The sequence below is a fragment of the Balaenoptera borealis genome, assembly GCF_965194805.1.
Source record: "Balaenoptera borealis genome assembly, chromosome: 3".
Classification (NCBI taxonomy): domain Eukaryota; kingdom Metazoa; phylum Chordata; class Mammalia; order Artiodactyla; family Balaenopteridae; genus Balaenoptera; species Balaenoptera borealis.
In genome coordinates this window covers 136,638,244-136,705,404 of record NC_138866.1, presented here as the reverse complement: position 1 = coordinate 136,705,404, position 67,161 = coordinate 136,638,244, and the positions used below count along the sequence as shown (strand labels likewise).

At 36.5% G+C, this 67,161-nt stretch overlaps 1 long non-coding RNA gene across 4 annotated transcripts; it reads left to right on the top strand.

Moving 5' to 3' along the window:
* Positions 1 to 10,294: 10,294 nt before the first annotated feature.
* On the top strand, positions 10,295 to 24,388 carry LOC309626428. 4 transcript variants are annotated; one of them, XR_014243185.1, is made up of 4 exons: positions 10,295 to 13,420; positions 16,673 to 16,835; positions 20,150 to 20,312; positions 24,006 to 24,388. It is a non-coding gene; the product is annotated as an uncharacterized lncRNA (long non-coding RNA). The 4 variants fall into 4 exon arrangements; XR_014243186.1 differs by having other exon boundaries at positions 17,687 to 20,312; XR_014243187.1 differs by having other exon boundaries at positions 16,673 to 17,792.
* Positions 24,389 to 67,161: the final 42,773 nt, after the last annotated feature.

Below are 67,161 nucleotides of genomic sequence, written 5' to 3'. Positions count from 1 at the left end.
ATGGCATTATATAATGGTAAAGGGATCAATACAAGAAGAGGATATTACACTCTTTATCATATATGCACCCAATACAGGAGCACCTAAATATATAAAGCAAGTATTAACAGAGATAAATTTAAAAAATGGCAATGACTCAGTATAATAACAGGGGACTTATTTTACCCTTTCTTGTTCTCTTTATTCCTGCCTTTTACTTGAGTTACTGTCTAGTACCATTTCCTCACTTCAGTGCAGCTTTATTCACACCCACTTCTTTTTTTCCTTTATTGTCAAATATATTACATTTCTACATGTTATCGTCTCAACAATATAATTGTTTACATATTGTTTTACTAATTTCTTTTTAAATGAGTTAAGAGAAGAAAGGAGAAAATAAGCAATTATCCTGTCTTTTGTAATACTTTTGAGTGCTCTTTGTTTTCTTCCTGTGGATTTGAATTTCTGACTGCTGAAACTTGCTTTCAGTCTGAAGAATTTCCCTCAGTATTTCTTGTAAAGCAGGGGTTCTAGAAACAAATTTCTTGGGTTTTGTTTAGCTTAGAGGTATTTATTTCACCTTTATTTTAGAGATAGTTTTGTTGGATATATGACACTGGTTGACAATTATTTTCACTTTCAGCACTTTGAATATATCACTGCACTGTTTCTGACCTCCACTGTTTCTGATAGAAAGTCAGTCATTAATCTTTGTATAATTTCCTTGTATATGTGTCATTTGTCTTACTGTTTTCACAATTTTATTTTTATTAATATTTTTGGCTTTTAACATTTTGACTATGATGTGTCTCAGTGTTAATATATATCCTTGCTTTTATCTTATTTAGGGTTCATTGATCTTTTGTGATGTTTAAAGCTTTCATCTAATTTTGGCAGTTTTCATTCATATTTCTTTGAATATTTCCCCTGGCTCTTTCAGTCCTTTACTTCTCATATTCCCATTATGTGAATTTTAGTGCATTTATTGATGTCCCACATTTTTCTGAGGCTCTGCTTTTGTTTTTGTTTTTTTTTTTCATCACTTTTTCTCTATTCTTCAGATTGTAAGATCTCTATTGAATTAATATTCAGGTTTTCTCATTCTTTATTTCTGCTTTGTAGGGCCCGGCTAGTAAATTTTTGATTTGTTTATTGCACTTTTAATGTCAGAATTTCCATTTGATTATTATTTCCAATCATTTCTATATCTTATATTGATATACATTATTTAATAAGATATTATCATTATACCTTCCTTTAATTATTGAAACATATTTCACTATAGTATTTGAACAGATTTATAATTATTGCTTTGAAGTGTTTGTCTGCTAAGTTCAACAATTGGACCTCTTCTAAAACTGTTTCCATTGTGTGCTTTTTTGCTGCATGATTCACACTTTCCTTTTTCTTTGTAGGTCTCAATTTGTTATTATTGTCTGAAAACTGAAATTGTACTTTGTGTGTTTTAGCAACTCCATATAATGTTTCCCCTCACCCACACATGACAGAGGTTATTATTACTTTTTGCCTGGTTGTTTGCTTACTTGTTTAGTGACCTTGCTGAACTAATTTTGCCAAATCTATTTCCCCTACAATTTGAAACTTTGATGTCCCTGCTCAGATTATAACCCTTGTTTTTATTTTGTTGCCTGGCTAGTTAGGCATTGGCCCTGTATCAGCATAAACAACTTATTCATCAAAGGCTATATTTAAACCCACTTAGCCAGATCAATTTTAACTTTTACCATTGGATGTACATGTGGTTTGAAGGTGGCTACCACAGTTTAGGGAGTTTATTTATTTGTTTGTCTGTTTGTTTATCTATCTTTATTTATTTAACATATGTTCAGCCAGTGACTAGTCACTTAGAAATATCATCTTTGATTTCTCCTGAAAGGGCACAAAGTTGAACATGCACACAGTTTTCCAGATTACCAGGGATGACTGTGGTATAATTTTTATGTTTGGATTCCTGGGAGCTACACTTAGGTAAGAATAGGTTATTATAGGGTCATTGTTGGGTCAAAAGTTGTATTTCAGACTGTTGTTCCAGTGAAGCTCCATGCTGATGATTCTGTAGGTGGTTTGGGCAATGCTTTCAAAGAATAGTTCATCTTCTTGTTCACACTGGTCCAAAGTAGAGCACTTGCAGTAACCCTTCTCCAATATTGAGCTTGGGGAGGGAAGAGGGGTTAAGGGAGCAGGTAAAGGTTTCAACAACACAGACTGTCACTGTTATTACTGAGTTTTAGCAGATTTCTTGACCAAATATTTCTCAATCTCTGTATGCCCTTAGGATACTTTTCATAAACTACAAAAAATTGTTTTCTTATCATTTTCACCAGTTAAATTGCTGTTTTACTGGGGAGAGGGTCCTACAAGCTTCCACTCCACCATTCTGGAAGTCCTAATCACTAATCAATTTTTAGTATAGAATCGGTTTCTGAATTTAGCTTCAGGGGACATCTATGAGCTCCATTTGAAGGCATACACACTGAATCCTTGCTTTGTGCACCTTTTTCCATTGCTAATTTATTGAACATGCTACAAGAAGACTCCAGGAGAACTGTATCAACCATGGCCATTGCTAACTTCTAAGAAGAGCCCAAACAAGTACTTCATTGAGTCAGTCATTAATTTCTTAAACTCCATGTAACAAGAGAAACCAAACCTTCCACCTAGAGACTGGTACATAAGTACCCCAAGGTGATTTGGTCTGAATTCTTGATGACAAGGGTACTCCTTTTGTCATAGTGACAAAGCTATTCATCAAATTAGTCGTTTGAAGAAGTAATAGTGTTGGGGAAAGGAAGAAAAGACAGATCATTTGAACTTAGTTTCTAATCTGAAAGATACTAAACTACTTTTTTACTGAGTCATTTTCCCACTTCATGATGCCTGCAGTACCCCTAGTTCTTTATAGCGTAATCCAGCATACAAGACAGCACTACTTCTGAAATTACATCCTAATGTATTCTTGCAATAAATACCTATTAACAAAGGCAATCTGTGTGTGTCTCTTTCTTAGAACCTTAAAGAGCCAGGCTATATATCTTGCATTTTCTACAGAGAATTATCCCCAAACATCTACATCCGTTTACACAAAATGAAGTTTCCATTCTAACCACAAATGAATTTGCTTTTTTCAGATTGTATAGCTAACTTATGTTTCCCTGACTCTCACTTTTGTGGGGTTTTCTGTTTAATAGGAAATCCAATTATTATGTAAATATAAACATAGTATAATTGCCACAAACTAGTGAGCATAACAATGAACTGGTGAAGCTTCTGGAGTTAAAGGAACCCATGATTTATGAGTGTCTCTCAGGTATGATTGATACAGACTGTTTTAACCATTTCCACCTAACATAATGTTAATGTTTTCACTTTCTAATCATCCAATTTGATGCATGTCAATGAATAAAAGTTGCTTTGGGAGGGAATGCATCACAAATTCATTTCCCTTCTTTTTCAAACTTATTAAAGACAAGAAGCTACAAATGTCATTATTTAAAATACTTCCCTTTAAAATGTTCCCAGCAGATGTTTATGTAGAGGAAATGCTGGATCTCTCTTGGCAAGACAGAGAAGTGACATTTCTTGAGGGTTCTAGTTGAAAAATTTGTCTTTGGCATCATGTCTTTAAACATCTGCAAAAACAAAATAATCTTTATTATCCTGCTAACTTGGAGAAAAGCAAAGTATACAGCCCCCTAATCTTTGAAACACTCTTTGATGGAGTGACAAATAAAAAGTTTCCAACATTATTTTTCCTTCAGTAGAATTTCTCTGTGACTTCTGAATGCCAGAGTCAGAATACTCTCTTCTTTAAACATTAATAACTTACTTGATTAATGAGAAAAAAGCTAGCAAACACAAACCTAAAATTTGTTTCCTCTCTAAGTTCTGATTTTCTACCTTTTTCCCTCTATGCATACTATAATTTTGAGTCCAACACCCAATGGAAGATTAAAATACAGAGAAAAAAATTCTACTACACTAGTTGAGGGACACTTGTGCCATATTTTCTAATACTCAGGGTGTAATTTTGTTTGCATTTGAATTTTTTCTTCATTCCTTGTAAATTCAAAGACTTTTTTTTTCTTTTTTTAAAGCAATATCAATAAATAGTAAATCCAGTTTCGGAGAACTCAGCCGAGTTAATTGAGTGCTAACTAAACAAGAACTAGGCACAGTGGTCAAAGCTCAAAATGATTTGTTGCTTCTTATAAAATAATCTTTTAAACAAATAATGCCAGCTATCAAGAAATTCTTTTCTATTTGTTTTTATTATTTTTCCCATTCTGGTGTTATATTCAAAGTTTGTCAAGGTTTCACTCTACACTCTCCCCTTTCTCCTATATTTTTCCCTCCGTGACTTCCTCTAGGAGGAGTTTTCTGGACTGACATCCACTAGTGGAACAATTCACAACTGTGCAGTTTGACCCAAGGACTTCAAGGTGCTTCTTAGGTAAGGTAAAGTGAGATCCAAGGTTTCTTTATGAAACCTTGAATTTTCCTACACTTTTAAAGTCTTCCTATAGTCTTAAAGTCTGAATCAATTGCGAGGAACTATAAGCAGAGTAAACTTTACTAGAACTCATAAATAGATAGTACAAGGTTTAGTATGTAAATCCCTTTACTAACTATCCTATTTAATTCTATGTTTGGCATCAAAAGACAGAAGATAAATGCTTCATTTGTTTAATTGAAGTGTGTGTCAAAGTAAAATTTCTAAATTTTTGATTCATTATCTCAATGGGCAATATTAATAGTAAAACAATTTTTTCAGTGCTTTCATTTAGAAATCTGTGTGTCTGTCTGTCTGCCTGTGTCCACATCTGTGTTTAACTTATAAAGCTAATGGAAAAGACACTACATTAAATTTAGAAAATAGAGAAAAGATAAAGAATAAATTTTTCTTCTCTCATCAACCAGAGGTAACTGCTGTTAATAGGTTAACATGCCTCCATCTAATGTTTCAAAGCATATATAAATAAAACGGTATCATGATCTCAATTTTGCATTATATACATATGCAAAATTGAGATCATGATGGCTCTTTATTTAAAACTATATTAGGATAATTTTTTGTATCAGAAAAATATTCCTTAAAAAGATCTGTCTTTCTTTGTTACATGAAACTAATCATACTTTTCTACGTGTAAATTGCTAACAATATTTTGTTCTTGTAAGATTGACACCATAATAAACATTCTATGTACAAAGTTTGTAAACATACTGCTTATCTCTAGAATTATTTAGATTTATAGAAATGAAATTAATAAATGAAAATGCATATATATTCTTGACTCTTGACAATAGTTTGCAAATTGCTTTCAAGATATTTCTGATATTTACATTTTCACCTATAGGGAATGACACAATTCATCAGAACCAAATCTGGCCAAATTTAATTGAATAGTTTTATTAAATGTTAGGCCAAAAAACAAACCCCAATATTGCACTATTCTTTTAACCTTTCTTTTTTTTTAAAGATTTTATTTATTATTTATTTATTTAATTTATTTATTTTTGGTTGCTTTGGGTCTTAGTTGAAGCACATGGGATCTTCTTTGAGGCATACGGGATCTTTCATTGCGGCGCGCAGGCTTCTCTCTAGTTGTGGCATGCGGGTTTTCACTTCTCTAGTTGTGGCGCGCAGGCTCCAGGGTGCGTGAGCTCTGTATTTGTGGTACGCAGGCTCTCTAGTTAAGGTGCACAAGCTCAGTAGTTGGGGAGTGTGGGCTTAGTTGCCCCGTGGCATGTGGGATCTTAGTTCCCTGACTGGGGATCGAACCCACGTCCCCTGCATTGTAAGGCAGATTCTTTAGCCCTGGACCACCAGGGAAGTCCCCTTAAATTTTCTCTTTATTGTTAGGGTGAAAGTATCTTTATTCAATGTTTGCTTATTGAAGACTTATGACCTTGCATATGTAAATTTTTGTTAAAATCTTTTGTATATTTAAATGGAATGTTGAATGTCTTACTCATTTGTTTTTAAGTCTTTAAGCATAAATGGTAATAACTCTTTGTCTTTTTAATTTGTTGTAAATATATTTCCAATTTTTTTTTATTTTTAGCTTTTCCTTAGGGTTACATGAAGTATAAAAATCTTATATATTGATATCTATCTGTACTTTTCCCATTACTTTTATACCTTAACAATTCCTTCTCCATCCTGGGATTAAGTAACATAATTGTTCATAATTGTCCTGAGTTTAATGGAAAAATTATTTTATGCATGACTGTAATACAAATATTTAACTTACTTTTTAAAAAAAAGTAGTTGATTTTCACATGATGATTTATTGAACCATTGATCACTTTCCATGTCTTTGAAATGCTTTCATTATCATATTGTTGGTTGAAACACAAACACACAAATACACACACACACTGAAAAACATTTACTTTAGAATCATAAATGTTTTTCTTTAATAATTCCATAAGTATATCCCCAAGTAACTTCCTTTTTTAATTATTGTAGCTTTATGTTTTAATATAATTGTAAAGTAAGTATGCCTTGACTAATGCATATTTTCAAGTATGTCTTACTATTCTCATCTATTTATTCTTCTAGATTAACCTTAGAATAATTTTACAAGTTTTAGAGCATTTCATTGGAACTTGTACTAACCATATAAACTAATTTGAAGGAATTGCTATCTCTTCCAGTCATTATACACCTTCCAGGAACAAAGGGACACAGGAATATTAATATATGCATATGTATTTATATATTTTGTACAAAATTTACTGAGTGCTTCTTTTACCTTCCTCTGTAAGTTTCTGTGGTTTAATCATAAGTTTACATATATTTCTACTTATGCTGTTTCTAAGAATTTAATGTGTTTTGGACTGCTGTGGAATCATATTCTTTTCTTTATTAATAGGTTTAATAGGTTCTGGATTCTTATTGATAATTTATAGGAAAGCTATTGGTTTTTCTGTACTTATCAGCTATTCTGTCATTTTGTAAAATGCCATTAGTTCTCAATATGTCAGTGATTTCCATGGAATTACTAGGTATATCATCACATTATTTTCAAATGACAGAGGTTTTTCTCTCATTCTACCAGATAAACATTATCTCCATTTAATGGATTAATATATTGACTAGAAGTTACAAAAATATTGAACAATTAACAAATGGTAGGAATTGTAGTCATGTTTCTGTCTCTAACAGGAATTGTTAAAAATTTTTCTCCATTTATTATTTAACTATGACTGGAATTTTTATCCTTTTTTGTTAAGAGAGCAATATTTTTTTTTAGTTTACTGGGTCCTGAATACTGATTTTGCTTGTTTGTATATTGATTTTTTTGTTTTTTGTTTAATTACTCAGCCATAAAAAGAAACAAAATTGAATTATTTGTAGTGAGGTGGATGGACCTAGAATCTGTCACACAGAGTGAAGTAAGTCGGAAACAAACAAATACCATATGCCAATATATATATATATATATATATATATATATATATATATATATGGAATCTAAAAAAAAAAAATGGTTCTGAAGAATCTAGGAGCAGGACAGGAATAAAGACACAGATGTAGAGAATGGACTTGAGGACATGGGGAGGGAGAAGGGTAAGCTGGGACAAAGTGAGAGAGTGACATGGACATATATACACTACCAAATGTAAAATCGATAGCTAGTGGGAAGCAGCCACATAGCACAGGGAGATCAGCTCGGTGCTCTGTGACCACCTAGAGGGTTGCGATAGGGAGGGTGGGAGTGAGATGCAAGAGGGAGGAGATATGGGGATATATGTATATGTAAGGCTGATTCACTTTGTCATAAAGCAGAAACTAACACACCATTGTAGAGCAATTATACTCCAATAAAGATGTCTAAAAAAGTAAATGTAATAAAAAGAAAACAAAATACAATAGAAAGATGAATAAATATTCAAACAATTTAAAAAAATGGATGGGTTTGGCTTCTGAGATACTGGTAGATTTTGTTTGTTCTTTAGGTGTATTTGTGTTTCCTAATATGAAACCTCCTATATATTCCTGGGGTACACACTATTTGGGAGTCAAAGATCACTATTTTAAGATATTATTATTTAATAGATTTAGAGTTTGACAAGTCTGTGGGAACATCTCACCCTGCCACTTGAATGGCAAGTGGTAACCATTGAATGGTAACCCTGAATAACCTATTTAACTTTTCTAAGCCTTAGTTCTGTCATTGACAAAGTGGGACTTTTAAAGCTGCAAGGATTACCTGAGATGATGCTTCTTAGCCCAGTACCTGACGTATAACAAGTGCACAATAAATAATGTAATAATGGTAGTGGTAATAGTTGTGGAATTAGCATTTTTCTTAGAACTTTTGTGGCTAAGATACAAGAATTCGTAGTTTTGTGTGTGTGTGTGTGTGTGTGTGTGTGTGTGTGTGTGTGTATGTGTGTGTCATCTCCCTCAGGTTTTGATAGCAGGATTGGGCTAGCTTCAGAAAAAGGATTTGCAGCATTTTGAATTTTTCCATATCTAGTATGGAATAACTTATTTTTAAATTTATTTTATTGAAGTATAGTTGATTTACAATGCTGTGTTAATTTCTGCTGTACAGCAAAGTGATTCAGTTATACATATATATATATACATTCTTTTTCATATTCTTTTCCATTATGGTTTATCACAGTTATTTATTTATGATATTTAATACAGTTCCCTGTGCTATACATAGGATCTTGTTGTTTATCCATTACATATATATAACAGTTTTCATCTACTAATCCCAAACTCCAAACTCCCAGTCCATCCTTTCCCTACCACACCCCTCCCCAACAATCACAAGTCTGTTCTCTATGTCTGTGAGTCAGTTTCTGTTTTGTAGATAATTTCATTTGTGTCATATTTTAGATTCCACATATAAGTGATATCATATGGTATTTGTCTTTCTCTTTCTGACTTACTTCACTTAGAATGATAATCTCTATGTCCATCCAGGTTGCTGCAAATGACATTATTTCATTCTTTTTTTACGGCTGAGTAATATTTCATTGTATATATGTACCACATTTTCTTTATCCATTCATCTGTCGATGGACAGTTAGGTTGTTTCCATGTCTTGGTTATTGTAAATACTGCTGCAATGAACATTGGGGTGCTTGTATCTTTTTGAATTATAGTTTTTTCCAAATATATGCCCAGGAGTGGGATTGCTGGATCATATGGCAACTCTATTTTTAGTTTTTTTGAGGAACCTCCATACTGTTTTCCATAGTGGCTGCACCAATTTACATTCCCATAGTATGGAATAACTTACATGGTATGGAAATTATAGATTCCATGGAAGCTTGACAGAACTCACTGGTTCTGTCAAGAATCATGGTTCCAGGACTTGATTTAGGTAATATTTTTTTTTTTTTAATGTTTAATGCTTATCTTCCTATCCATCAATGCTGATCAAATTTTTCTTGTGATGCCATCTCTTTGGTTCTGCCTTTTCTGCCTCCCTTTTCCCTATCTAAGGACACTTCTGATTACATTGGGCCCAAGCAGAAAAACCAGGATAATCTTTTCATTTTTTTTTTCAGGATAATCTTATTTTTAGGTCAGCTGATTAGCAACAATAACTCCATCTGCTACCTTAATTCCCTTTTGCAATGTTATATAACATATTCACAGGTTCTGGAGAGTAGGGTGTGGACATCTTTGGAGAACTTGGGAGGGCATTATTCTGCCTGCTCCACACAGGAAGAGTCAAGTATTCAAAAAGCAGCTGTTGAACACAGGAAGAACATGCAGAAGGATTACATGTGAAATAAGTGTAAGAATAAGCAGGAACTTCTGAGATAAAGAAGGCATGGAAGAACATTTCTAACAAAGGGAAAATTATATGCAAAGGAATGAAGCAAAGTGGAGACAGCAAGTATGATTAATTGACTGAGCACTGAATGATTCCACAGCTCTGAAATATTGTTTCTCTAGTAGCTAGTTTCTCCAGAATTAAGCCTGTGAACATGTAGATTTTATCCTTGGTACTCCTTAGACTCCTGTGTTGCATTCCATTCCCTTTCTTTCTGCCACATGAGAACTTCTCTAGTGTTACAAGAGGACAGGCCCTGGGGTCTCATGTGTTGAAAATAAGGCCATACAGGAAAAGGCTTGAGATTGCATTTACATACAGACCTTTGGGGGTTTCTGTCACCTTGACAGTGGCTACGGTGTGTATATTCTTGTCACATGTCCACACTATTCAAAGGCAGTGATGACAGAAAATAACAAGTACGAGAGGAAGTCACTGAGGTGGCAATAAAAAGACACATACACACACACACACACACACACACACACACACACACACACGAATGTATACAGATATCTAATAGAGCTTATGACAAAGCAAATATAATCTGCTGGAAGACTTTCAAGTCCCTGTGACACCTGTGTGTTTCACTGCCACCTAAGTGCGTTAAGAAACTCAAACTGCGAACTCTACTGTACACATAATCCTAAACTTGATTTGTAAGGTTATAATACCCATCAGCACCCTTACATTAAGAAATTCTGAAAATGAAGAGCAAACAGACAATGTAAAAACTGTGTGAAAATTTAAAGAAACAAGAAATGCTTTTATTGGTTGCATTAGTTACAGTGACTGATGTAAGCAAAGCTATCTGTGTCACATATATATATGCCTGAAACAAAAATGAAATGGTACTAGGGAGGTAGGGCTGGGCCCCTGGGAATCAACATTTTGGTTCTCTCAGATGCGTCCTGAGGGTTTGCTCTTTGTTTTCTTATGACCATGAATTTTCTTTGTTAATTGAGCCTTGAGTTCTATTGTACTTGAATCCAGTTTTCATGATGACTCATCACCATCCTTCACCTACCTAAGTCTGTTCTAACTCCCTATCCATGCCAAAGCCAAAATGTCCACCACGTGGAAGGGGGATTTTAAACAGTCTTTCCAAGTATTTTATATGTGAATACCCTATGAATAAGATAAAGAGTTTATTCTTAATTAACCTGTGCTGTTAAACATTGCTTCTTGCACATGACACAGCTCTGAGACTGACTCCACAGATCTATGAATGTATAGAAGATAAAACTTAAGACAAATATCTCCATCACCATCATTTCTGCTCCTTGTGTGGGGCCAGCAATAAGCCCCTATATAGCTCCAGCATGTGGGACTCCAGTTCAACTAAGTGCCAAGAGCCCAGATAAAATTAAAATTCCTGGCATTGAATTGACCTTCTACCGTATTCCCAGTTATTTTGTAATCAACCATGTTTAACCATCCATTTAGCCACCTGAAAGACTTAAAAATACTTATGTTCATGTTAATGTCATGTCATTGTAGATTCACCCAAAAAGTAGAGGCTTGCCATGTTAAACTTTCTTTTGGAAAATTTCCATGTAAAGACATTGAAAAAATTAATAAACTAACCCAGCTTTCCTTTTCACTTGCTCCAGCCTTCCTTTTTCTTGTCTTCCCTCTTGACCCCATTGTCAAAGGTCTACTGTGTCCCAGGCACTGTGGTGTGTGCTAGGGATCTACACAAAGACTGATGACATACAGAACGTTATTGTCAGGGTTCTGCACTTTGAATTTTTATGATGCAGAATCTCGAGACCTAAGAAAGCAAAGAACCAAAAACACTGTGGAGAGGTGAGGAAATCACTTAGGACAGTAAGACATAAAGTTATGATAGTTTGCCAGAGGAGAAATACAGAGAAAAAGGAATTATGTTGGATGGAGAAACATGAAAAAAAAAGGAAGAAAATTTTGGAGCTAAGAGGTGCTAGCGTTAACTCTGGAGTCTAAAGCACATCAATAGTTGAGGAAAGGGGATTTTTAAAAGTGTTTCCAAGTACTTCATATGTGGATCCCCTGTGAATGAAATAAGGAGTTTCTTTTTCATTAATTTGTACTTTTAAACTTTGCCTCTTGCACATGACTTTATAGGTCTATAAAAGATACAACTAAAGTAAAAGTATCTGGATGGTCTATGACATATGCTATCCATTATACTTTAAAAGTCTTTTTGAACAAATATAGCTACAGCAAATAATATCACTTATCATCATTAATTGCTTGAAATATGTAGGGTCTAACTTCACTTATTTTTAACAAAATGCTTATAAATTTTGTTTGCCCTGTTGAACCTAATATGGACAAAGGTATTTTTGAGATTTATTCCTCCCAACTTTGTGTGTGTGTATGTGTGTTTGAGATTATGGTCTCAGAATCAAGAAATAGCTTGAGTATTTAACCAACTCAGAATACAAGATTATATGGATTCAATTCTACTCATGATAGCTTTATGACAAAGTACTTTGCATCAGCCCATGATAGGTATGCATGTGTCAGCTCCCTTCTCAACAGACAGTAGTATTAAGATACAAGTTTTCTCCCCTTGGCATTATTTTTCCTAAGGCTTACTTGAAAAAAACAAAATAAAATAAAACACAAACAATAAACATCTGGCTTCACCTCAGTTGTCTATTTCTCTGCTTCTCCCATTTTCTATTACCAACTTTCACTTTCCTTTTTCTAGCTAGCCAACAGGAATGGATATAATGAGTGATATTCTTATGGGTAAAAGTGAGGTATACAAATACAAACTCACACGTGATGGGTGTCCAATATCCCTTGAACACAGGCAATAGGAATTTCCCCTGACACACCATTTCTGCCTCCTCTGGGTGAAAAGGAACTACTGTTCATTTCAGGGAGTTTATTTCTGTCCTGCACCATTAAAGATGGTGTCTGCTTGACCTAGATGGGACTCAACACAGTCTCAGAGGGTGGGCGAGATTTCCCGCACTGGGACAGCTCCACACAGAAAGCTGACACCTTCCTTCCTGGGAGGAGGGGTAGGGAACACTTTCCTGAGAACAATTGTGCTTTTCAAAGGTGCAAAGGTCTGGCAGGGGGAGAAAATGGGGGCGCAGGGGCGGGTGATATTGAAAACAATGTATTTTTCCTTTCCTGTCAATCACTTTGCCCTGAGGTTTCTCACCCATTGGATCAATGGCATTAATTGTTTCAGGGGGACAGCAAATGCCATCTAGGACAAAGAAGTCATTGGTCAGCTTGAATTTCACACTAACTTTTTTTTTTTTTTTTTAAGTCCATGGCCTTAAAAGACTAGCTTTGTCGAGCAAATAAAAGATTTCTAAATTTCAAAAACTTCCTTCTACATATCCCTAGCAGAGCTTGGGGGTTTGATCACAGAGGTTCACTGTAAGCCATCAAAACCTAAAGGAAGTCCCCAATAAACAGAAAGAGAGAGGCTCCCAGGCCTGAGGAACTTGGAGTAATTAAGGGAGAACAAACCTAAGGCTTGGATATTATTTGAGTCCTTTCAGGAACAGGATCCTACGTTCCAGGCGTTCGGTCCAGAGTCTGCAGAAGCAAGAAAATAGAAATTCCAGATACGACGATGAGGCAACTAAAACCAGAAGTGGCAGGTACCTCACTTCTCCTTTGGACCTTAGGAGTTTGTCTCTGTTCCTGTAGTCCACGCAAGGGTAAGGAGACCCTAAACTAGGATTGGGAGGGGAAAACGCCTTTGATGGCTAAATGTAGAGGATGAGGGAGAGACAGGATTCTAAGGTATTGTATGCCAGGTCGGATACAACAATCACTCAGTGAATACGAGGGGAGAAACCACCTTGGCTTGTGTTGCATGTGAAGAGTCTGAGTGACATTCAGACATAAACACTTAAGCAGTTAGACAGCCATGCCTGAGGCTGAAGGGACAGCTTAGAGCTGAAAACACAGATGACTTTTACCACCTTTGGCAGCCCATATGATGCTAGTGGGTTACAACCTAGAGTCACAGATCTAGCATCACCTGGAAAAGTTGTGAAAATACAGATTACTGGGCCCAACCTCTAGTGATTCTCTCTCAGCAGAGCAGTGTGATGACCAGGAATCTGCATGGTTAGAAAGCACTGTGAGGAATTATTCTGATGTGTGCCTAGTTTTGAAAACCAATGGATTGGCTCACATTGGCAGGTGTGGAGAGTGAGAAAAACAAATGGCTAAGCACTGATCTTGGTGGAACCCAGCACTAGAGAGAGAGAAAGAGCTTCCAGACAGAGGAGCCTGTGAAGGAGACTATAAAAGAACGATCAGACAGGTTGATGGGGAAGCAACAGAGAGAGATGTCAGAGAGTGAGGCTTTTTATTCTCCTTTTGTACCACAAGTCCCCACTACATTATCATTTCCCCAGTATTATTTTCTCAAAGATAAAAATGTTCCTTTTCTATAGACTACTTCTCTATAGACTATTTTTTTATGGTATCCTACTGAGTGAAAAAAAGCATTTTATTAAAAGCAGTAATTTGTTACTGCTCTAAATGATCTTCTAGAGTTTCTAAAACACAGTGTCTTCTTGATAAAGCTGGCCTAACAGTGAATTATTAGGCTGCTGGAAGTCCTGGCCAATGAACAAAGACATAAAACATAATGTGCCTAAGTTGGCTAATGCAAAGTGCTGGGGTGTATTTGCTAATTAGCATGCTGCTGTTAGCAATTTTCCATTTCTTTGTTTCTTTTGGTGGTTTCTGTTACAAAGAAAAAATTATGCATTACTTGCAAAAAATTTTTTTGAGGATCAAAACAAAGCACATACCTTTGTGCAGGCAGAATTTACACTATGACGTGCTGAGATATCTCTGTGCATCACCAGCAAGGTAATGTTCATTGAATGACCCCTAGGCAAAAGTCTCAGGCAGAATCAGAGTGCATGAATGATGAGGCATTTTATTTTTACTCTTTCCCACTTTCTCAGGTCATGCCTAGGCTTTCCCAGCTAATGTGATCTGAAAGAGAGGAAATGAAGGCATTGGCCATAAACCCACAGCCGCCTCCACACCTGGGTTTGCACACACCTGAGTGAGGCTCTCACCTACTCTGTCCTTCCTGTTGAAGACATCTGAGAGAAACCTTGGAGGACCACAGAAGCATCCAATATGTTGTCATTGAAAAGCTGTTAGGGATTTCACAGCTGACAGCGGTGCATTTAATTACTGAAATATTAAACGGAAGGCCCCCCTCCTAAAAAAGCAAGAAGATAAATTCATGTGAAAATCAGAGGTACAATTAGGTCACCTTGCTCACTTCTGCAATCAATTTGAAATATTCAAACTCAAGGGGCAAGGAAACTTAATTGCCTAGGGTACCTGCTTTAAGTTGAACCTGAAATATGAAGCCAACTGTGTTTTCTGTTCCTGCACTAGTTGCTGGGAACAACAGTCTCAGCCTTCTGTTATTTTGCATTTTTGTTTCAGGTCCAAAGGTTTTTTTTCTGAAATTAGACTGTAAACCTACAAGAGCATATCTGAGAGATTTCTGAAGGGGAAATAAATATGGGGGGGGGGCGGTGGGCAGGGGATAGTTTAGATGACTAGGAGGGCTACATTTTGAGACCTGCAGTTTTCTGCATGAATTTTTTTTAGTTTTGGAACCAGGTTGTAGAAATTTCCTCTCTCAGCTTGGTCAGAGAGAAGACCAGCAGCTGGCATATTTTCTATTTTTGTGGTTATGTCCTCAAAAGGCATTTCTATTTGACCACAATAATAATAAAATAATAAATGCAACTTATAGAGCTTTCACTGTTTGTCAGGCATTATACTTAAAAACTTTATTTTTTTCCTATTTTATCTCCATAATATATCTATGAGATAGATACCACTTTAGAGAAGGGAAAACTGAGTCACAGATAAGTAATTCACATTCTCCAAATAACATGGCTAGAAAGTGGGTGAGCCAGGTTACAAACCAAGAAAAACACTCATCTTGAAACTATATTCATATATATTTCTTAATTGGTCATTTTGCTCTTTTAAAAGATTTTATAAAAGGAGATAAAAAGGTTGGTAACTTTATCTACCTTTTTCTATTTTTATATTTATAGGATGTCCATATTTTGTTAATTGAACAGAATGAGAAAAATCAACTTTTGGCAACATCTCCCTGTCAAGCACTTTCACTTTCTTATGCAGAGAACATCCCGCCTGAACCATGTTATCTGTCCATGCATTTGCTCCTTCTGCTAAAGGAGGCAGAGAGAGGGAAGGGGTCCTTTTTCATTTGCCCTTGTATACTTAGTGTATTAATCAGGTTTCTCCAGAGACACAGAACCAATAGGATATTAAAGGATATTTATTATGAGAAATTAGCTCATGTGATTATGGAGGTTGGGAAGTCCCACAGTCTGCTGTCTACAAGCTAAAGACCCAGGAGATTGGTGGTGTAATCCAGTCTGAGTCTGAAGGCCTGAGAACCAGGGAGCAAATGCTGTAAATCTCAGTCTAAGGGCAAAAGAGGGTGAGGTGAGTTGTCCTATTCAAGCAGTGAGGCAGGAAAATGGGAGCAAAGTCCTCCCTCTGCTATCTTCTGTTCTACTCAGGCCCTCAACAGATTTTATGTGCCCACATTAGGGAGGGTGATTTATTTTACTGAGTCCACCAATTCAAATGCTCATCTCATCAGGAAACACCCTCACAATCACCCCCAGAAGTAATATTTAATCTGGGTATCCTGTGGGCCATTCAAGTTGACACATAAAATTAACTATCACACCCAGATTGGTAACTTTTTTTCAGTTTCTACTCAATAAGTATTTCTGAAACTGAATCCAAATCCTTCAGCTGCAAAGGATGGACTCTAATAATGTTTGACTTTTTTTTATGCTGCCTGTGATTGGCTGAAGATATTTACCCATGTGGATACCAAGCACGTGGCTCCGGGTCAGTCAGGAAGACCGATATTGAGGAACGTTTATGATGGGGACCTGCCTCTACAGAATCAATTCAGAAGCACACAGTTCTTTTAGTCTTCCTGGATCTCTGTTATGGAAAAAATTGATCTTGAAGGTAAGCTGCTCTAAAGAGATGATAAAGACCCATTTGTTCAGATTAAGGCTATAGGACTCTTTCCATATTTCCCATATACTGTTGAATTCTATGTATGTGTTATATACATACATATATGAAACATACATCTATATATAGAGAGAGATATATAAAACATATATCTCCACATGGTCCCACTTCTTCAAAATGACATTTAACATTCTCCCATGTATAAACCAAGCAATTAACTCAGGCTCTAGAACCAGAATGGCATAGTGGTTAGTAATAGTCTCTAGGTTCAAATTTCCTAGGTCTAGATATCAGTTCTGCCATATACTAGCTGTGTGAATTGTGCACCTCAGTTTCCCAGTCTGCACACAGATAATATATCCAAAGGTCACATACTCACTAATCCATAGAGCTGAGATTTAAACCATGTGTCTTTACTAATTACATTAAGTGTCAATTTTTTTGTCAGTTCATCTACTTGAAGACCTGGACTTGATCTTATTTTTCTTTTAATTCTCAGAAACTAGCACATAGTAAATGCTCAGTAAATTTATGTTGAATAGATTTTGATTACTGTCAAAATTTGGCCTATCATGGGAAAAAATTCTAACAAAATAGTATCTTATGGTCCTATAGGCCAAGATAGTTTCCAAGATAAAGCAACCATCAAAGTTTAGTTATTGAAAATTATATTTTCTTCCAATATAACTAAAGAAAAGTATACAATGGCATGTTGAGGTTAATTTGAAGGCCAGAAGACTACAAACATGTGAAAAATGTTAACATGACATTTTTAGACTTATTAGAAACAGTCTAAATAATTACAGCAGTCAAATTACTGGTGGCTTTTGGCTCCTATCCAGGATAAAGGTCATGACCCAACATACCAGGACCCTGCGTGATACAAGTGATTGACAGAAAGAGGAAATAGATTGATACCTTTCACGTGGGAATCACAGCTTGTTGCAAGTATAAGCAAAACACATATCTGGATTTTATGAGAAAAGTTCATTGTGTCCTCATTCAAATTCTTTGTTCCCAAAGTTGTTTAATTGTGATTTATTTATGTGTGTGTGATAAAACAGCTGAGTACCATAATAAAATACAGGTCACTCACCACTGTGTAAAATAATCACTGGATATGTCTTTGCTTTCTTTTCATAGAAGTATCTATTGGATATTTGGCTCCAGGCAAAGAGGAAGCTCTTTCTCAAATGGATTTTTTTCCCAAACTCTACATAGGAAATTATTAATTTTTGAGTCTGTAGATAATTATTTACAGTCCATCCATGGGTCCACTGGTGTACCAATTACCCAACACGCAGGGAGTAAGAAAAGGGGTAGTTTTATTTAGTGGGGCTTTATTCGGAGGCAGATGACATACTTCTCAGCTTCAATTCCATGACTCAGGAAAAAGTTTAGGGATTCACAAGAAGCTAAGGACTCATTTATCAGCAAAGTTCACTTTGTTTTCAGGTGCGGTATATATAACATTTGGAAGCTATTTTGTTGTAAGGTAGAACTTAGTAACCTGCACATTAAATTCACCTGGGGAGCTTTTAAAAGCTCACCACTCCTCCAACCAATTGGGTGGGGCCAAGGCATCAGTATTTTATCTAGCCCTCAGGTGATTCCAATGTCAGCCGGTGCTGAGCACCATTGTTAGGTCATAATCTTTATACAGACTTATATTACGTACACTTTATGAATTATTGATGTTCTTTATCACCATCATCTTTAGACTTTTTGAAAACAAAATTTATATTGCTCCACTTGCTATTAAAGACTAAAGAGGTTATTTTTAACTTGAAATATATAATCTGAATCAATTTCCGTTTCAAACCTCCTTTGAATACAGAAAAAAACTGATCATATTCATATTTTGAAATATTTTCATTCAATATATTCTCATACTAAATGAGAGAAAACTCTTTGAGGAGCCCATCAGAATATGAGATACTGGGTGTTCTTATTCACTTTTATCAAATAAATATTTTTTGAGTTCCTGTTACATTCCTAGTAATAAGATGCCTGAATAGTGCATCACAATCAGTGGGAAAACCAGTGTGTGTACAATAACTATACTACTTTGAGATAATTGCACTATTCAAGTGCTATGAGGTATGATCAAAGGGTAATGACAAAGTCTCTAGGGAGGAATCAACCTTGTGCTAGAGCATGGAGGGTACTCAGAAGGATCCCATGTGGGCAAGCAGCTGAGCTTATGAACAAAAGCAAGTTCCTAGACAAGTGAAATTTATATTGTTTGGGGGCTTAGGACACAGTCTGGTAGGGCTAGATCACTAAGGTGTTTTACCACTAGCCCTACTGTGAAAGAAGGGCTTATCTTTCCAGCGGCTCAAAAGAAGTGGGCATGAGACACACAAATTTAATTTTTAAAAAAGATTTTCCAGTGATAGTAATGAAGACTGACCAAATTCAGAACTATTTCTGGCTATTTATATTCATATATTTTCTTTATTTTATAAAATATGGCAAATTTTTTTCAAATCATTGATTCTTCAGGGCATCTTTCTATAATTTTATGAACATGTAATGATACTTACTATAGTTAGATTTTCTTGAAATAATACATTACACAAAGGCTAATAGTTCCAGAGGACATGTACTAATGCAGTACTCATTAGACCATAAAGACCAAGTGGAAACGATTTTTTTCATAAGTTTATATTTTATTGCATCCACAGGCATTTCTGTTTTGAAGAGGAAACTTTAGGTAAAAATATGATTAATTTTCATGCCATCCCAGGATGCCAGATGAAGAGAAGTTTTCCCCAATTTTAAAGGGAATGGAGCACACAGATGTTTAGGTCATGGTGACAGGAAGAAAGTATTCCTGACCTGCTCTAGGTTACTTTTCTCCAGATTGTCAAAATGGCTTCTCAAAGGATTCCAGGGTGGGCACCAATCCAGAGCATTCCTCTCTATTTATATGCAGACCTGGTCCTGTAGACAGACTCCATATTCTCTTATTGTGTCACAGAAAACCCCATCCTAGCTATGTTCCTGAGAAGACTCCTGGAATAATTTAGGAGTGTTTGCTTGGAACCCAGAAGGGAGATTCAAAACACAAATAATCTACAATGAAGTCTCCTAACAATAAGTTACACACTTCATACAAAGGAAAGAAACATCTTGGATGAGTGGAGTAAACTTCGAACTAGAAACCAAGAAGCAAGCATTGAGGTCCTGTCACATACTAGTTAGATGACCCAGGGAAGTCACTCGGTGTGAATGACACACTTGAAACTCATGCTCCTTAACTCAAGATAAAGAAAGTAATGTTTTCTTTTTTGTACTCACAGGATTAGGAGAACAAAATCAAAGCAGAAGGATCTTAAAGCCTGAAATATGTTGACAAATGTGAACCACAGACATTCTTTTGCTATTGTTATTGTTTGGATTTTACAATATGTCAAAGGAACCTCTCCTTAAGGTGGAAATGTTGGAACCAGTAGAAAAATACAGGTAAGCAAAAAGAAATTCCTAGAGAGAAGTCATGTAAAATTTTAAGTTGTCTCTCTGAATTACCTTTTATGTAATGAGGTGATGAATTAGAAATAATTTTATATCTGGAGATTCTAGTTTTCAAAATAATTTTGCTATGTTTTTAAAAAGTTTCCATAAATATAAAGACTGCATGTTATTTCAATTTATAGATGCCTCACTTATAATTTTTAGCTTTTATGCATAAAACTTTGTCTGGATTTCAAAATTTTTAATCAGTGATATGTAAGAATGACATTATTGGATCAAAATATATAAGCACCATCAAAGCTTTTGATTCATAATTCCAAGCTAATTTCTTAAAAGCTGCACTAATTTATAACCCCATCATCAGCGTGTGAGTGAATCTGTTTCAGCATTGCTTGTCAACATTGCATATTTAGATGTTTAAAAATTAATGTTCTCATTTTTTTCCTTTGCAATTATTTAGTAACTTATGAATCTGGTTTTATTTTAGTTATTTCTATTCTTCTCCTCTGACTAGTCTCTTCATTCCATTTCCCATTTACTTATTCATTCATTTCTAAAGATTTGTGTAGCTTATTAAAATATTAAGACCACTAACTTTTTAGATATTTTACTTGCACAGAATAATTTCTTCCAGTTTTATAAAGTCTTTTAATTTGTTTTATGCTATTTTTCACTGTAGACAAAAATTTTCTCTTAATTTTGTCAAAATGATAACACTTTTCTTTTATGAGCTCTCCCATTGGAAAGCAATGTTATTACTCTTTGGAACTGAAATAAAGCTTACACTATCCACACACACAATTCTGCCCAAACTTCATTCAGTCAACAGATAGTCATTGAAAGATTCATATAGGCCAGGCAAATAAGTTAAATCCTGGCTGACCTAAACACAAATAATGTATTTTGAAGCAAATGTTACCTTCTGGTTGGAAAGGAAGGCAGATTTAAGGCTAGAGTTGGATTTCTTCATTTATAAAGTCCTCATTATGTCCAGCAGTCTCCAAGCAAAGACTTTCTTTCACTACGTAAAATAACGATTACAATTAGATGAGAAACTTAAAGTCAAACTGACAGATTCAAAATGAGTCTTACAAATAGATTTTTATTTTATTATTTCTGAAGCATGTTGCAGAGATAATAATCATAAAAGTGAAGCCACTGGATTTTCTAAATCTAGAATTTTAAGAATATAAAATAATTTTTTTTTAAATCTAGGATTTTAAGAAACTAGGTGAGAATGTCTAATATGACAATATTTTATTTATCCAGAATCCACACACCCCCCCTTTTTAATAAAAACACAAAGTATATTACTTTGGAATTGCAATTGCCCATACCCAACAGATCAGGCATGGTTGACTAGAGCCAGTAATTATAATATCATTCTTTTTTGGCAAACAATGTTTATTTCTCAGTTTCCCTTGAAGTGAAGAGTGCACATGCCACCATTTCTGGACTGTGAAGTATAAGAGAAGAAGATGTTTCTGAGAAGGAGAAACCTTTTTGTTCCAATTCTGTCCTTCCCTGATTAAGGTACTGGTGACAAGATGGAATACCTAGATTGTGGCACACACATTGGCATCAGGAAAAAGAGACCAAGAGAACAGCAGGAGCACATAAAGTCACTGGAGATGGCATCAATGGTGGGATTACCTACCGCCAAGAGTATGTCCATCTCTTTGTGGTTTTAAGATGCTGAGTTGATTCATAAAAATCAATAAAGAAGATATCAACAAGATATATGAAATTAACTAATAAACTAGGTATGAAAAAATGATAATACAAAAATTTGAAAAACAATGGAGAAATCACAGTGAGCACAAAGCTATGAGGCATCACATAAAGAAGAAAGTAGGCAACAAGCCATAGTGGGAAGCTAAGTTTTTCACATCAGGGGAAATTGCCATTGACCAGGAAATATGCAGGAGAAGTCTGTCACAGAAGCTGAATACAGAATCAGAGTTTGCCAAACATTTGAGAAAGGCTGCTTACATGAAAGAGAAAGAGCAAATCCGAAGATAAGAAAAATTTATACCCAGGATAACAAAGGTAATGGAGCAAATGCACCCCCCCAAAATCCTTAAATTAGGAGCTGTAAAGTGTGGGATGACTGTCATTAAAAGAAAAAAGTATGTGATGAAGCAAGTGATGATAAAAAGAATAAAATAGAGATTTTGCAAATAAAAATATGTTCTATAATGATTACTATCTATAATTGTATAAATAATCATGTCTAAATAATTATTTATATGTACTGAATAGCAAGTATAGTATTGAACAGCAAATCGTAAAGATCTAAAGCTAAACTGGGAAACGTTTGTGGATTACAGAACAAACAGACAAAATAGAAACAGAAGTGTGAACTAAAATCTAAATGTTTTAAAGATAGATACAAAATTTCTAACATCCTTCTAAAAACATTTGTATGTTGAGTAAAGAAAGAATGAGGAAGAAGACTATTTGAAATATCCCAGAACTGTTACATAAATAATAATATATATACATACATAAATGACATATATTCTCAAACAGACTGAGTACACAGACTACTGAGCAGGATAAATTTAACCAAAAACAAACCAAAAACTCACACTGAAACACAATGAAATGAAACTTCATTATATTAATACTGAAGGAAAAATATTCTTAAAAGATGCCAGAAGAAAAAGAATGGTTATTTACAAGGGAATGGAAATCATTTTGACACCAGATTTCTCATCAGCAGTGCTGAATACAAGAACACAACAAAGTAACATCTTCCAAGTTCTGAGAAAAATATTTTGAACCGAGCATGCTATATTCAGCCAAACCATCCAAACCACAATTTAAGAAGGAAGGGAATAATAAAGACATTTTTCAGACATAGAAACTTTACAGTTTATAGACCTACTCTGAAAGAACTATAAGAAAAGTTACTCCATGATAAAAATGGAAGAAGGGATATTCATGAATTATTTTAAATAAAAATATAAAACAATATCATGTTTTTATCAATTGCAAAATTTATTCCACAATGTTAATCTAAAGAGTAGAATACATATGAAAGGTGTGGGGTGAGCAAAGAGAGGACAAGTTTACTCAGATGTAAGATATATATACTGATAAATTCAAGACTAAAAATTATATTTAAGACACTAGAGGTACTTAAGTAGTTAGACAATATAAAGAAAAGGTTAGGAAGAATACTGTCCAAATCCACAATAGTGTTATATCTGAGGGAGGACACTGGAATATATTTTGATAGAGAATCGGGAATATTGATCAAATTAAATTTAACTACAATGCTTTAGTTATTAAAAGGGAGATGGATTCATGCATTTTAATAAAAATTAATAAAAATTGAAAGCAGGGTATATGCATGATAAGAAAGAAGAAGAAGAAAAACCTGCATCATCCATAATCCCTTTGTAACCAAGCAGGACCCTATGAGGCCTTCCCAGGTCTGACACCCCCCCACCCCACCGCCGCCTACTGCCATGCCCTCCACCTTCCTCTTAGCTGTAGAAAAGCTTTAGCCAAAGAATAAATTTAATCAGAGAAATGAGAAACTGCAGAAACAAAAGAAAATAATCAAATAAGACAAAATTATAATAGTTTAGCAATGAAACAAAGTCAAGGACCTTTATTTCCTCCTCAAGGGCTATAGATAATATTCTAAGCCATGTCTTTTGAACTGTTTTACAGATACTGAAACTCCCTCCAGGTGGAAGAAGTTAACTACATGATAACCAGACAGTAACCACAACATAAGCTGCTCGTGCTTGAACAATTCTAGGAACTGGCCTCAAGAAAATGAGAACAAACCAACCCTGAAACTAAAGATTAACTGTACTTAAAACAATCAAGAAGATGCTGATCAGAAAACCTATGACTAATTTCAAGATGATTGTCAGAGCTGACTGTGCTGTTCTGCACGTAGCCCTCTCCCTTCGCCTATACACCCCTGAAATTCCCCTTTAAAAGCTCTTGCCCCTGATAGGCAGTGAGGTTGGTTCTTTGGGGCATGAGTCTACCTTCTCCCCAGGATGGCTGGATTTCTCAATAAAGCTACCTTTCCTTTCATCCAACACTTGTCTCTCAGTATTGGATTCTTGAGTGACAAGCTGCCGAACCTGAGTTTGGTAACACATCCATAAAATTAAAAAAACACCCCTGATACTTGGGAAGTATTTTCTTCCAGGGTCTTTGTATAGTTTCATCTAATTGTGATCTGAATGACTGAAAAAATGTTGCCAGACTTTTCTGTTTATCATTATAATATTAAGTTGTATTTCCATACCACCTACTTTTAACATAGAAAATTTCTATTTTATTAGTGGGCATCATCCCTTGAATCTCAAAACTCATCAATTTAGCCAACCACACTAGTTGCAGAAACTCCACATTTTTTCTAGAACAAAATCCTGTTGAGCTGGTACCCTCCGCTTCAGTTCAAACATGCCTCAGTCACCAACAACTCAAGTTCTGAGCCTCAGTCTTACCAGATGGCTTCACAGCATTTGATGTAATGACTCCAGATTTTGTTCTCTAGCACCATCTCTGAAATGAACTTGCATATATATAGCTTCCTCTTCTGAATCTCCACTTGAGCATCCGTAAATCATATCAAACATAATATATTTTAAAGTCAGCCTTTTGATTTCCAGCCCAATAAACCAATCTCCCTTAATTTCACCTGTCTCAGTAAATGGCTCAACTCCATTCACCCAATTGCTCAGGACAAAAGCCTCATAGTTCTGACAATTCCTCTCTCTCACACCCCATCCTGAATCACATGATCCAGGATGCCACAATAAACACCCAATCCAAGCCCCTGTCATCACTCATCTGGAAGGCTGCAAGAGTGTCAACCTTGTCTCCCAGCTTCTATTTCTGTCTCCTGTCAATTGTCAATCTATGTTCCATGCAGCACAGTGTTCCTCTTAATATAAAAATGTTATCATGTCATCCCCCCCTTCTGCTAAAAATTCTCAAATGGCTTTTAAGACCCCAATCCAAAACCTTTCTCTTGGCTCTAAGCCCATGTATGACATGACCCTCTCACTCACTGCTTTTGAGCCATACCTGTTGGTTTACTGTCCCTTGATCATACCAAGCAAGCTCTCCTTAGGGAAGTCACACACATTTGTTATCCTCTGTGTGCTCTTTTTCCAGATAATTTCATAGCTCATTCCATCACTCTTTTTGACCTCTCCTCCAAATGTCACATCCTCACAGAGTCCTTTCCTGACTCCTAAGTCTAACACTAACCACCAATACTCTCTGTTCCCTTACTTTTATTTTTATCTATAATGACTATTACTCTGAACATTATGTTATTTCCCTATGTCTTCCCTCAAACCTAAACTGTTATTTATTTTACAGGTCAGGAAACTGAGGCTTTGCAGTGACAATGGAGACTATGAGGTCTGAGGCTGAAACCCAAGATTTTGAAGTCAACAGAGGCTCTTTTCATTGGACTATGAAGCTATGAGGTTGTGGGTAAGGAAGAGAGAGAGAGAGAAACAAAGGAAAGAAAGAAGAGAGTAGAGAGTTTAGGAGTAATTTGTTTTTAATATTTGAGAGTGGAGGACAAAGAACTCTTAATTGTAAATCATGGTTCTGTCCAGTAAGGAAGGAAAGGTTTGAATGCTGCTTAGCAGCTGGTGCCAGGAATTGACCACAGCTTGGTGACACTGTTTTAAGTGGCTGCAGGTGTGACTTAAAGGCACCAGAGAAACCAGGACAGGGTGGAGGTCACCCTTTGGATGCCATAGGCTATTAAGGTAATTTGGGAGCTGAGTCAAGGAAGATGTGGTTTGTTGAACCACAAATCCAAAGGGAAAGGGAAAGCCTTTGAAAATGGGTGAGGGTAAGTATTCCTTTGTCCTATTCAGGGAAAGGGCAAAGTACACCCAGCTGGACACAATTAAGTCTTCAAAAGGTCCAGAGGGTCAGGGGCAAGAAAGAGGAACAGGTAAAAACTGACCTCTACACCAACTCTGACACAAACCAGTGAGGGCAAAGAATGTGTTGTAAATTTGCATATTTCCAGAAGAGGAGAAGGTGGCTATACTATTCACACCAATGTTAAGTGAGCCATATGCTAAGAGTATCACCTGAAATAAAATATAAACCTCATTGAAGGCACTCTAAAAGGACTGGTGTTACATACAATAGGGGGACTTCAGTTCTTACCGGGCCCACCAAATCTTACTCCAAAGTTTGAACTGAGTACCCCTCTTCTCTGCTCTCCAACCTCCTCCTCGCATCTCCTTCATACCAACCATTATGCTCTCTTTATCTCTGCTCATATTAATTTCTTCCCAACACTATTATGAACTTCTTCTCTCCAGGGCAGAAATCGGACTCTTTTCTCCATATCCCTAGATCCTTGCATCAATTCTGGCATATAAAGTGTTCAAAAGATATTGGTCAAGTAACAGTGAATGAATGAAAAAATCCCAATTCTCACTCTTTGAATCAAATATTTGGCTCTGTTCATTTGAATGAGACCTAAATGCAGTCCATAGAGAACACCACACCCAGGATTATATGCATGACCATATTCCATCTGTTCATGACAAGGTCTCTATCAATCAGATGATTTGGATAACCGTAACTCACATGCCCAAGACTGGATAATAGATGTGTTCATAAACGATGATATGCAAGAGGAAATGGGAGTCTCACCTTTGAAACCCAAAGAGCTCCTTTGCAGGTCTACAAATGAGATAGAAAAGCTTTGAGTTAGAGGATTAATAACAAAGAGATTTCTTTTTTTAATATATTATTTTAATTCCTTTATTAGATAATGCATATTCATGTGGGAAAAGTGGGAGGAGGAGAAAATTATAAAAAATATTAGAGTCACATCCAGAGTTAAGAACTGTTAACAGGTTACTATGTTCCCCAAAACTAAGCTGAACAATAGGGAAATATTACATTTGAAGTGCACCTGCGTGTGTGTACGTGGGTATACACAAAGCTCTACCTATCCATCTATCAGACAAAACCAGATTTTGAATCCATGAGTAATGAAAGTTACTTTTACTCAATCACCGTCTACCTGGGTGACCCTCAATTCTATAATGAAGATAATAATAGTAACCATTTTATTTTGTATTTATAATAATTAAACAAGACAATTGATTTAAAAGATTCAGCACAATATTTGCAGATGCAATCTCCAAAATATTAGCTATTTTCATGATAAAATTGGGAATATATTACAAATTGTTTTTTAACCTATATTTTTCTGTAAAATCTTGTCATTAAAAGTGTTTCAAAATATGACACTTTTTAAATCATTGCATAAGATTTCATAATCTGGATGTGCTAAAATACGGGTAACTATGTTCATATCTTTGAAAATGTACACTATCTTCAATGTTTTACTATTGCAAATAACACTATAATGGAAAACTTTCATTTGGCCCATGTTGGTGGAACAGTTATCATGTGTGGAGTGATATACTGGACACTGGAATAAGTAATATAGATACAATCACAACTCTTATAGCATTTGTGGAAATAGGAGCATCTATTGAGAAATGCGGGTCAGGAAGTCTTTTGGGAAGAAGTAACATTTAAATAGAAACTTATAGGATGAATAGAAATCTTTCAAATGGACAGAGATGGAAGAGAAGAGCTTGTGGTGTTCCAAGCAAAGAGAATATCAGATGAGAGGGCCAAGAGATACAAGAGTGTGTAGCCTAGTCCAGAACTGACAGTGATTCCTATGGGCAAAGAACACAGCAGAGTGAGCTGGTGGCAGGCAAGAGCAGCAGGAGGTAGGTGGTCAGGTTTCTTTAAATTCATCCTAAAAGGAATCCTTGGACATGTTTTTAAAAGTGAATCAATATAATGGGTTCAATTCCTAGACCTAACTCTTGCTAGTTTGACTTAATTTGTCTGAGCCAGAGTTACGCCATTTGTAAAAGAAGTATGATTGCTGCATGCCAGGTTTGTGGTTGGATAAAAAGTGAGGACACAAAGTTCTCATGCAAAAAAAATTTTCCTTCACTTCTTCCTTATTTCTTTAGTATATCTTAGAAAAACTAGAAAAGTGATCATGTTCAGCAGACATTTTCCATCTGCAAAAATTTAATTCAGAAAACATATTTGGAACACCTGCACGGTCAAGGTGTTCTGTTCTACTAGGATGCTGTGATTAGCTAGACACTGTACCTGCCCTCATGGAAGGATGCAGGAAAGTAATATTAACTGATGTGTGTGAGTGCTGGATATTTTATTGGGCATTTTATGCACAATTTTCCAAATCAATTTATTCTTTACAGAATTTCTCATTTTATGACTGTGAAAACTTACTTCAACAAGTTCTATGTCCACAGTGAAAGAGCTAGTGAGTGGCAGAACCAAGAATCAAGCCCAGGCTCTTTCTACAATGTTAAACAACCTATAATCTAGTATGTTTACAGATTTTATTCTGTAAATGCTTAGAGGGTGTGTTAAGGAAAAGCACTCAACAAAGTTTTCTAAATAACAAAGAATGAATTGGTAGAATTTAGGGAAAAAATGTTTCAATTTTATAAGTAATTAAATTATAATGTATACTTATAAGTAATGCTTTCAATCGACTTTGTCCATCTGTATTTATACTGCCATGACTTTATAAAAATGACATTAGAGGAAATAACCAATGCAACTAGATAAAAGAAAGCACTTAGAGACATAATAATTGGAAATAGAGAGGTAAATAATCTTTATTTAGGATGATTGTATATCTGTAAAAATTCAAGAAAATCAATACAAATATTATTATATACAATAATGGAATAAAATACCACATTTAAAAACAGACAAACAAACATGATAAATTTCTTTAGGGATACATTTATACAAAGGATATGCAAAACCTGTACAAAGAAAGTTTTATAACACTATGGAAAGACACAAAAGTTGACAAGAACAAATTGAGAAACATATCATGTTTTGGAATAGAAAGATGTCATGAACATAATATCCTCCAAGATAATTTGTTTATTTAACACAATCTCAATAATAATATCAAAAGATATCTTCTTCTTGGAGTTAAAACATTGCTAATAAATTTCAATTGAAAACAGTAAATAAGCAAGAATAACCAGATTCACACTTAAAAAAAAGGGGAATGTAAGGGCATAAAGCCACTTTAATCACATCAAAGAGTATTAGCACATGTATAGCCAGTCCACTGAAACAGAATAGAAAACCCAGAAATATATTCAAGTGTCATGAAAATTTAGTATGTGATAAATATGGCACCTTAAATCAGATACATTTTTAACAAATCATGCTGGGACAACTGCATAGCCATATAATAGCTATATATGTAAAGATATAATAGTATAGGTCATATAGTAAACCAGGATAAAATCCAAATAAATCAGAGATCTAAATGTGAAAATGTGAAATCAGACAAGTAGAAGAAAACATAGGTGAGTACATTTCTATTTTGTGAGTGGAGGAGAAAATAACTTCCTAACAATTACTCAAAATCAAGAAGCTATTATATTGAAAGGATTGTTAAGTTCAACTAATTTTTTTCCAAAAGTATTTGCATGGAAAACAAACAAACAAAAGCAAAGTCAAAGACAAATGACACAGGAAAAAATATTTGCAACTTATATCAAAGAGAGAATCATAGAGAAGAGGCCACAAAGATCCCAAAATAAGATCAACAAGCTGATAGAAAATTGGAAAGGTAATATGAAAAGTTATTTCAAAGTAGAAGAAATATAAATGGCCAGGAAACATATAATAAATGTTCATTCTCATTTATAATAAGAGAAATGCAAATTTAAAGTAGACTTCATCTCACCAAAGCTTTGACACCATCTCAATAGGAAGAATAGTGAGCCAACTGACACCTTCTTGCATTGATGGTGGGAATGCAAAATGGTACATACACATACGGAAAAATATTGATCATATCTAGCAAAATCACATACACAATTTCTTTTTGACTGAATAACCTCAGTTTTAGAAATCTATCCCAATTTTACCTGGCAAAAGTAAGATATTACTTACAAGATTATTCTTTGTGAAATTATTTTTAAAAGCAAGATATACAAAACACTCCAAATAACCTTCAATAAAGTACTGATTGAATAAACTATGGTACATTAATATAATATCAACTAAAGTGATATTTTGGAGAAAATCTATAGTATTTAAATATAATCTGGGTCCTAGACGATATCAATTATTTACTATAATAATAATACAACACATATTGTACAATAATAATACAATAAGTGCAGTAATGAATTCTGTAAGATTAGAACCATGGCATAATGGTTACATAAGAAAAGTCCTTTTTTAAAAAACACAGATGCATATTGATATAGGCAGGGATGAAATGACATGATGTCTGTGATTTGACGAAAAAACTTATTATGGTGGACCAAAAATTTAACGATAGTTTTATGTAAGAGTTGTGACAATCAGTGATCTACCTACTTGTGGGTAGTATATATGAATTTGTTTCAGAGTATACAATACATCAACTAGTGAAAATATTATGGCTATTTGCAAAATATTAAAAGATTATGTATGAATATTGAATAAATTGTTAAAGAGCTGTCAATTCAAACTAACACAACATTGTAAAGCAACTATACTCCAATAAAAATTTAAAAAAAAAGAATATTCTGTCAATTCAAATTTTAAAAAGCTAAGGTGTGAATCAACGCAGATAGCACAATGTTCGCTCATGTAACTAGAATCATGGAATTCTATCCTGGAAAGATCTTTTAGCATTAGTGCCCATGCTCCCTTCTGATGCCTGAGTCAAGTAATTATACAGCCTCTGCCTGCACACATCTAGCAACAGGGAATTCACTACATTATGAGGTGGCTTATTCCACCCTTGAACAACTCTGTTGGATAGTATCTTCCTTTTAGTAACCCAAAGAACCTTTCCATGAAAGTTTTAGGTTAACCTCTTCTCTCTCTAAAGATGCAAGTATCATACACCTTGAGAGAGAGGAGAAAGTCTCAAGAAAGGAGTAAGGTGGGCACTGGTGAACCCAAATCAGGATCCCATCCCAGGGACTTAGACCCCAACACATGGAGGTTAGTCACTTTCAGGTTCAGCAAAATGACTCTGATTCTGGCCATGAAATTCTTGGTCCAGTGATATATTTCTGGTAACATACTATTGAATACTTGTCTTGCCTCCAAATCTAGATCAGCTGCCTGGTTTCTGATCCTCTCTGTTCTCACAGGCTCAGATAAGAGGATGGATGTGAGGGAGAGGGAGGGCATAGGGTGGAGAGTGACCATAACAAAAGAGTTAGTGTCGACTTCAAGGCAGATTAGGATTTTCTTTGGGTTCCTGCTCTGAGCTCCCACTCCATGCCAGCATGGAAGTACTTGAGGAAACAATACTATTCTGAATCATACTTTCACTAACATTCATTGGGTATTTATTATATGTAAAGTTCTTTAACATACTTACAATACTCACAAGAACATAATGGGTGATGTCTTCTTACCCTCATTTTTCAGACCAAGAAACAAAGAGGAATTGAGTTGTTTGCCCAAGAAAACATAGAAGTAAAGAATCAGGACTCAAGTCCTGGTCTATCAGACTCTAGAGTTTATAAAATGTATAAAATAGATTCCAAATTCCAGATATGATAGAAATATTTCATAGGTCTAAGCAGCTCTCTCATTACTTAAGATAGATTCTATACTTCTTTGAAACAGCTGAAGTCCAAATCAGAAGTCTGACATGCAGATCATTGCCTTGCCTTCTCATGCATGAAGCTAGGGTCACCTAAGTAGGGTTCTACACAATCACTCCATCCCCCTCCTGGGCTTGTGCTATGAATTTTGGGGGTCCAAGTTTTGGTCACGACCCTGATCCCCATTGAATATTGTCTAATTTTACTCAGCCTAACGATTAGCTGGTCATGATCTTTCAAGGCCCTGAGTCTGTTATGAAATGTTTTCTATTTTGCCCCAATTTGTGAACTCTGCAGTTTTGATTTCTCCAAATTTTTCAATATTTCCATTTAATGTCGAATAGCACAGGTGCAGCTGAGGACAGATCCCTGTAACACACGACTGGAAATCACATTTCAGTTTGACCTCAAATTCACCATTCTACAACTCATGATGCAATAATTCAGTCTCCTAACTGCAGCACTACCCATACATGTCCCCCTTTTTGTTTATAGGTTCTTCCAGAGAAGGTGTGTATATACTTTATTGAAACCCATCTGTATTATGGCTGCTATATTAACTTTGTGTGGGGAAAAAAGAAAAAAAGCAGACAGAGTCCTTATGTGACTCTACTTAGGGATTTATATTGACTGTCTTCAACAATTAGTTCCAGAACCTTAGTCAGAATCAGTATCCGTTTTCCCAGTCTCTCCTTTGTGGAGTTCTCCTCCACCCTTTTAAAGGGAGGAACAACTAGTGTGTGTTTGCCTTCCAACCTGTTTCCTGGTCCCCCAAAGACAAGGGAATAAGACATCCATCGCAGTATCAAACTTGTCTCAAAGACATTCACACCTTCAGCTATTTCATTTTATCCTCCTGGAAACATTCAAGTCATTTTCCCTTCAGTAAGGAGATTGTTCCCCTTCATCGTCACTCACTGTGCACAAGTTGACTCCAGAGGTCTTCATAGAGAGTACAGACATGAAACAGGAGTTGACAATGTCTACATTTTCTTTGCACCCGCTGAGGACATCACAGTGTAAACAGCGGCCCCATTTTCCAGCTCTGAATGGAACCAAATCAGGGAGCCGGGGGACAGACTGTTTTGATTATCTTTATCATGTACTCTTGTCACTGAGCTCCTTTGGAGTTTCAGCTATCCAGGCATTAGCCTGTCAGTTTTCTGTCACCCTCATTTTTTGGTTATTCCACTACTGCATTTTCTTTTTTTTTTGAAGAAGTCTGTTTGAAAACCTGCACTTTTCAGATTGATTCTTCTGTCACTCTTCTATTAGGTCTGTGCTCCCATCTTTCTTCCCTCACAGGATAGTGGACTTCTCAGCTTCTCCCTGTCAATAGGATAAAAACAAGTTATGTACTACCAGATAAAGATCATATTTATGATATCTTTATTAAAATTCTGGTTTACCATGAAAAAGATAACTTATCCATATTCAGATACATTGATACCTTGATAGCACTGGAGATGCAATAATAAATACCACGGGCTCTGTCCTCAATGAGTGACCCTCCTGGTCTCTGAGCGCATACTGTTAAAAATTATAAGATGGACAAAGATTGAATATAAATGATACTAAACAGAAACAAGGGATTGAAAGTAGCATATTAGAGAATTTTTCTGTTAATCAGAAATGTACAGTTCCTTCCTGATATTTCAATTCTCTGTCAGAAAACCAGCATAGCAATTCAGATCATCAGCTTTGAAATTGTTTGCCATTCAAATGCTTCCACTTACTACCTCTGTGGTCGTAGGGAAGCTCATAACCTCTCTGATCCTCAGTCGCTTTGCTGCTGAAGATCCCATAAGCATATTGTGAGGCTTTAACAGGATGAAGCTTCTGCAGTGCCTGCATAGGGAAGCATCAACAATTGCATCTGCAATCCTGAGGTAGGAGATAGGCCCCAGGCTGAGCAGTTGCAACTGGTTTCCTGCCGACACGTTGAGATGATTGCCTGGAGACAACCTGGAAAACTGCACTCATATAAGCAACCTAAGCCACCCCTATTGTGTGCAACTCACTCTGCGTTCACCCATGTGCTCTTCTACATATACTCTGCTTCCAGTAAATGCTGTCTCTATTTCACAGTCTTGGTCTCTTTTCTGAATTCTTTCTTCAAAGAAGACAAGGACTGAGGTCCTTCTTCCAGCCGTTCCACCACCAGAATCAATACTAGGTACCACACGATTGACTGGGTACTTACCTGCCACACGTGCAACACTATTCTACATGGGTGACAGGCTTGACATGTACTTACTCATGTCTTCCTCACAACTACCTTTAAGTTAGTGCATTCCTGCTCCCCATGTTCCAGATTGCTGTGCTGAGATCACTATGGGGGTACGTGGTGATGTCAGGGCGCTAACTCAAACTGTCTGACTCCAGAGTCCTTGGATTAACCACATAGCTGTATGAAGAGTGGCTTTAATCAGTTATGGTGAAAGCAAGAAAATAAAATGCAGCATGAGTCCCCCTACTCCTCCCTCATCCATTCCTCTCATAAACAACTTTAGCCCAGCAGCTAATGGGGAGTTTCTTCCTCACAAGTAAGTGGTTTCAATCCTTTTGGTGTATGATGCCAGTTCAAGGGACTCAGGTTCCCCATGACCCCAAATAATCACTGTTCTGGTTGATGCTTGGAGCTCAGGACTATTGGAAGTAACAGAGCTTAGAAAGTACTTTTGCTTGTCATACCTCCTGCTGGAAGCTTGCACAGCCACTGTTGTCCAAAACCCAAGGCAGCTGACTAGCCTGCATCGACTCCTATGGTTTCATCAGAGAAGCTTACTACAATGCCCTTGACTCCACCTTCACAAGTAACTTGACTCAGAAAGAAAAAATAAAAATTACCTATTCTCCTTGCCCCTAATTCATAATCAACCTGAGCTGATGACAGCCGTATATTTTGATGACAGTCCCCAAACACTCGAATGAGTGGACCACAGAATACCTATGGTTGGTGTGATGGTTAGTTTTATGGGTCATCTTGGCTAGGCTACAGTACACAGTTAAGCAATTAAACACTAAACTAGGGTACTTTGTAGAAATGATGAATATCTACAATCAACTAGTTTTAAGCAAAGGAGATTATCCTCAATAATCAGAGTAGGTCTCATCCAGTCAATTGAAATGTCTTAAGAACAAAACGGGGGTTTCCCTAAGAAAGAAGAAATGCAGCCTGTGAGCTGTAGCATCAGCTCCTGCCAGAGAATGTCCAACTTTCTGTCCTGTCTTACAGATGACAGATTTGCCTCATCAGTCCCCACAATCAAGTACGCCAACTTCTTGCACTAAAATCTCTGCCTCTGTCTCTCTCCTTATCTATCTATCTATCTATCTATCTATCTATCTATCTATCTATCTATCTATAGATATATAGGTTCTGTTTCTCTGGTAGAACCCTGGCTGATACAGTTGGTATCTATAAACATCAAACACACTTCCTCACCAAGGTTACATGCCTGTAACCAGTTTGTAAAGACTTTTCACCCACCGTGATCTTCCACAATTAATTCACACCACAGAATACAAGAGTGATAAGAACTTTCAAAAGAAAGTTCTGGAGTCTGAGGCGCCCCATCACATTTTACTTGTGGATTAGTCAGTTGCCACAGAAACCTGCTGTAGGTCTCCCACAACCTGCAGCTGCAGGTCCCAAACCCTGACTTCATCACAACAGGCAGGGAGAAGGGAGCCTGCATTGTTAGTGCTACTGCTGATGTGGAGTTTCAGTGCTGGGGAAACTGAAAAGTGGGGCTAAATAGAGGAAGGTGGTCAGGAACTAAGGAATTTAGGACACCATTTTTGTTATCAACCTTGTTTAATGTTGTTGTTTTCTGGTGGGCTCCTAAGAGAGGATCAAAGGACAGAATTAAATAGTGGCTAGGTACCCACTAGCATTGCCTGCCATCAGCTAGCTGTGCTTCTGATGTCCTCCAGAGTGTTTATACCTCCTCAAGAGTATTCATTACCATGCCTGTATATATGCACAGCAACATTTCAAATTTCTAATCAGATTGAAATCCACTCTAAGAAATATGACCTGAGATGTTTTATTAATGATTGGACATAGTCCTTTGTCCATTCCTTACTTTTCACAAGGAAATGAATTACCCAAATTTATCCCCACCTCCAAAAGAAAAATAAATTTCTGTCTCTGACTTTGTATAGAGAAAGTATTGTACAATAATTTTACAACTACAAATGTGTGTCTCACTATGTATAAAGTGTATAAATCAATATGATGTATATACATATATATATTATATTCATGCTTAATTGTTTGACATTTAGGTAGTTTTTAATACATATTTATGCTAAGTGAAATTAGGTATTCATTTACAAATTTAATAAACAGTTGGTAGAGAGGCACAGGATTGAGAAAAGAAACTTCATTTATTCCTAAAATTTGTCTTGGTGTAGGCCTGAATCTCAAGATGTATTAAACATTGAAACCATTTTTATTCCTATGTATTTCATCAACTATGTTTGTTCAACTCCTTTTAATTTTATACTTTTAAAGACCAATGTTTTACATTTAATAGCTTAATACCATTTGAGAATTACACTTTTAAAACCTCACTTAAATGTTTTACTTTCTGGAAAATGAACATAGCTTTCTACAACTAAAACATAAATCTTCTTTCAAGTTTCAAAAGCATGTTTACTGGCATTGAAAACCATGTAAGAAATGAAATTAGATACCATAGTCTTATAAACATGATTCAACCATTTCTAAAATTCTAAGCCATATCAAGATAAAAATGACCATATCTAGATATATTTTAATTATGCTATACATCATGCATATAACTTTTCACTTAAGGCAATAAAAATATAATATATATTATATATGTAAAAGTCTCATGCAACTATTATGCACCAGATGCAGAATCAGATATTTTGCACATTGATCAGCTAAACCTTACAGTAGATATAGAAGTCCCTAATTATTTAATTAATATTAGACCTTTTCCATTGGAAGTACTTGAAGTTGCTTTCAGTGATATATAAAAATGCATCTAAATAGCCAATTAAGATGTTGGGACTTTTGTTTTCAGCACTGAGTGATTACTTATAAGCAGTCATATGTTAAATCACAAATACTATCTCAATATTATTTAAGCCTTATAACAAATAATACCTGCAAGATTTCTTTATTTAATTAATGTTTCACATTATCTCAGAAAGAATTAAATGTGGGTTATGGACTGTGTGACCTTAAGTTCCAGTTTGCCCAGCATATCACAGTTTAGCTTGCTGTCCAGAGATAATTATTAACAGCCCTCTTTTCACTCTCAGAAATGTACCCATTAGGATGATAAATTAACTGGCTTCCCTACTTACAGGACTTCATAACATATAGCAAGATAACAAAAATAAGAAGGGTGGTAGGAAGGATGGCTTGAATTTCTATTGCTATTGTAGTTAACTCAGTTGCTGCTTTCATAGAACCAGTAGATATTTACAAAAATTGTTACAGTCCAAAAATAAAATCTTAACAAATTGTCCAAAGTAGAATGTGCAGTAGTAACATTCACAGAACACAATAACAAACTAGAAACTAATATCAAAATTTTAAGTAAAAGCCCCATCCACTAGAAATTAGTAGGTAGTCTTTAAAAATATAATTTCTGGATCACAGTGGAAATCAAAATAGCAGTTAGAAAATAATAATAACATGTAGACTAATAAACAGATATTTAAAGGCAGATGCAGAGCCATATCCTAAATGTTTTCATTATTAAGCAAAAATAATAAATAAACAATCAAGCAGAGCATCTGGTTATAACATTTTACTGAGAGCAACTAGATGTCCAAGGAAAGCAAGAGGAAATGTATAAGGTTAAAAAATGAATTAGAAAAAAAGTTTCAAATGACAAATTCGAGAGATAGTTTGTCTTCTTTTAAAATACCAATCAATATAGAGGGGCAAGATGGCGGAAGAGTAAGAAGCGGAGATCACCTTCCTTCCCACAGATACAGTAGAAATACATCCACACGTGGAACTGCTCCTACAGAACACCCACTGAACGCTGGCAGAAGACGTCAGACCTCCCAAAAGGCAAGAAAATCCTCACGTACTTGGGTAGGGTAAAAGAGAAAAGAAATAACAGAGACAAAAGAATAGGGACGGGACCTGCGCCAGTGGGAGGGAGCCGTGAAGGAGGAAAGGTTTCCAGGCACTAGGAAGCCCCTTCGCGGGCAGAGACTGCGAGTGGCAGAGGGGGGAAGCTTCGGAGCCACGGAGGAGAGCACAGCCACAGGGGTGCGGAGGGCAAAGCGGAGAGATTCCCGCACGGAGGATCAGTGCCGACCAGCACTCAGCAGCCCTAGAGGCTTGTCTGCTCACCCGCTGGGGCAGGCGGGGACTGGGAGCTGAGGCTTGGGCTTTGGTGCTAGCCGGGAGGGAGTCCGGGAAAAAGTCTGCAGCTGCCGAAGAGGCAAGAGACTTTTTCTTGCCTCTTTGTTTCGCGGCACGCAAGGAGAGGGGATTCAGAGCGCCGCCTAAACGAGCTCCAGAGACGGGCGCGAGCCGCGGCTATCAGCGCGGATCCCACAGCTACAGGGGCACAGAGGGAAAAACGGAGAGATTCCTGCACAAAGGCTCGGCACCGAGCAGCGCTCACCAGCCCGAGAGGCTTGTCTGCGCACCCACCGGGGCGGGCGGGGGCTGGGAGCCGAGGCGCGGGCTTCGGTCAGATCGCAGGGAGAGGACTGGGGCTGGCAGCGTGAACACAGCCTGAAGGGGATGGCACGCTGCGGCTAGCCGGGAGGGAGCCCGAGAGGAGGTCTGCAGCTGCCGAAGAGGCAAGAGACTTTTTCTTGCCTCTTTGTTTCGCGGCGCGCAAGGAGAGGGGATTCAGAGCGCCACGTAGATGAACTCCAGAGACAGGTGCAAGCCGCGGCTAACAGTGTGGACCCCAGAGACTGGTAGGAGACGCTAAGGCTGCTGCTGCCGCCAACAAGAAGCCTGTGTGCAAGCACAGCTCACTCTCCACACCGCCCCTCCCAGGAGCCGGTGCAGCTCACCACTGCCAGGCTCCCGTGATCTGAGGACAACTTCCCCGGGAGAATGCACGGCGCGCCTCAGGCTGCTGCAACTTCACGCCGGCCTCTGCCGCCGCAGGCTTGCCCCGCCTCCTCCGTACCGCTCCCTCCCTGCGGGCTGAGTGAGCCAGAGCCTCTGAAGCAGCTGCTCCTTTAACCCCGCTCTGTCTGGGCGGGGAACGGACGCCCTCAGGCGACGTACATGCAGAGGCGGGTCCAAATCCAAAGCTGAACCCTGGGAGCTGTACAAACAAAGAAGAGAAAGGGAAATCTCTCCCAGCAGCCTCAGAAGCAGCGGATTAAAGCTCCACAAACAACTTGATGTGCCTGCATCTGTTGAATACCTGAATAGACAATGAATCATCCCAAATTCAAGAGGTGGACTTTAGGAGCAGGATATATTAATTTTTCCCCTTTTCCTTTTTTGTGAGTGTATATGTATATGCTTCTGGGTGAGATTTTGTCTGTATAGCTTTGCTTTCACCATTAGTCCTAGGGTTAGGTCCATCCGTTTTTTTTTTTTTTTTTTTTTTTACTTAAAAAAAATTTTTTTCCTAATATATGTTTTCTTAATAATTTTTTCTGTATTTTCTATTTTTAGAAATTAAAAAATTTTTTAATAAGTTTTTTCATATTTTTTATTTTAAAAAAAATTAAATTTTTTTTCTTTCTTAATAAATTTTTTTCCTAATAATTTTTTTTCTTATTTTTTAATATAAAAAATTAATAAATCTATTATTAAAAATTTTAAAAAATTTTCTGAATACATTTACTCTTAATATTTTTTCTTATTTTTTATTATAATAGCTTTATTTTATTTTATTTTATTTTATCCTCTTTCTTTCTTTCTATTTTTTTCTCCCCTATATTCTGAGCTGTGTGGATGAAAGGCTCTTGGTGCTCCAGCCAGGCATCAGGGCTATGCCTCTGAGGTGGGAGAGCCAACTTCAGAACACTGGTCCACAAGAGACCTACCAGCTCCACGTAATACCAAACGGCGAAAATCTCTCAGATATCTCCATCTCAACATCAAGACCCAGATTCACTGAACGACCAGCAAGCTACAGTGCTGGACACCCTATGCCAAACAACTAGCAAGACAGGAACACAGCTCCATCCATTAGCAGGGAGGCTGCCTAAAATCATAAGGCCACAGACACCCCAAAACACACCACCAGACGTGGACGTGCCCACCAGAAAGACAAGATCCAACCTCATCCACCAGAACACAGGCAATAGTCCCCTCCACCAGGAAGCCTACACAACCCACTGAACCAACCTTAGCCACTGGGGACAGATACCAAAAACAACGGGAACTACGAACCTGCATCCTGTGAAAAGGAGACCCCAAAAACAGTAAGATAAGCAAAATGAGATGACAGAAAAACACACAGCAGATGAAGGAGCGGGGTCAAAACACAACAGACCTAACAAATGAAGAGGAAATAGGTAGTCTACCTGAAAAAGAATTCAGAATAATGATAGTAAGGATGATCCAAAATCTTGGAAATAGAATAGACAAAATGCAAGAAACATTTAACAAGGACATAGAAGAACTAAAGAGGAACCAAGCAACGATGAAAAAAACAATAAATGAAATTAAAAATACTCTAGATGGGATCAATAGCAGAATAACTGAGGCAGAAGAAAGGATAAGTGACCTGGAAGATAAAATGGTGGAAATATCTACTGCAGAGCAGGATAAAGAAAAAAGAATGAAAAGAACTGAGGACAGTCTCAGAGACCTCTGGGACAACATTAAACGCACCAACATTCGAATTATAGGGGTCCCAGAAGAAGAAGAAAAAAAGAAAGGGACTGAGAAAATATTTGAAGAGATTATAGTTGAAAACTTCCCTAATATGGGAAAGGAAATAGTTAATCAAGTACAGGAAGCACAGAGAGTCCCATACAGGATAAACCCAAGGAGAAACACGCCAAGGCACATATTAATCAAAGTGGCAAAAATTAAATTTAAAGAAAACATATTAAAAGCAGCAAGGGAAAAACAACAAATAACACACAAGGGAATCCCCATAAGGTTAACATCTGATCTTTCAGCAGAAACTCTGCAAGCCAGAAGGGAGTGGCAGGATATACTTAAAGTGATGAAGGAGAAAAACCTACAACCAAGATTACTCTACCCAGCAAGGATCTCATTCAGATGTGATGGAGACATTAAAACCTTTACAGACAAGCAAAAGCTGAGAGAGTTCAGCACCACCAAACCAGCTTTACAACAAATGCTAACAGAACTTCTCTAGGAAAGAAACACAAGAGAAGGAAAACACCTACAATAACAAACCCAAAATATTTAAGAAAATGGGACTAGGAACATACATATCGATAATTACCTTGAATGTAAATGGATTAAATGCTCCCACCAAAAGACACAGACTGGCTGAATGGATACAAAAACAAGACCCATATATATGCTGTCTACAAGAGACCCACTTCAGACCTAGAGACACATACAGACTGAAAGTGAGGGGATGGAAAAAAATATTCCATGCAAATGGAAATCAAAAGAAAGCTGGAATAGCAATTCTCATATCAGACAAAATAGACTTTAAAATAAAGAATATTATAAGAGACAAAGAAGGACACTATATAATGATCAAGGGATCAATCCAAGAGGAAGGTATAAAAATTGTAAATATTTATGCACCCAACATAGGAGCACCTCAATACATAAGGCAAATACTAACAGCCATAAAAGGGGAAATCGACAGCAACACAATCATAGTAGGGGACGTTAACACCCCACTTTCACCAATGGACAGATCATCCAAAATGAAAATAAATAAGGAAACACAAGCTTTAAATGATACATTAAACAAGATGGACTTAATTGATATTTATAGGACATTCCACCCCAAAACAACAGAATACACATTTTTCTCAAGTGCTCATGGAATATTCTCCAGAATAGATCATATCTTGGGTCACAAATCAAGCCTTGGTAAATTTAAAAAATTGAAATTGTATCAAGTATCTTTTCCGACCACAATGCTATGAGACTAGATATCAATTACAGGAAAAGATGTGTAAAAGATACAAACACCTGGAGGCTACACAATACACTACTTAATAACGAAGTGATCACTGAAGAAATCAAAGGGGAAATCAAAAAATACCTAGAAACAAATGACAATGGAGATACGACGACCCAAAACCCATGGGACGCAGCAAAAGCAGTGCTAAGAGGGAAGTTTATAGCAATACAAGCCTACCTCAAGAAACAAGAAACATCTCGAATAAACAACCTAACCTTGCACCTAAAGCAATTAGAGAAAGAAGAACAAAAAAACCCCAAAGCTAGCAGAAGGAAAGAAATCATAAAGATCAGGTCAGAAATAAATGAAAAAGAAATGAAAGAAACAATAGCAAAAATCAATGAAACTAAAAGCTGGTTCTTTGAGAAGATAAACAAAATTGATAAACCATTAGCCAGACTCATCAAGAGAAAAAGGGAGAAGACTCAAATCAATAGAATTAGAAATGAAAAAGGAGAAGTAACCACTGACACTGCAGAAATACAAACGATCATGAGAGATTACTACAAGCAACTCTATGCCAATAAAATGGACAACCTGGAAGAAATGGACAGATTCTTAGAAATGCACAAAGTGCCGAGATTGAACCAGGAAGAAATAGAAAATATGAACAGACCAATCACAAGCACTGAAATTGAAACTGTGATTAAAAACCTTCCAACAAACAAAAGCCCAGGACCAGATGGCTTCACAGGTGAATTCTATCAAACATGTAGAGAAGAGCTAACACCTATCCTTCTCAAACTCTTCCAAAATATTGCAGAGGGAGGAACACTCCCAAACTCATTCTACGAGGCCACCATCACCCTGATACCAAAACCAGACAAAGATGTCACAAAGAAAGAAAACTACAGGCCAATATCACTGATGAACATAGATGCAAAAATCCTGAACAAAATACTAGCAAACAGAATCCAACAGCACATTAAAAGGATCATACACCATGATCAAGTGGGGTTTATCCCAGGAATGCAAGGATTCTTCAATATACACAAATCAATCAATGTGATACACCATATTAACAAATTGAAGGAGAAAAACCATATAATCATCTCAATAGATGCAGAGAAAGCTTTCGACAAAATTCAACACCCATTTATGATAAAAGCCCTGCAGAAAGTAGGCATAGAGGGAACTTTCCTCAACATAATAAAGGCCATATATGACAAACCCACAGCCAACATTGTCCTCAATGGTGAAAAACTGAAACCATTTCCACTAAGATCAGGAACAAGACAAGGTTGTCCACTCTCACCACTATTATTCAACATAGTTTTGGAAGTGTTAGCCACAGCAATCAGAGAAGACAAAGAAATAAAAGGAATACAAATCGGAAAAGAAGAAGTAAAGCTGTCACTCTTTGCAGATGACATGATAATATACATAGAGAGTCGTAAAGTTGCTACCAGAAGACTCCTAGAGCTAATCAATGAATTTGGTAAAGTAGCAGGATACAAAATTAATGCACTGAAATCTCTTGCATTTCTATACACTAATGACGAAAAATCTGAAAGTGAAATTAAGAAAACGCTCCCGTTTACCATTGCAACAAAAAGAATAAAATATCTAGGAATAAACCTACCTAAGGAGACAAAAGACCTGTATGAAGAAAATTATAAGACACTGATGAAAGAAATTAAAGATGATACAAATAGATGGAGAGATATACCATGTTCCTGGATTGGAAGAATCAACATTGTGAAAATGACTCTACTACCCAAAGCAATCTACAGGTTCAATGCAATCCCTATCAAACTACCACTGGCATTTTTCACAGAACTAGAACAAAAAATTTCACAATTTGTATGGAAACACAAAAGACCCCGAATAGCCAAAGCAATCTTGAGAACGAAAAATGGAGCTGGGGGAATCAGGCTCCCTGACTTCAGACTATATTACAAAGCTTCAGTAATCAAGACAGTTTGGTACTGGCACAAAAACAGAAATATAGATCAATGGAACAGGATAGAAAGCCCAGAGATAAACCCACGCACATATGGTCACCTTATCTTTGATAAAGGAGGCAAGCATATACAGTGGAGAAAAGACAGCCTCTTCAATAAGTGGTGCTGGGAAAATTGGACAGATACATGTAAAAGTTTGAAAGTAGAACACTCCCTGACACCATGCACAAAAATAAACTCAAAATGGATTAAAGACCTAAGTGTAAGGCCAGACACTATCAAACTCTTAGAGGAAAACATAGGCAGAACACTCTATGACATACATCACAGCAAGATTCTTTTTGACCCAGCTCCCAGAGAAATGGAAATAAGAACACAAATAAACAAATGGGACCTAATGAAACTTAAAAGCTTTTGCACAGCAAAGGAAACCATAAACAAGACCAAAAGACAACCCTCAGAATGGTAGAAAATATTTGCAAATGAAGCAACTGACAAAGGATTAATCTCCAGATTTACAAGCAGCTCATGCAGCTCAATAACAAAAAAACGAACAACCCAATCCAAAAATGGGCAGAAGACCTAAATAGACATTTCTCCAAAGAAGATATACAGATTGCCAACAGACACATGAAAGAATGCTTAACATCATTAATCATTAGAGAAATGCAAATCAAAACTACAATGAGATATCATCTCACACCGATCAGAATGGCCATCATCAAAAAATCTAGAAACAATAAATGCTGGAGAGGGTGTGGAGGAAAGGGAACACTCTTGCACTGTTGGTGGGAATGTAAATTGATACAGCCACTATGGAGAACAGTATGGAGGTTCCTTAAAAAACTACAAATAGAACTACCATACGACCCAGCAATCCCACTACTGGGCATATACCCTGAGAAAACCATAGTTCAAAAAGAGACATGTACCAAAATGTTCATTGCAGCTCTATTTACAATAGCCAGGACATGGAAGCAACCTAAATGTCCATCGACAGATGAATGGATAAAGAAGATGTGGCACATATATACAATGGAATATTACTCAGCCATAAAAAGAAATGAAATGGAGGTATTTGTAATGAGTTGGATGGAGTTAGAGTCTGTCATACAGAGTGAAGTAAGTCAGAAAGAGAAAAACAAATACAGTATGCTAACACATATATACGGAATCTAAGGAAAAAAAAAAAAAAAAAAAGGCCATGAAGAACCTAGTGGCAAGACGGGGATAAAGACACAGACCTACTAGAGAATGGACTTGAGGATATGGGGAGGGGTTGGGGTGAGATGTGACAGGGTGAGAGAGTGTCATGGACATATATACACTACCAAATGTAAAATAGATAGCTAGTGGGAAGCAGCTGCATAGCACAGGGAGATCAGCTCGGTGCTTTGTGACCACCTAGAGGGGTGGGATGGGGAGGGTGGGAGGGAGGTAGATGCAAGAGGGAAGAGATATGGGAACATATTGTATATGTATAACTGATTAACTTTGTTATAAAGCAGAAGATAATACACCATTGTAAGGCAATTATACTTCAATAAAGATGTTTAAAAAAATAAAAATAAAAATAAGTAAATAAATAAATAAAATACCAATCAAAGGACATAGTTTGCCCAAGGAAAAGTAAGTAAAAAGAGATAACTTATAATATTAATACGAAATGGAAAATCACCCCAGTTACTGAGATCATTTTATAGTAAGAGACAACTGTGTGCAATTCTATCCTAAAAAATAAAGAAATGTGAACATAACAAAATGTTTTGTGGAGAGAAATAAGTGTTAAGATTTGACTAGAAAGAAACAAAGAAATGTGAATAAGCCAATAACTATAAAATAAATTGAAAATATCAAGGCTCCAAATCTAAAGCTCAGATTCAGATTTTTTTTCATGCTTCAAACGTTTAAATTCTTAGACTTCAGATCATGGTCATGGTCATGGTCATGCCTCTATGAACTTGTCCAGAGCATAGAAAAAATTAAAACTCCCCACTTCTTTTTCCAAAGCAAACACAACGCTGATCTCAAAGACAACACAAGCCCCCCACAAAAAGTTCTAAAATAATTTAGTTCTTCTAATCAGTACACCATAATTAAATAGGGTTTACTAGATAAATGTGAAGATGGTTCAAAATTACAGATCCAAGTTAAATAATTCATTATGTCAGAGAAGAAATTCCATGTAGGAATCCTGACAAATACCAAAAAGTTATTTTCTAAAATTCCACACTTTTTTAATTAAAAAAAGAAAAGCTATTAAATTAATTACTGACACTAAATACTGATATTCCAAAATAGCTTACAGAATTTCTTTCTGAAACCAACCATGAAATTCATGTCTAATGGTAAAATATGAAGTGCATTCCCATTAAAATCAAGAACATGTCAAAGATGTACACACCAAGAGAGGATCAGAGAAATGTATCAAGAAGTGGATGACGGTGATTGTTGAGTGCTGAGGTTTATAGACGATTTCTTTTTTCCTGATTATCTCTATTCTCTAAATATGTCACAATGACCATTTTTCACCCTTACAATGATCTAATAAGTAACCTTCAATAATAACGTACAAATATTTTTTTAAAAAATAAAATAAAATATGGTCAATGGAAGCTTATATAAATGTGCCTATTATAAAGTTTGAATTGGTCATATAGACAGGGCTGATCATCATCAGGTATGAACCGGTACAGCCAGACAGGTTGTAAAAATGTGAAATACCTCTGTATTAGGGGAGATACCTGCTTCTCAATCTCCCAGGTGCTCCTGACCAGTGCTCAAGCTGCTGAGCCCCATTTCTAGACCACCAGCTTTCACCAGCAATTTAGGATTCTTGCCCAGTATAGCAGAAGGCCTAGAAGACAGGGTTCAGAAGACAGAAGACAGAAGCCGGCATTCACTCTAAATGGACCACAGGCCCATGCACGACTTGTTAAATATTTTGAATATCACTCTTGTCCATGCACCTACCACATAGTGAGCTATGAATTCTGCAGCAGTCATGCAATTGCATAGCATGAGAAGTTAGACAATGCACAGGAAATTTAAATAAAATACAAGCCAATGGCTGGGCAGAAACAGTATTCCTGATATGAAAGAAAAAGAAAAATCATCATTGCTGCCTTGGTCCCAACTAAAGCTCCTAGCACAAAGTGCTCTAGTCATATAATCATCAAGGACCCTGGCAGCATTCTTGCTCTACAGTCACAGGAATTCTCAGGGGACTGCTTTTTCACAGCACCAAAGTCAAGGCTTTATTATTGTACCCCCATCTTTGTGCTCTGCCTATGTCAGGGGCTGAAATATTTACACATGAGGAAATGAGACTCTAAGAAAATAAACCGTATCTTATTTCTGGTTACATGCTACTATTTATCATATCATATCTACTGAGCCTTTACTCAAGCTCTTTATATACATCATCTCTGGATTCTCCAACCATACTACAAAACAGGTATTATCAGAAACTATTTTATCCTTTTATAGAAGAACTTAGGCCACAGGCAATAGGTAGCTTGTTCAAGGTCAGGCAAATATCAAAGGTCAAAGGCAACATTTATGAATTCTGTCTGACTGTCAAACTTTTAATTCTTTAATATTTTAAACTCCAATTCTCTTGATCACTCTGCCATCTGACTGCTCTATGGTTTAATCTTGGTCTGGCTCCTTCTCAAACCCCAGCTGTCACCACCACACTCTTGTTCAATTCTCATGTATGATGTGGGGATATGCATCGTTTAAAACAAGTCCTAGGTATAAGTGAAGATCTTAAGGCAGGATGGGCGGTACACAGAGCAGCCGGCTTTCATCTCTGTTATAAAACAGAGTTTCCGTGTCAGCCTATTTCCCTTTAACTCTCTTCGCCAATCGGACACTTTAACAAAGTAATTCCAGGCCCCGGTACATGGAGATGTAAAATGGAAATGGTGACACAGCTGTGAGGGCAGAGGCACCGGCGTTCCACCATCATGAATCGGTAAAGCATCTTGGGGAGGGCATCCTCCGCCCATCTGACCTCAGCCATGCCAGCCGTGCCCCTGGCGCAGAGAACAAAACGTCGCCTTATGTTCTCCTTTTATCGACAATGTTTTCCTTTACTTTGACGTCAGCTCCCAGATTGCTTGCTGTGATGTGCTACACCTTTCATATTTTCTTCCCAGTCATAATATTGCTTCAGTCATAACCTCGGCACTTTGAGGAATAATTGTCCCTGACAAGAGGGTGAATCACTGACAGAGAGTTGATAAGCATTACATACAGATGACAGAAGTCAGGACATATCGGATTACTGCTGTGAATATAATAAAAGAGAGACTAAACACTTTGGCAGCTCAAAGACAAGCCATTTCATAACTCTCTAGTGGGGCTATTATCTTCCATTTACTGCCACTGATAACCAGGTTGTGACTGTCTCTCCACGATCTAGTTTCAATTCACTTAACACATTGCTGACCAGACACAGCAGAAGAGGCAGAGACGATAATCGGGATTTTTTTGCCATTTATTTTTAAAGTTTATCTTCTGCACCCCCCTTCCAGCCTGATAAGATCCTACATGAGGGGGCTTTAAGCCTTCTTGGAGAAGGCTGAGTGCGGCCTTTAATCTATGCCTCTCTGTTTCCTTTGAAGCCATTCTGTCCAGCCAGGAAAGTGACAATCCACTTTCCCCACTCCTCTGATATACCTGGGTCTAAAAGCCTGGTGCAATAAACGGCCAGGCTATTTTTACATTTCGAGGCTCTGAGGAGATAAGACTATGATTTTTTTCTTAGCTAGTCTGAGCCACCTGAAGGAACAGATCAAGAATCATGTTCTCTGTCAGTATAGACAGTCAGCATGCACCTTCAGAATCGGAATGCAGGTGGCATATGTAAGACCTGGGAGAGATTGTGTTTCTAAATATGTAGGCAATAAATGTAATATGTCAGAATTTTGGATAAAAATGTTTGGACAAAGAAGAAAAACAATAAAGAGGGAAAGAGACCCTCAATTGGGAATTATTCTGTCCCTGCAGGTAACTTTGCTGGTGTCAGAGCTGAATAGAAGGTTATCATCTGCAAAGTTCTCCTTTTTTATTTCTGATCTGAGAAGCTCCATTTGTTTTTTGTTTTTCTGGGGTTTTTTTAGTATTTTTAAAAATTTTATTGGAGTATGTTTGATTTACAATGTTGTGTTAATTTCTGCTGCACAGCATAGTGATTCAGTTATACGTATACATATTTTCATTCTTTTTCAGATTTTTTCTGCATATAGGTTATTACAGAATACTGAGCAGAATTAACTGTGCTATACAGTAGGTCCTTGTTGGTTATCTGTTTTAAATATAGCAGTGTGTACATGTCAATCCCAAATTCCCAATCTATTCCTCCCCCCACCATTCTCCCCTGGTAGCCGTAAATTCATTCTCGAAATCTGTGAGTCTGTTTCTGTTTTGTAAATAAGTTCATTTGTATCATTTTTCTTTTAGATTCTACATATAAGCAATATCATACGACATTTGTCTTTCTCTGTCTGACTCACTTTACTCAGTATGATAATCTCCAGGTTTATCCATGTTGTTGCAAATGGCATTATTTCATTCTTTTTAATGGCTGAGTAATATTCCATTTTATATATGTACCACATCTTTATCCATTCCTCTGTCGATGGACATTTAGGTTGCTTCCATTTCTTGGCTATTGTAAATAGTGCTGCAGTGAATACTGGGCTGCATGTATCTTTTTGAATTATGGTTTCCTCCTGATATATGCCAAGGTTATAGTCTGCAAAGTGCTCCTTCTGAAATGATGTTGCTCAGCTTGTTGCAGTTTTGTGTGCACAAAGCATTTCTCAGATCTGAGAAATCTCAGACCTCTTCTTTGAAAGGATGCCCAATTGAATGATACATTTATTGTCTTTATGTTGACGAAAACACAACTTTATTTGTAATCCACAGTGTCAGATCCACTAGATAAATTCAAGAGTGTGGGTCTCATGAGAGGAGCAGACTCAAGAATTAGGCAGGCTGGCATTACAGTAAGGCAGATCTGAAAAAAGGAGGAAACCACCTGGATGGAACAGATATGAGTGTGAGTAAATAGAGCTGGCCCATGAAAAATGGACAGAGAGTTTGAAAAATTCGGGTAGAGTTTAAGAAAGTATTGGTATCAGGGAGTATGTATGTGAGTCCTGATCAGGAAGTGGAGTGTCATTCAAAAAATCCTTGAAAACCACCACTTCTTTTGGGTACCAGACATTGGGTTAGAGCCCAGTAGCCCACCATGTACCATTGGGCAAGTTGTGCACTGCCCAATTCCAGGGAGCATCATTCACAAAAGAGTCTATGTGAACATCATACACTTGTATATTGACCATCTATCTGAACAACTGTTCTCAGTGACTCTGGATGCGGATACAAAAGCAAAAAGCTGTGCTTTTGCAGTCTGTGTTCTCCAGGAGTATTTTTAAGAATTCACATAGCAATGCAAGCTATTATATATAGAATGGATAAACAACAAGGTCCTACTGTATAGCACAGAGAATTACATTCACTATCCTGTAATAAACCATTGTGGAAAAGAGTATGAAAAATAATATATATGTATGTATAACTGAATCACTTTGCTGTATACCAGAAACTAATACAACATCGTAAATCAACTATACTTCAATAAAATAATTTTTTAAATACTTTTTAAAATGTAAAAAATAATTCACATAGCCTACAAGTTCAGAGAATTGAATCTAAAGCCCAGTTGACAAGTGACCTCCAGGATATAGCAGGGTTAAACTGTAGCATGGAGGTTTCAGGTCAACCTTGGCATGGCATTCATAAGTTTGTATGTGAAATCCAAACATGGTGATGCTGAGTTTGCTGATAAACTTCCTGCTCCAATTCTGATGGTTCAGAAATTGGAGAAAGTACTCCTAGGCTGATGGGTGTGGTTTTCTCAGTTAGTACACCTGCAAGCAAAATAAATGAGACCAAGACTAACAACAATCAGATCCAGTTGACATGCGGTGGGAGATGTTCTGTTTTGTAACCACACAGCATCCTCTCTAAACTTGCTCACATGTTTCCTCGAAGCCTGAATCAATGGGAAGTGGCCACTGCATAGTCAGCACAGAGTTTTTACCAACCAACATTTGGCGCTTCAGTTCAGGCCGCAGAACTCTGAAAAGAAGAAGAAGAAATCTATGAATGATTTGCTTCTTTCATTTTGGCTTTCCATGTTGATAGTTGCATTCAGATGAGTCTTATGACCAAGTCATATGGCATGAACTTTTACACCCTGTGCTTCTAGATTCCAAATCCCAGGGCTAGGCTGCAGTTAGCTCAGAATCGCTTATCTCCTTAGTGGAGGTGTTTTAATCTGTAACAGTGCCTGGGAGTTCAGTTGCCAGTGGGTGGCTTCAGACCATGAGATCCAGAAAACTGGAGGAAAAAGATGAGAAGCTCCAGGATGGGGACATCCACCATGTGCTAATCACCAAACATGTCAACCTCAAAGCAGCCCTCAGAGGTAAGAATTATTATCTCTGTTTTAAGGATGAAGTAACTCAGATTCAGAGTTTGCCAAGGTCCCTCAGAAAATAAGTGGCAGATCCAGGTTTGAGCTCATGCATCTGACCAAAGCCAGGTTCCTTGGATTCCTCTCAGCTTACCCTCATTATAAGAACTGGAGTCAATCAGCTCACTCCCACCCATCCCTCCGTATTCCAGAGAAAGATCCAGCTATAAAACTAAAGAGAAAAATCCATCTAGAGCAGCAGGATATAGGACCAGGAATATAGCCAGATTACAAAGAGAAGTTATTATATTATCAACATCACCTCTTCAGACAACATGCAAACATTTATGCAAGCAGTCCAGAAGCAGCAATTAGAGACATTTGGCAACAGGCAAGTTCTAGGCCTTAGACCCAAGAGCACAGTTCCATTTCTCTGGAGGAGAAAACGCAGCATGAGAGTGCAGAGTTGCAGTCTTGTATAAACAAAGTTCTGGGAAAGCCCTCTGGATAGAAACTCAGAATTTGGGATATATGAGTAGGATCTTTCTTTCCTGGGACTGAGGTTCATGGCGGGGTGAGAGTGGGGGAGACAAAGAAGGTCTGAGTAAGATTGCCAGGAAGTGGATTTATTGCTGAACCTCCTGCACAATTGACTTTGTGTTTCTGCTTTCCCTCCCATGGACCATCAGCCCCAGCATTTGGGTTGTACCTGGAGGCAAAGGCCCTTTGAAAGTAAAAAGAAGTTTATAGACACAAGGTGTCAGGAAGGCTGATAGAATGTGTTTCTGGAGATCTTCCCCTAGCCTTCCATATGCTTTCTATGCATTCCACCTCTTATAGATAATCAATAGGCAAACTAGTATTTGAAGATGTTATGGATTTCCTGCTAAGGGTGTCACCTATGAAAGGTATTTCTGTTACCTTTAGGTATGATAACCTTATCTTTAAAGACATTTACCCAAAGAATTGTTAAACAGCTTCTGTAACCGACAGCCAGGCAGTGTGATGTGTGGTCCAACAACATCACCTCTAAATTGAAACAGTCTTACCTCACTAGTGACTCGGTCACCTACTGCCCAAGGACTTGGTGGAGTAATTTAGGATTCTCCTTAACAGTTTCCTCTCACACACAATTGGGATAATGACAGCATTTTTACAAAATCAAATTAGTCATTTAAAATCAGTTCATAGTAAACTCAGTAAACATAGGTTATTATCATGATCGTTAATTATTATAGTTAGTTTGAATACCCAAGCATGAAATTTCTGAGGCTTCCTCCATAGATTTTAGAGTCAATGAGATGAATATTTAGAATACACTCAAAAAACACAGGATGAAACTATAGGAACTGCATCTCAAGATTTCCCATCTATTTATAAATGTACTTTTAAACCATGCAGGAAATGATTGTCCTATGAGGTCTGTGCTTTATGGATTAGCTCTTTAATCGCGGCCTTGTGCACACACTGTGGAGCAAGTTGTTATCAACTGATATACTCCTCATATAAGTTACAGTGAGTAAAGTCACCCAATAAAATTGTTTAATTTTTGATCATTAGAAAAACATTCTTTTTTGGTTGATTCCAGAAAGATACAATTTGTGGGACTAGTTTCTGAACCATAAAACCATTGAGCTAGGATTTTACAAAATAAAATAATTTTATGGTCATACAAATAACCAGGTCTTCTGTCTTCAAAAATATTCCTTTGTATAAGTCAAAATAGAAATGGGTTCTGTTTGAAATAAAGAAAGCCAAGAGTGAATTACAAGACTTCCGAGGATTATTTTTAGAAATGCTTACTTACTAACTTTTGAATCAAGTTCTATCAATCAAACATAAACGGATCGGGGTGGAAATAGTTAATAGGCTGGTCATTATGCCCATAATTGTGATAGGGTTCTGCACTCTGAAAACCATTTTCTTAATTATTTTAGGTTAACACTTGTGTCCAAAGCAGAGGGAAGGAAGGGACATGTGTAATCTGAAACTTCAGTTATGTGCCTGGCCTGAATTGAGATAACATTAAAGATTTTATTGCTGATACATTATAAATTATTTCTATTACTGTGGTCCTGCGGGTATTGCATTGTCAGTGCACTTTGCCTATTACCTCACTTAATGTTATTAACACACTTTGGGGTATAAAATTACAGTTTTATCATGGAAACCTTAAACACTTACATCCAAAGTACTGAATCAAGTTATTATCTTTACTGACCAGACCTGTTTTATTGTCATTTTATCACTAATAAAATCTGAGATTCAATTTGATTTAGCTATTAAGTAAAGCTTGGTCTACATGAGTTTAAATCCAAATGTAATATTAATATATTAATATATAAGATGACTTCATTTTATTAAAGGTGATGTAACTTAGAAAACCTCTTTTAATGTCTTTCTGCGGTGAAGAAATTTAACCTGACCTGTCTCTACTTCTGTTTCACCAACATCGACAAAAATTTAAGATGATCTTCTTGGAGGATGTTGAGCACCATGTCTCACCTGTTTCTGGCCTTTATTAAATAGCTGCAACACATTGATCAGCCGCAAAATGGCATCACTCATCAAAGTGTCAAGAGGCATCATCCAATTTTAAAACAAAAAGCATTAAGAATGCATCTTGTTAAAGAAACATGTTCCACACTTAAGAAATTTAAAGCAGAAACTGAGCACATCATTTCAATAGCTCCTAAAATAAGAGAATGCGGATGGGCTCCCCAAATCAATCCATCACTCAGAAAATAGAACACTACAGACAAGAGCACGGATTGTGTAAAAGTTTTTCTTACAGGGACCCTTTCTGGTCTTGGCTCTATGCCTACAGGTTAGAAAGAAATTGTTAGGCAGATTTCATTGAAAAAAACAATGCTTATCTTGTTATGTTAAATGCCATCTTGATATTGGTCAAAGAAATGTTTTAAGTGATATTCAAAATGTGCTACAGTCCATGGTAAGAAACCATACAAGAGAAAGTTGTTTAGTTAAATCTAGAGCCGTGCTCTCTCCTAAATGTTAAGAACAAGGGCTCCCCTACTGGGAATTATCATTTTGAGGACACACTGCAACTTTGTAGCTCTGAAGAGGGAGGATGGAGCAGAGATTTTGGTGGGCCAAATGCCTAGCATTCTGACCTTTAATTTCAGTACCTCTAAAAAAGAAATAATACCTACAACCCCAAGCTGCCAAGGACTTTCATTATGAAAGTGTCTGGCACATAGAAGGTACTCAGTAAGCAATCACTCAATCATTTTCTCTATTCCTGTAGAATCATATCAACATGAAATATGACCTTAAAAGATAGCATGCCATTACACCTCTACACCTAGAATCATAAATAGATGGAAAGATAGCCAAAGGGCAAGAGGGGCCCTAATGCGTAGTTTAGCGCATGAGAAGCAATAACGTTTAGTTTCTGAGCATTGGAAAAGCATCACACACTGTTAGCTGTGTTTTTTTAAACAGACATCTTCCATTGGAGAAATTCTCAAGTTACATGAGGTAAAACTTTTCGTCAGCACCGAATCTTAAGGAAAATGCTTGACACTTATCTAAGAAGAGTCAGCCTTGAACAACATGGATTGTCTAGTAAAGTAAGAAAGCAGAAAATCCCCTAAAATTGGAAGAAAGCATGATGACAGCCATATCAAAGCAGCTTCACAAGTGGATAAATCTTTGTGAAAAATAACACCTGGAGGAGTGGATGAGCTTCACTGGACATGGACGGATAAAACTAGAATGGACTTCAGAGATTGTCAAATTCAACTCCTACATTTATAGGCAAGGAAATGGGAGCTTAGCAGGGGATAGAAATTTGCCCAAAGTCACACACCTATTTGATGGGAAGACCAAACCCAACAGCCATGCTTCCTGACCCCCTGTAATGTATCTTCCCCTGCACTGTGATGGTCCCTCGCTGGGAGGAGGCCACCAGTCCCACAGCAAGCTATGAATCAATGGAGGCTGTCTTCAGAGCGTCAGCCTTCTGGTTGTATGCACTCTTCCTGTAATAAGCATCGACTGATCCCCTGCTAGATGGCAGGTTTTATGCTGAGTGCCATGGTGAAGCACCAACAACTACGACTTGTGCTTATCTGGTCTCATAGGAAAGGCCAGGCACAAAAAGTGGATTCCTTTTCTTTTGTGTATTATCTGTTGTGTTTTAAGAGTATGTATATATATATATTCTCCCTCCTGTTCTTTTTTTCTGGAATTGGGTGAGCTCCTTCAGTGGGCGGCTCTGTCTTTTCTTAACCATGAGGAATATTCCCTCACTGTTGCTTCAAGTACTTCCTCCCTGCATCCAATAGTTTCTACCTGCTCCTTTTGAACTCTTTGTTGAAGGAAGTGAAGATTTCTAAGGATTTCTTAAATTTTCTTCAATATTTTTTGCATTGCTTTATTCTTTTGCACTGTGTTCTAGTAGAAACACCTCAGAATGAACTTTGAGCTCATTAATTTCTCTTCATTTGTGCCCTTTTGCCATTTACCTATTTATTTACTTAATGTTTTAAGTAATAAGAAAATGTGAAATTTCTCAGATTTTTGGATGGTTGTGTTTTTATGGGTGTATCATTTTCCATGTCTCTCCAAGAATATTAATTTAATATAAAATAATATATAATGCATATGTATACAAAGTTAATATAATGTAATATAATTTATAATTAATGTTTATAGTATTCTAAATTATAATAATTAATTATATTAAAATCCTGTTTACTTAATTAGCTCTGCCTTCTCCTAGTTTCTCCCTTTCCCTTCTGTTCCATGATATTGTCCATAGAGGTGATTCCATCCTTTTACAAGGCTGCAAAATAAATATGATTAAAGAAGACTAACTACCTCTCCTATCCCCTCACCTTGCTCTGTCCCTCCTCTAGCTCTAAGCATATTTTTTCCTCTTTTTGGTTTTAATTTACCCTTCATCTTCTTTAGGTATTACGATGTCTAAGATATAAATGTTATAAACACTTTGCCCCAATTTTCTTTCTTTCCTTAACCACACAAGGATGAACCACACAAGATCAACCACACAAGGATGTGAAAATAATGTCTCCTTTCTTGTTATAGCTGTATAGGATTCCACTGTGTGGATATACTTCAGCCTATTTAATCAATCCCCTACAGTTTAAATCCTGTCTGTGACCTTGGGTGAGTGATTGAACCTTTATGAACCCAGTTCATAGAACTGTGCCTGGTTGATAGTAGTTACTCAATAATCCTTAGTAAATAGATGAAGAAATCCTGGCTGGAAAACTTCATCAGAATTAAAAAGGAAGGAAATGTAAATTCACATAAAGAGCTTAGAACAATCTCTGGAATATAATGAGTGCTAAATAAATGATAACTTTTGGCATTATTTTATTTATTTTTTACCTATAATCCTTAATCAATAGCAAAAGAGCGCTTGTAGTGAGTGAATCAACATGGTTTGTACATTGGTGTGATAATTTTTTCCTATTATTGGGAAATTTCATGATTAATTTATAAGAAATCACTCAACTTGGCACAAGCACTTATTTGGTTGGAAATATCTACCTGGTTATCAGCTATGAGATCTTAGAGGCTCTTACTCCCCAGAGGGGTAACTTTACCCCTAGGTGAGAGGTGACAGGGAATTTTAAAATAAACAGGTAAACGCAAACATCACACACACACACACACACACACACACATCTAGATATTATGTGTTTCCTGATGGTAATGCATGGTAGTACCTATGAAATATTTTTGCTAAATAATTGAACCTGAATCTGATCATCCACTGATCCAACAACCTATGAACAGGAAATACAGACATGAGAGAACAAAGATAAAATTAACAAAGTTCTGAATGTGGAAAATTTTATAGGAAAAAAAATACCGGGGTCATTAAAGGTAAATTACAAGGAAAAAATACATGGAGAGAAATCTGTAGATTGAAATAGACTGTACAATTCCCCTTTTCTCCTCCCCCCAGCCACTAGCAACCACCATTCTACTCTGCTTCTATATGTTTGACTATGTTCTATACCTCATATAAGTGGAATCATGCATGATTTGTTCTTCTGTGACTGGCTGATGTCACTTAGCCTAATGTCCTTGAGGTTCATCCATGCTGTTGCATAGTTATGCAAGATGAATAAGTTCTAGGGAATCTGCTGCACCACATAGTACCTATGGTTAATAATATTGTATTGTACACTAAAAATTTTGTTAAGAGGATAGATGTCATGTTAAGTATTCTTACCACAACAAAAAAAAAAGGAGAGAGAGATTCCACAACTGTATGTCTTTTGGGAGAATACTCTTTGAACCAACCAACCTAAAAAGAAATTATGATACAATTAAGGATATATGAACACTGAGAGATATTTGATAATAGTAAGAAATTATTATTGATTTCCTTAGGTTTTATAATAGTATTGTGTTAAGTTTTTTTGAAGAATTCTTAACTTTTAAAAATGTACACTAAAGTTGGTTAATGATAAATTGAGTCAGTTGTTTCACTGAGGTGATGATTGGGCTTATTTCCAATTCTAACACTTTTTTTCCACAAATTTTGAGGCTTGTTTGAAGCTTTGCTGAAGTTGAATTCCCTGAGACAGGCCATCAGAATGGTAAGGAGAAGAGATTGCCATTTAATTGGCAGGTTCTGAGCGTCCTCCTGAATCTAGCACAGCAGCAGAATTGTGGAGCTACTGAATGAACCCTTCTCCAGTTGCTAACATGGTAACTGTGCTCCTTTCAAAACTCAACAAATATTGTTAAATAACCCACAAATTCAATCAGATTTTGAATTATATTTCCTCAGGAACAGGTATGCTAACCAGCTTTAGAATGACCTAGTAACTTCCAGCTAACTCATTCCTGAGTCTTAGGTTCCCTTGCTTTTTTGATGCCACTGGTTTTACAGTCTTTTCTGGTAAAACTAGGTCAAACCCATAATTGTATCTCTCTGTTCAGGCACATTATAAAGTGAGTTACTGAAGAGAGCTAAACCCAGATTTAAGCACCAATAACTTAGAAGGACCTTGACTTCTAGGAGCCTCAGAATTAGATACATTACTTAGTCACAATAACCACACCAGCAGACTTTGCATTTGGCAAGTCTTGTTCCTTTCAATTTCCTTGACTGTAAGCCTTCTACTTCCGTTCAGATTATATGATCATACACATACATACCTTATCTTCTAAACTACCTCTACATTCTAATGGAAGCAGAGAGCACAAATAATAAATAAATAATAATATTCCAACTTTACCCTTGTCTGACTATGCAACCCTAAACAAGTCACTGATCTTCTTTGGGTTTCAGCTTCCCATTTTTAAAAAGCAGGTTGTGGACTCCTGCTTGGTGAATACAATAGCATTTGTATTAGGTCACTTTTCTCACTCTTGACCGACATTACTAATCAATCACCTCACTCTCCCAGCTGACTCTGAATGCAATCTAACAACCTACAAGTTAGCACTACAGGAAGCCACCACTTATTCTGAGATGAAATTTATGTCCTTGTTGAAGGAACAACTACCATCTGGAGCACTGATGCATACCATGGCAAATAAAAAGGACTAAAGAATCAATCACTGGGTTTTAAATCTTCTGCCCAGAAGTGGCATGTCCTGCTTTGGCTCGCATTCCATTGGCCATAGCAAGCTACAGGACCACCTTTAACTTCTCACTATGTGGCTGGAAGGAGAGAAGACAGGAAATACAAGATATGACATTATATTTATATAGGACTTTACACTATACAGACAGTGTTTACATATATTCTTTCTTCTGATTTCCTAATTCCATAAAGTAAGGAAACAATAGGATCACTCCCATTTTACAGAAGAGAAAACTTGAAACTTGGATATTTAGCTCATTATCACAGATTAATAAGTGGACCTGGGAACCAACCAAGTCCAACTTACCTCAAGCTATTGTTCCTGTTTCTATTATCTTCAAGTTCACTCTAGTACTTTGAAGGAGAATGGGACAGAATTAAATTCATAAGTGAATTTAATATATTTAAAGAAGATTACAATAGAGGGATTTTGGCTAATAACATTTGTTTACCTATAGTTATATCTCTAGTTAGGCAGAGATATTTTAAACTAATCACTTTTCTTAATGGTTATATACTTGGTAAGCAAGAACAGAAGTAAAGACACAGATGACATAGAACTAACTAAAGTACAAATGTATTATGAATAAATAACAAAATAGTGTGGTTGAAAAAAACTATATTAGCCAGGAAAAACTATAGGTTATTCTTCTCTAACAAACAGTCACAGAAGCGGGCCTTATTGCAGCAAAGGTTGATTTCTCACTCACATCCCCATGTACATTCAAGAAACTTAGTCCTAGCCATGGTCTATCAACAACCAGTGTAGGGAAAGCCATTTGTTCATAAAACACTTACAGACACAAGGTTTGTTCCAGTGATAAAATTATATTAGGTCTTCAAGTGCTTTGAAACTGAAAGGAAACTGCAAAAAGAAAGAAGGCTGTTTTTAAATGGCCAAGGTAAAGGCTGAGAAGCCTGGAACAATGTTAGTGACTATGGCCACAAAGAAAAGTAGGACAGTATGGGAGGTATCCCTACAACCTCTTCTCTAACTTCACACAATGAATGTTTACTAAGCATTTGTTTTATGCAAGACAACATAGGATGTATAAAGAAGCATAAGGCATAACTCCTGCTCTCAATGAGATGGCAAGCCAGTCACAAAAAGATGTCAAGTATAAAGTCTATCAGTACTATCTCCCAGTATTTTATCTGAGGCTTTACCTTGGTTGCTTTGTTCAGCTGAAGGACAGAACAGACCAGCTCTCAGATACTAAATCTGCACCCTCAAAACCCAGTGAGACTCACTTTACTGTGGGATGGGGAAGAGATACCCTTGTGTCAGTTTTGAAATGTGTTGTGGGACCTGGGGATTAAAAAGCCCAGGCTAAAGGAAAAAGTCTATCCTTTCATGAATGTAGCAGTTTGCTACTTTCTGGATTTTACAAGTCTAGATGAAGGGGCAAGAGCTTGAGTGTGAGAAGAGAATTACTCACCATTTCAAAGAAGCTGAAAGGCTGGGTTATAACACAAAGTTCATTCAACAAATTCATTCATTCAGCAAAGATCTTTTCTAACAGATCTTCTGGTATACCAGACTTTGTGCCAAGAGCTGGATCAATGAAGTTTAGCTCTTGAATTATATCTGCTCTCTGGGAGGTCCGTTGCTGTAGGGTAACACTGCACACATGGAGTGAGGGCTGTCATCCATTGTGCTCTGAAAGATGTGTACTTGCTTTACTATAGGTACCTTTGTACTATGCTGTGCTCAGTTATACTAGGGAAACCAAGGCATCATAGCAGACTCAGTGCATCTCAAAACACCAACAAGATTCTTAAGTCTTGGATTCTCTTTGTCCTGTAAGTCTCATCTGACACATGAGATCTTCTTCAGTTTCATATAAAGAAATCTTGAGCTCCCAACTATGGGCAGATTTAATAAAGAAGACAGAACCCCTTTCAGAACCCCACTAGGTTAACAATATTAACAGAGATTCTGTATAACAGCACTAGCAATAGGATGAGTATATTAAAGTAACCAGTCCTACGCTGGCACAGACATACAACCCCCATAGCAACAGAGATGACAGCTTGGTAACAGCAGCTGCTGCTTAATTGAAAACATTAGAAAAATATTACATTATATCTGTATTCCTTGTTTTTATGTTTATTTTCATCACACGTGAGAAAATAACCCAGGAAAAATACAAAAGAAACAGGAAACAAAGTTTCAAGTCTAATAATGGTAATGGATGAACTGTTGCTTGAAATGTAATTTTCTGGGGATTTCATTCCACTTTTCATGTGAATGAGCAGTCTTTTTTGTGTTCTAAGGGCCAGACATTTCTCCCATGATGTTGAATTTACTTCCAGGTCAACCCTTTAAATTTGATTAACTTGGAGGAGAAATGGCATACGTGTGGGTCTTTGTGTATGTCTGTGTTTGTGTGTTGAGGAAGAGGTATTCAGATGTAAAGTGCCTCTACATACACAGAGATAGATGTGAGACCCATAATCACATTACTTTAAAGCTAGGAGTGCATGTTTTCGAATGACAATACAAGTTCAGCTTAGCAGAGTGGCCTATTCACACCAAAACAAGCACCAATGTACGGGGCATAGCAGTAAGAATAAAGCAGTATGCCTGCAGTTTTATGCAAGCAAAATACATTAAACAATGGACAATTATGGGGGCATTCATATGTCAAAATATGAAGCAAGAAGGGACCCTGGAGTTCATCTGGTATCCCCATGCATTCAGATCAGACACTTACAACTTTTCGTTGGTGACTCAGAAAGCCAGATAAAGGCAAGAAATGAGGTTTATTCTTGGGCAAGGACTTTTTCTTCCCCTAAAATCATGCCAGAAGTAATAGTCCTAATGAATTTCATGGGCCCTAAACATTATTTGGCATGTAGTCGGGATCCATCTGGACACTGGAAATCAGGCGGCCACATTTGCAAATGAGATTTCCACATGCAGGCAATGCATTGAAGATTCTCATTGCAAAATAAATATCAAATGTTCTATTTGATAACAGTGGACCCACAAAAGAAACAGGTTGCAAACTCATGAGTCCAGAGACTCTACCCAACAATTACAGCTGCTATTTTTTTTTTGCAGTAGAATTCAGGTTCTTTTCAAGATTGACTATACCCTATTAAAGAAAAATAAATGTTATTCTGTAAGCTCCTTGAGGCGAAGAACTGTGTCTCATTTATTCTTATATCCACACTGGCACATAATGAAAAGCCTTTCATGCAGTAGATGTTCTACAAATAAACATGGTCATGAATTGAAAGTAAAATTGATACGATATTGAAAGATAAAATGAAATGGTACATAAGACATTTTCTAACTAATCAGGAATTCCAAAACATGCTTTAATTGATTAATTTATTTCTTTATTCAATTAATATTAAATGAGGGGCTCTTCTGGGTCAACAAAATGCTAAACTTCCACTGTGATTTCTACCCAATTTTCATTGTTCTCTTAGCTGAAAGAGGTGGGGAAAACATTCTTCCTATATCAGTGGCTTCAGTTGCTCAACTTACTTTTCAATAAACAAGTTAATTATTATGTCAAAGGTTTTAGGTAAGCTTGACTAACATTGGTAAACAGTATTTCAAAGAACCACTGAAAGCAGCTTTTTTGCCCCTTTCCCATTTGCACATTTCTATTCCCCTCTAACATTGAAAGAACCTAATTATAGGAATGAGATCACTAGGCAACTTAACGTAACTCCTGATGTGTGCTCTCCTGAATGCACACCATGCCTTGTCTAACCTGCTTATTCTTTTCATGATAAAAAGAAGTAAGAATGAAGAATTAAGCAGTTAAAAAAATGACTAGCTCCCTACACCCAACAGCTCCCTTAAGCGATCCTGCAGGCAGATCATTCAGGCAATATAACATCTGAAGAGAGAGTCAGGCAGCCTGCACACAACAGAGAATGAAGCAGAACCCAACCTCCTGCCTAGATGACTCACTGAGACTCTTCCTCCCCCCCAGCATTTTCCCTTTTGAAAACTGTCATGGCTGGGCAGAATCTTTGGAGCTGGTCTCATGACACAAGTCCAACTTCTCCCCAGGTTGCCAAATTTTCTGATTACAGCAACTTTCCTTTCTACTGACACTTGCCTCTCAAATTACTGGCTTATGAGTGGGAGCAGCCAAACCTGGGTTCGGTAACAACTTGAGGTTTTGTTTTGTTTTTTGTTTGTTTGTTTTGTTTGTTTGTTTTTCCTCTCCTAAAGTAACACTGCCTTTACTCCTTCAGTCTGTGAACAGTGGAGACAAAAATGCCTTTCTAATGTTTGCTAGCTAGCAACCCAGGCAAAATTATCGTAGTGGTCTCAACTTTTTAAATCAACTTAGAACTACCAGTCCAGAGATAGTGTCAGTCTAGTTGATGTGAAATAACTTGCTAGAGAGACTTTAGCCCTTCCTCCAATCATTAATGTCATCATATTAAATATTTTTAAATTACTTTGTCATATTTTTATGAGGTGATTTCTGAACAAGAAAATTGAAAGGGGTAATTTCCTCATTTGGCTTTTCACATTGAAGCAAAATGCTCAAGTTTTAAAAAGTGGATTGAGTAACTTCCAAGAAAAATGAACAACAAAATTATAAAATGACTAATTAAAATCCACCAGTGAAGGCAGTTGATAAGCATGTATTATTAGGTTGATGATAGCTCAAGGGTATATTCAAAGGGTATATTCTAATACTCACCCCATTGTTGGTGGAAATTCATCATTGAATTGACATATGCCATTTCTATGATACAAAGATAATTATTAAATAACAAATCTCAGAATTAAATTGAAAGAAATAAAGACAGACAAAAAAGGATCTCTTTAATGGGTTTACTATTGATTTACTGTAGGAGATGATTTACTGTAGGAGAAGTTTGTTCCACCTTCTTTCAGAGTCTTTTAGTGCTTCCAAGTCAGACAAATAAATGGAGACTAAAATTTTTAAGTATCCAAACTACTACTGGAAATTCAAGTCAGTAGCATAAAAGTTCCACTGAATCATTGGGAAATGCTTTATGAAATACATAAATGCAAGTTTTATTAAAGGATTAATGAAGGAAAATTATAAACATACCTTCCTATAGACTTACAGTCATAGAGTTGGAAGGATCTCAGAAGCTATCTAAGTCTAAATTTGTCACCTCCTTTTTTGGTTCAGAAATCGCTTCTCTGCTATTCCTGATAGGTGGTCATATAACTTTTCATCATATATGTCTAGAAACAATGAATAACTATCACTAGACCAGTTATTGCACATTGTAAAAAGATTATGTTCATGTCTTGCATCATCAGGGGTTTAGCAAGAAAATGTATTCTAGAGCCATCAAAGCCTCAAAAACAAAATCCTGGAGGGATAAAAAATACACAGGCTAAATCTGAAAAGGCTACATACTATATGATTACAACTGTATAACATTATACAAAAGGCAAAACTATGGAGACAGTAAAAAGATCAGTGATTGCCAGAGGTTGGGGAGTGGGGGAGGGATAAAAAGGTAGAGCACAGAGGATTGTTAGGGCAGTGAAAACACTCTGTATGATATTATAATGATGGAAACGTGTCATTATATATTTGTCCAAACCTATAGAATGTACAACACCAAGAGTGAACCCTAATGTAGACTACCAACTTTCAGTGATTATGATGTATCAATGTAGGTCCATCAATTGTAACAAACATACCAGTCTGGTGAGGGATGATGATAGTAGGGGAGGCGAGGCATGTGTAGGGACAGGGGAATATGGGAAATCTCTGTGCTTTCTGCTCAATTTTGCTGTGAAACTAAGACTAAACTAAAATAAAAAATAAATAAAGCCTTAAAAATTGTACAGGCTTTAGAAAGCCTCAAATTTGATTAAAAGTAAATTAATATGTATACATAAAGTTTAGAATTGCTAGAGCTCTAGATGTTTGTACTGTGCTGAGTTGGCACAGTAACGATGGTCAATTATTCTAAAGAAAATAAGAAAGGAATTATGTTGAGAAGTATGAAAACCTAGGTGTGGTGATCAGGAGGCCAGGTCTGTTGCCCACCTCTGCCAGCCAGCCATATGCATATTTTTTTCATTGAAAGCAAGTTTCTTAAAGTCTCTGAAGTAGAGTTTAAGTACTTACAAAATGGGAATTGTAGTACTTACTTTCCATGGGGAGTGATTGTGAAGAATACGTGAGATAAAATTTGTGACAGTGCTTAGAATGATCAATGATTGAAACTCCAAAATTTCTCAATTGACTGCAACTTCATAGTTAGAAATCTCATTTCTGTTATCTAGTATGGATAGAATTAACTGAAAAGAAATTACCTGTTAATATGGAAAGTTTAATTGGATATGATAAAACATCTCTATAAACAATGAGACATGGGAAAATTAATTAATGTTTATGAATGTATCTTTTCCCATGATATTCATAATTTTTATCTGCAGAGCATGATTAAGTTATATTTCTGAGATCAAATGAAAGATTCCTTAAGTTTCCATCAATTGCTCACTCTAAATCCATAATTGTCTAATATGAGTCAAAAATATAATTAAAGTATATCATAGACCATAAAATAAATACCTACTCATATATGATAAAAATTGAAAAGCTTAAAAATAAATTTTAAAATGCATATTGTAAGACATATAAACTTATATTAATTACTTGCTAATCACATTATATAAATAATAGTTATATAGCAAATGAGAAAATTCTAGTGGAAATCAAGCCAATTCCAGCATATACCTCATATTACTGTGCCATATTATAATGTAGTATAGTTAGTATAGTATATAGTATAGTATAATATTACATCATATTACATTCATCACATTGTTTTTGGCACAAGTTTGCATTGAAAATCAAAACTGTAAGACACTACAACTTGATACGCTGACCAAAACTGTACTTTTGTTTTTATATCTTTTGATAACTGAGCAAAACTGTATTTTATAACTCTCATATAACCTAGAGAGAAAATTGATTCATTAATCACTAGATTTAAAATAATTTTCAGTTGATAATAGATAGAAACACTGCAAAATTTTGCAGCAAAATAAGTTGTTAAAGGTTTTATATGCTAAATTATATTTTATGGGCTTTAAAAACCTACCAAGATTATACTGAAAATTAGAATTTCTCTTAATCCTACTGATTAAAATTTCTCCTATCCAAATATATAAAAAAAAAATCCTACATTAAGATATTAAACCTCTTTCAGATAAATTATGCATGGAAAACATGATCAGATATAATAGGAATGGAGAATGTTTGATTATCCTGTAATCTTTATATATTCATTTCTAATAAGGGGTAATTCCATTTAGTGTAGTGATCCTTTTCCAGTTGGAGATTTGAGTTTGATGTGGTGGCGGGGTTGGCTGCTGCAGGGGCCTCTTACAACAATCTTAAAAAATACAGGCTACAGACATGATAATAAATATTGTTACTAACTTTGTCATTAAAACATGCTGTTTCCCTTTCTGTTGGAGGTTAGAGACAAAAGGAAATTTGTTATACAGCAGAAACTAACACACCTTTGTAAAGCAATTATACTCCAATAAAGATGTTAAAAAAAAAAAAGAAGACAAGACCCATTCCTGTAAACATATTAACATTCGGAGATCCCACCTGGAGATTTTAGAGGATTGCATGTTAAGAGGAGGTTAAATTAACCTGAAAAGCTTTGACAAACTTTAGATTGTTTACAATTCACTGTAGTTTTGGCAAGTTGAACAGAAGTGTTTTTGGAGTTAGCATCCTAACAATTCTGACCAATTTGCTGTCTTTAGCGTTTTAGAGCTGTGACTTGAGCCTTTTCCAAATGTGGTGGGAAGAAGGCAAGAAAGGGGAAAGGTCAAGGAGGGGTGGGATAGGGGTGGGGGAGAGAAGGCATAGGAACCAGGAGGAGGAAACATCTCTTTGCTAATCACATATCACAAGCAATGAAATTTCTCAGGCTAGCAGCCCGCCAGGTGCATTTCAAAGAGAAGTGTTGGAGGGAGTAAGTGTCACTCAAGGCAGATATTTATGAAAGATGACAGTTTGCAAATATCTCAATCTTGGACAAGCCTGCACTAGTGACATGGAAGAATGCAGCA